General features: G+C 32.1%; 1 protein-coding gene across 1 annotated transcript; it reads left to right on the top strand.

Moving 5' to 3' along the window:
• The first annotated feature begins 20742 nt into the window (after positions 1–20742).
• LOC107165728 (protein big brother-like) lies at positions 20743–50825 on the top strand. The gene is made up of 5 exons (XM_015514090.2): positions 20743–21196; positions 25051–25137; positions 25488–25601; positions 48751–48867; positions 49317–50825. Exons 1-5 carry the CDS (start codon positions 21008–21010, stop codon positions 49458–49460), a joined length of 651 nt encoding a protein of 216 aa, XP_015369576.1. The 5' UTR covers positions 20743–21007; the 3' UTR covers positions 49461–50825.
• The last annotated feature ends 21264 nt before the right edge of the window (positions 50826–72089 follow it).

The following is a 72089-nucleotide window of genomic DNA, read 5'->3' on the forward strand; positions in this document are numbered from 1 at the left end:
CATGTTATTATTGTAAAAATCTGTTTTTGATTTATTTTTACCTTTTTTTTCAAACTATAGGTATAAATTAATTAATTTTGTAATTAGATCATTTTATCCGTTAATATAATATTGTAATAATAATAAAAGAAGTGTTTATCGCTATTCTCTTTATTTTGGACAAAAAAAAAATATATATATATATGGTAAGGTATCAATTCTATACATCTCACACATTCAATTTAATGTCTCTAGCCAAAATAAGTAGGTTTAACATGAGATTAAACAGAAGAAATCTAGACATACTACAAGTCTCTCAACACGATAACATCGAATAGGAGAATTACTTAGACTTCAAAAGACCATCCAGGTTCGTTATTCTGAAATAATTTAGAAGCGCGTATGGAGTGTCTCCTGAGGTTCCTGGTGCAACAATGCCCCCCCGACGGGATCCACCTTGACGTGGAGGGGGGGGGATAATGTCTCATGTCGACTCCATGACCTACACCGATAGTATTACGTAACAAACAACATCTCCGTTGGGGGAAAAAAATTAACAACGAAATTGCTCGAAAGTAAGGACGCACGGGTTAAACCTTGTTGAATTAAGTGAAAATCAACTTCTCATCAAAATACGAGAGCAAAAACAGACTTGTCAAACTTCACATTGAAGACAAAGAATTGCCATAGAGAAGTAAAAGTTTGAGTGGTAGACTTAAGACATTCAATTGCTATGCACCTAAGAGAATAACACAAATACAAAAATCAGTTGCTAAAAAGATGCGTACAGACAGTGGATACCCAACCTATGATAAAAAGACTAATTTGTAAATAATTGAAACACAAATAGAAGATTGCATAGAGTTCAATGGTGAAAACCTGATTTGAACTAAAAAAGGAGAGAATGTGGAGATTTGCACATCTTAGGCACAAGAAGCCTTACCAACAACATTAACTCCTGTGTGACGCCTGCAGACAAGCTTTTCATCTCCTCCATACCCAGTGTCTCATATGTTAGTCTTCTGTCATAGAAGTAGTCATCTAACAGTTTACACAAATACGCAGGGAGTTTTTTCCCTACGACCGCTTCTATGATTCCGGCCCAAGGTGTCGAGTTCAAGGCATTTCGTATGTCTAATACTAGGAGTCCAACCATATTGCACACATTTCCACCACAACCATCCACTGATTTTCGTAGCCTGTAGCCACGTGAATTGTAGATCAACCTTTGCAAAATCCATATGGTTATGGGCTAGGAGATCATCTTTTTCCAGGAATTCCCTTATCTTAAAGTCCAGATCTTCTCAAACAGATTTCCGCTGGTGTTCAACATATTACATAAAGGTCGGTATAATGATGGGTCGTGTAGAAGTTTATTCCCCTATCTCAAAAGTACCAATCTAGCCACCTTCCACTCTTTTGGAAAACTAATTTGCGTGATGCATCTATTGTAGATATCCAAAATGAGTCCAGATCTTTGACGATTTATTTTAATGTTTCATTAGGTAATACATCAATTATCGGTGCTTTGCTCACCTTTAATGACTTTACGGCTTGACTCAATTCCGTCTCCATTACGAGGGGTGGGTTTTCTTCTAAAGGCCAGATCTTAACGCCTTTGGCCTGATGCGTGTGGATTGTCACTTATAATAAATATTCTTTATTCTACCTGACATATCTGGTCCTGTTATAACAGACTTTCTGCCCAGCTTGCCCATTACAATTTTATATGGTTTGTTTCATGGGTCAGCCTCCACCATGCTGCAGAACTCACGCTATACGTCTTCTTCGACTTTTTGATGGATTTGTTCAATTCCAGTTTTGACAGCTTCCATGCTTCCTTTTCCAGTGCGCATGCGTCTCCCCTGTACGCTTTCATTTATGCGTTTAGGCACGGCGTAGCTGGTTGCTCGTTTCTCAGAGAAGTTTAATCTGTGGTGTCCATCAGTACAAAAACTTTCTCTTTGTAGTTGTTTCTTTCTTTGGCGTGATTTCATCCACTATTTCTGTAATCACGTGATTTAAGGCCTTTGAACTATAGTTTTCCGTGATGTCGATGTCTATGTTGTTGTCTTTTCCATTATTGCTTTTCCTAGTTTATTTTTGTCAAGGTTTTTCAGGTTTCGGCTTGCGAGTACTCTTCGTGGTCTTGGATCTATGTTTTATATGGTGTACTAGGTATAGTTATGAATTTATGATGATTGTGAGAATATTCTTCCAATACTTGCCAGTTAAAAATAAATGTGATATGTAATAATTGCCAAGTTTGCTGAGGCCATTGTCACATCAATATATGACAATAAATCCCTTCGTTGCCAAGTGGGACTGTCACCTTGATTTGCTGACTATTAATCCAAGTGAATATATTAATTCGGACAGTGATTCTCATTTGCCATCATTCAATCGAAAACCCCCTATGCGCGGTGTTTTGCATTAATGTTCTCAGCTACGATGACGTTGCAGATTAAGATTCTGGAGCTTATTTCAATTCTAGTTGGCCAGTATTCGTATTTTGTTAATGTAATATTTGGACTAATGTAGCAAGTATATATCCTGTGTAAATGGTGATCCAAGTAAACCTGTTGCATATTCAGCATTTATATTATATGATATTACACCTATACTGTTTATACTAACAATAATCATAAGTATCATATTACGATCGGTGGGGACTGTCCATCGGTTATTAGCGAGTAGAAATATATTGTACGTCATTACGATTTATACTGTTAACAATAAATGTCTATATAATACGTTTATGTTATTATTTATATTTATAAATTTATAATACATAACAAATTGGCGACGAAGAAAATAATAATTTAATCGTAATCACTAGTGCATTAGAAGTTTCAAGTATTGTATTCATACTAATACAAAATGGCAACTCCTAAGACAGAATCCATAACAAACTTCAATCAAGTTATTGGGTCACCTGGAAACTTTGAAACAGGTATGGATATCACAATTTTTGAGTCAAAATTGACAAATTTTTTTTTGGCAAATGCCATCGAAAATAATATTCAAAAAACAGCCATTCTATTATCATCAGTCAGTGAGGAAATTCACAAAGTACTTTTTAGTTTATGTGTTCCTAGCACGCCAAACGATGTTGAGTATGAAACTCTAATGAAAAGTTTGAACAAATATTTCAAACCAATAAAATCGTACTTCGCGGCTAGGTATACATTTTATCAAGCTAAACAAATACAAGATGAATCGGTGTGCCAATGGGGTGCACGTGTCAAAAATCTTGCTTCAAAATGTGGGTTTTCGTTGGAACTAACAACAGTCATTAGAGACATATTTGTTGTCGGAATGGGTTCAGGACCAATCCAAGATCGTCTGTTAGAAGAGGATGCCTCAAAAATTGGAGTTACATATTCAAATCTAATGGAAATCGCGACAGCCAAAGAAGCTGCAATAAATGACAAGAGTGGCTGGAAAAAAGAAGAATACGCAGACTTGAAGTACCAACAAAAAAATAATGGACATACTGCCAAGCAGGGGTTCAACACATACAAGGAGTCAAAAATCAAATGCGGGATTTGTGGCCGTTCCAATCATTTTCAAAAAGACTGCAGATACAAGGACTTCGAGTGCAACAATTGTGGTGAAAAAGGTCATTTGTCCACCGTATGTAAAAAGGGTAAGAAAGAAAAGAAAAATATAAAAACACAAAATACATTTTTGTATGATAATAATGATGATGACGAAACAGTTAATTATGATCTTTCGAATACTTTTTTTTCCATAATTGATCAAAATTTTCAAAATAAAGCGGTGAGACCGTTTACAGTTAATTTAATTGTACAAAACAATAATGTAAGCTTCGAAATTGATACCGGTTCACAACATAGCGTAATTTCAAAAAGATTATATCATCAACTGTTTAGTCATATCAAATTAAAAAAAAATGACATTTCGCTATCTGATTACGTCGGCAACGACATTAAACCGATAGGAAAAATATTTGTCGATTCGATATACCAAAATAAAAAATTTACAATGTGCCTTTATGTTATCGACAATGGTGGTCCTCCATTAATAGGTCGAAATGATATAAAAAACATAAAATGTTTTACCTTGTTTAGTATTGAAAATGACGTAAGTGTCGATAGTATTATAAAAAAATATAACAATGTTTTTAAAGATGAAATAGGCACTTTTAACAAATACGAAATTTCATTAAATATCAAAGCGAGGGCAGTACCTAAATTTTACAAACATAGGTCTATTCCATTAGCATTAAAGGGAAAAGTTGAAACCGAAATTGAGCGTTTAATCAAAAGCAACATTTTAGTTCCCGTCGACCACAGCGAATGGGAAACTCCAATAGTACCAATATTAAAACCAGGCGGCACGGTTAGAATTTGCGGTGATTTTAAAATAACAATAAATCCGGTATTAGAAGGGACTGAATACCCTCTTCCAAAAATAGAACATTTATATGCAAATATTAGTGGTTCAAAATATTTTTCGAAAATAGATTTAAAAGACGCATACCAACAAATGGTTATTAAAGAATCTGATCGCAAATATACCACTATTAACACACATAAAGGTTTATTTAGCTATACACGTAACCCTTTTGGAATAAAGTCGTCAGCAGGGGAGTTTCAAAAAGCTATGGAAACTTCAACAGCAGGTCTTGAGGGCATAGGTATATTCCAAGACGACATTATTGTTGCAGGTTCCACTATCACAGAGCACAATGCTCGTTTAGACAAATTACTAAATGTATTGTCAAATGCAGGTTTAAGAGTAAAGTTGAATAAATGCAAATTTATGCAAAAGTCAATTGAATATTTGGGTCACAGGTTAGATGAAAATGGTTTACACACACTAACAAAACACACAGATGTTATAAACGATGCCATTGTCCCAGAAAATAAAACATTGCTAAAATCATTTTTAGGTTTAGTTACGTATTACATAAAATTTATTTCAAACGCTGCAAATATTTTAAAACCATTGTACACTATTTTACGTAACGGCAGTGAATGGAATTGGACACCAAAATGTGACCAAGCATTCAATAAAGTTAAACAAATTTTAATTTCGAAACCCGTATTGGCACATTATGATCATAATATTCCGATTAAACTCGTTGTAGACTCATCATCTTATGCACTAGGCGCAGTTCTTTCCCATGTGTAACTATATCGTACTGAAAAACCTATAGTATATGCATCAAGAGTTCTATCTGAGTCAGAATGTAAACTTCCACAAATTGAAAAAGAAGCTTTAGCAATTATTTACGGGGTTACGAAATTTTATGACTATTTATATACTAGGCATTTTCTATTAGAAACCGACCATAAACCGTTAATATTTTCGGTGATAAGAAAGGTATCCCAATTTACGCGACTAATAGGTTACAACGATGGGCCTATGTTTTATCATCATTGGATTTCGACATAAAATATGTAAAATCCGAAGATAATACAGCCGATTTTTTATCACGAATAAAAAGTTAAAAATTAAAAATTGAAAATCATAATGAAGAATGTATTAGTCTTAATTTTATTCACGAACAATCACCTTTCACATTAGACTGGTCTAAAATAAAAATTGAAACAAGTAGAGACACAATTCTCGCCAAAGTATTAAACGCAGTCAAAACAGGAGAATGGAATAGTGATTTTTCTAAAAATTTAGAACTTAATTCATATAATTTACGAAAAACTCAAATTGCAGTGGAACAGGGATGTCTATTATGGGGTTACCGTGTTATTATACCAGCTAAATTTCGAAATAATATACTCAAGGAACTTCATTCGTGTCATATGGGTTCTTCCAGTATGAAAAGTTTAGCGAGATCATACTTTTAGTGGCCAGGAATGGACAAAGAAATCGAAAATATCACACAAAGTTGCGACAATTGTATTAATGTCAGGCAAAATCCGCCAAAATCTGTAACATCATCTTGGAAATGGCCAGAAAAACCGTGGACTAGAGTACATTGCGATTTTCTTGGACCATTTCAAAATAAATATTTTTTTGTTATTGTTGATGCAACCACAAAATGGTTAGAAGTATTTCAAATAAATTCTATGACAGCAGAAATTGTTATTCAAAAATTTTCAGAAACGATAGCACGATTTGGAATTCCAAAAACAATTACATCAGATGGTGCAAAATGTTTCACTGGTTTTGAATTTCAAGCATATTGCAAAAATCTAGGTATAAGGCATATGACAGGCGCTCCATTTCACCCAGAATCAAACGGCTGTGCGGAATCAGCAGTCAAAACAATAAAAAATTTTTTTTAAAAATGCTCGACTGCACAATCCCAATTATATAAATTTCTTTTGATGTATCGTAATACACCTCATTCAACAACACGAGAAACGCCAGCTAAACTAATGTTAGGTCGATCAACACTTTTACAATTTGACGCGTTAATGCCGAATACAAGTGAAGTGGTTATTGAACGACAAATATCACAAATAAACAATGGTGGTAATAGGATAGTATCATTTAATACAGGTGATAATGTTTTAGCTAGAGATTATAGGAATAATAACAATAAATGGCAAAAGGGTAAAATTATCAAATCCATTAGTTGTAATACACACGATGTAGAGCTCGATGACAGAACTATTTGGAAGAGACACAATGATCAATTACTCATTGATAAATCGCTGACACCAGCGAATAATTCAATTTCACTTACACCCACTAGACAAATAAATGAAAATACTGAAAATATCGAAACCGTAGGTGCAAAACCAAATTCTGATACTATAATAATAAATAAAACACCCAGACCAATTAGATCTAGAAAACCACCTCAGCGATATTCTCCAAGTGATTATAATTAATGTAATTAAACTTACTAACACACTAACATAGCGAGTAAGCAATACACAAAATACTACTTATATATATATATATTTTTTTTTTAAGGAAAAAGATGTTGCATATTCAGCATTTATATTATATGATATTACACCTATACTGTTTATACTAACAATAATCATAAGTATCATATTACGATCGGTGGGGACTGTCCATCGGTTATTAGCGAGTAGAAATATATTGTATATATTTCGTTTTTCTGAGCTTTACTGCAGTTGATTATCACAGCTCAAGAATTCTCATCTTAATACCAGCCGTTCGCTTCGTTGGTGTTTTTACATTTGATATTCGCTGGCCATAAAAGGTCAATAGACTTTTGCGTGTTCTTCGGAATGCCAGGTCTTGAGCAGAACTCTTTCCTCCCAAGTTTTTCAGCTGGAATTTAATCATCGTATATTAGCTGTCGTGTTCATAGCCAGCCTGACTGCTACAGCAGCTAATTCCGCTATGAACTCATCTATCTCTTCTTTATTTGCCTTGCATTCAAGAGCGAGGTGTTCTTTTTTGGGCGGAACTCCTTTTGCCCAAAAATGACCTTCCTCTTTTTGTCCACGTCCTCTTTTCGACCAAAAATGAAAAAATAGTTTCCTCTTTTCGCTTACAAATAATTGTATTCTTTTCGCTTTTCACAAACAACGAAGATACACAGGAATTACAGTTGGTCAAGACTTAACCCCAGAAAATATTGTAGAGGTATTGACGAATTCGAAAGTGAACTGGGAAAATATCACCAATTTCATAATGGCAATCCTGAAATAAAAGAATAGGAAGAATGTAAAATGCAACGACACATCAACACTAACATTTAGAAGAGTGATGAAGTAGGAAAATTAAAAATGTATTATTAAAGCATATAAAATGTATGACGAAGGCAAAACAAAAAGAGAAGTAGGGACATCCAGCATTGTATCCCCCAGCAGACTGAAATTATAATTTCCCTAATAATAGTTTTCTTTTTCCGAAAATAAATTATGATGGCCGGGGGGTGAAATGGCAAAACACAGCATCACCCCCTGTCACCGATTCAAATATTAAAAAAAAAAGTTGTAACATTGCCAGAAGATATTTTTTATATTCATACTAAAATTTGACACCAAAATGGCAAAATCCTTATCAATAATGGTAATATTTTACCTAATGGTGATATTTTAGCATTTTTTTTTAGTTTTACCATATCGTTAAAAATTGAATGTGAATAGAATAGATAACGAAATACCGTATGATTTATTTATATTATATTTATCCTAATGGAACAACGTGGTTCAGAGAAAATTATTTTGCACGATATTGTGTTAATGTGTTATGTAAAATCTTTTATTCCCTATCACGCACGAATCACGTAGTTATCAGCAGTAAAGTCAAATTTCAATTTCAATAAGTCATATGAATTGCTTAAAAATTGTCCAATACTACATACTGAAAAATCAGACTTAGAAAAACGTGTGATTGATTTTTTAGCTAAAATCAAAGAGAGTTGTAGGTTCAATGCAATTCACACAGCTAATAAGTGAAAGTAAGTTTACTGGAGGTCTCACCTGATCTAAATGCACTCACACTTTATTTTCCCCGCCTTCTATAGAGTGTTTCAAAAAAAATTATTAAAGCTACCTTAGATAGTTTCGAGACAAAACGAGAAGAGTTCAAGTGGTCAAAACTTAAGCTGGTAAAGGCGTAAAAAAGCACCATTGTGGAAAATGTATATGACACATTAGATCAGGGGTGTCCAACCTTTTGTGAAGATTGGGCCACATCATATCGGTAGAAGTTGTAATGGGCTACATACTTTTAAATAATAATACATTCAAATTTAATGATTAAATTATTTTCTATAATACAACAATACATTTTTTTATAATTTCACTATAGCGAATAATAAGCAGAAATATTATTACAAGTATTAATATTTAATTATAAGTACCTACACAGAAAAATATCTTTATTTATAATCAAAAAAGTTTTAGTTAAAAAAAATTAAAAGTCATTAGTTTTATAATATAATGTGAACCGTCCGTATGTAATATATTAAGATAAGTTGTCGTAACGTTAAAAACACGGATGTGTGCATCGGCCTTTACAGTTTATTTGATGTTTTACACTTTTATATTCTTAAAATAAATTTGTTCTCGTAATATTAATATATTACATACAATTAATTCATGGTTTTTAAATTGAAGTGAGGGCCGCATTAAAATCTACAATGGGCCGCATACGACCGGTTATCATATTTTTATCGCCCTAGTTCATTCGCATTTGCATAAGAGCTCTAAAAGTACCATCAGTAAATTAGCTTATCTAGTGTGAGTGGCACAGCGTCAGATACACCACGAAGTGTTAATTTTTCACGGCCACACAATATATTAGTTTGAATAATGGGTATTCATTTTTTTTTATTTCTGCAATTTGGTTAGCACATGCAGAATCGATTTTTTGACGAATATCTAACTCTTTGTGGCAATACACGAAAATAAAATGTTTTGCAATAACAGCGTTATTTTTATGACACTCTATGTTGTTATGTGTGTTAAAACTTTCTATTGCATTTTTCCATTTATTGAAAGGTTTTGTCACCAATAATCCTGGTTTTTGATGTGCTCCTTTACCGATAAAGTTATGATAAAATACAGCAAAATATTTATACACCGCTCCAGAATCTTGCATTTTAGTTTAACATAACCACGGAAATCGTTTAATCCAATTTGATTGGAATTTAAAATTTATATTTTCCGACATGGGGGACGTAAACTTTTTATCAGGTACCCAAACATTAGTAAGTATTTTAACTCGTCACTAACCTTTTGATTTAAACAGCATAACCTATTAATATACGTTTATGAGTTAGGAGTGTTAGGGCTTATGGGAAATGTCGAATATAGGTAGTTGATAGTGGCGTTAACCCGTTAGCTGTGAACTACTTGAGGAAGAGGATAAAATAATAAATGTCTCACATTAAAAAAGTTATTGATAACGTCCTAATAACGGCTAGGTAGCAGTCTACTGCCAATACCATCGATACCTATACTCTGTTTAATTTCTTAAAATTACCAAGACTATAATGTATAGTCATATAGGTGTAGGTATATGCATATACAATAATTGATAATTTATTTTAAGTTTATTTAATTAGTTTTTGTTTTATTTGGCATAGTATTCTAGTTATTTATTGTGTACCTAAATACTAAATATCTACTTTGTTTAATCACGTAAAATTCTAATATTTATAACATCATTATTTCACTTTAAAATAATATTTCTATTGGTGTTCAAAAAAATAAAAATCTTATGAATGGCCATAATATTGCCTATTGGCGATAAAAAGCTTATCAATTTTTAGGACGGCAGTGGATGGATGTGTTGAAGTGTAGTCCACCGTCGAATGACGTTCAAAGTTTGGGTATTGGTGTACAATGTAGAAACACGAGGATTGAATAGATGTATACTTATCGATTTATTGAATTAAACACGGTATAGAATATAAATGAATAAAATATTAACACTGATAAATTAATACTATGAGAGGCTCTGATTAAAATATACGTGACGCTCTGTAATAAAACTTAAAAGATGCTTTGCAGAGTAACGCTGGTGTCGTTCACTCTTTTGACCAGACTCGACTGACTACCAACAGACGGGGCGCGTTGCAACGGTCCGTCCGAGGCCTTCAGTATGTGCTGACCCAGCCTTTTTGGTCACGTAGACCATCGTGAGAACCGAATCGGTCACACAGTCATTTTATCTTGAGTCAACACATTTGAGCGTTATATATATATAAATATATACGTAGTACATACATACATACCTATATACATACACACAGGCATGCATATACAACATACCCCCAGCGTTAAACTGGAGCAGTCCCTGCGACCTAATTTACTACTTTTACAAATTTCTTAAACTACGGGTACACCTAGTTACAATACCGCCACATGGTGTCTTTTATACTTAAACTAACTTAATTTTACTTGTAACTTAAAGGCGATACAAAAAGGGTTTTTTTTTTTTTTTTTTTTTAAATCACAAACTTAAAGGTTATCTTGATCGTTATTTGAAAGGTTGTCCGCAATTTCCGGATTATACATTTTTATGATTTTATTCTTAAACCTTATAGCTACTGCACTTACAAATAATATAGAAAAGGTTATGGATATATAAAGCATGATAATATGGAATTCTATTTTAAAAATAAACAATGGTTCTGTGGGTTTAGGCTTAAGTTCACTCGATTCCATTGCTCTATGAGCTAATGAATTAAGATCCTTAAATATTTTTACATTAGTGAGGTTCTGTGGCAAAACTGAGCAAAAAGTTTCTGTTAACATTGATTTTATATTGTATTTAAGATCTTCCGGTATTATATCAAGCTTAATGTTTCTATTGGATTTAGAGAATGGTACGAGTACAGAACTTTTTGTATGAATTTCACAAGATGAGGAGGTGGTCAACCTACCCACACCTGAGATCTCAACTCTGAATGTATGCGGAGGATCTGTGCACTTAATCGTACATAAATCTGGTTGAGTATAGTACAACCAAGAGTTTGTTTTCGATAATCGGTGCCAAATAGGTGTCTCTAATGTGACTAGTTTGACTCTACAGTCTTTCGAATGGGTGTTAAATTTAGTTAATTGAGATAGCTCGCATAAGTTGGATCCCGTTCGGTAATGGATCGGTTGCTCACCCTTACAAAGTGTATATGACTCTAACTTACTACATGATTCCCATTGACTTACCCCTAATGAGATAAAGTTTTCGTTATCGTTACTTAATGCCAGGTAGTCGACCTCAGGGGCAATTAGGGCTATGGTATTTTTATCATATTGGATGGGTAGTGAAATAGGGTGGTACATTGTATACTCCTCAACAGATATTAAAGGTATTCCTATATAGAAAACTAAGTATTGCTCTTGATGAAAGATTGTTAGGTCCGAAATTTGGAGGAATTCTGTTAGAGATTCTGTTTTAATGTCTAATGGTAATGCTGTTCCAGCTGGTAGATTCATCTTAATTTCTCTCAATTCTGTAAGGAACCTCTCCGATGAAAACACGCTAGTATGTATTTTTCCATTCATCGCTGAATTGATTATGGACATTAAATTTTGGGTTTGGTATGAGCATTGGTTAAGTAGAATTTCGAAAAGAAGTGCCTGTTCTAGTAACCTTGTCTTGAATTCTATACGGTCGAGTTTTTGTACTATTACTTTCGTTTGCTCCTGTAAATATTGAAGATTTTCTTCGAGTTTTTCCTGATGCTGTGAAATCTTTGCTATCTGATTATCTGTTTCCACCTGCATGATCCTCATTCTTTCTGAATTTAGGGTGATGTTCTGACTTTTGCTTTGGCTTAGGGCTAGTATTTTGTTAAATATGAATTCCATATCGATATTGGAGCACATGCCATACAAAACGTTTACCATCCGTTGAACTGTGTGGACCAAACTTCGTCGTAACCTAACTTCCCTCGTGTCCTTATTCCCAATGGAAAGCAGCATATTACGGTGACTGGTTTCGATTTCATATAGGTAAGGTAATGTTGCCCTTGCAAATAACTGCACGAATTGTTCACATGCATTCGATATTTCTGTACTTCCGAATCGCTGTGTCATTAGTTCGCAAATTCTTGCCGTAGCTTCATATTGTGACATTATAGCTTGGTATTTATAGCCTGTATCTGCAAGGTTCACGTACGCCACTAAATCCCAATTGAAGTGTGACATCTTCACTAACCCATGGTTTTCAAAATACAACCCCTGGTGACCTTGGAACGTCGTGATGTTGTAAGCGTTATTGACTAATTGCAGTTTCGTTTCGAAGTTTACTTGTCCTGTGGTAGGTACACTGGATTGAATCAGAATCCTGGAACGAGATTCAGTTATGTTAAAAAAAAAAGGTTTCTCTTCCCTGTAGGGATTTATGTACAGCCCGTGGTTTCTTACGTCTACGTTAGTATTTACAATACTGTTAGCTTCTCGTTTAATTAATTTTTTTGAATATTTACAATACTCATTCCACAAAGGTACGGATGAGGTTTTTGTGGACCGTCACCCTCCTTCGGTCCTTTTGCAACGTTACGTTTTCATTTGACTTCACCTCGACCACCTCATATGGTCCCAACCATTTGGGACTTAGTTTCCCTTTTCGTGCGTTATCTTTTAGTAGCACTCGATCTCCCACATGAACGACAATCTGATTCTGTTTTTGATCGTAGGCTTCTTTGGTCTTTTGTTTCTGTTCCAACAGACGATCCCTAGCTACTTGGTGCGCTACTTGGAGTTTTTGCTTCAACTCCGTATGATAATCGTCATAATTATACCGAGGTTCTGGAGGTTTTGTGAACGAATTCGGCATTGTCATTGTGCGACCATACAACAATTCGTAGGGCTGTTTTCCTGTGGAGCGATGTTCCGAGGAATTGAACACGAACATAGCATATGGTATGAACGTATCCCAGTTCATTTGATCTTTATCCACAAAATGTCGTAGGTATTCCCCTAGCGTCCGATGACTCCTCTCCAGGGCTCCATTAGCCTGAGGGTGGTAGGGGGATGTATTGCATTTTTTTATTTTCAGCAGTTTGCATGTCTCAGCTAAGATTTTGCTTAAGAACTCTGTGCCCTGATCACTAACTAACATGCTGGGTATTCCATGTAGACATACACATGAGGTCACGAAGTGATATGCCACAGTATTGGCTTCATGATTCTCCATTGGGCTGGCCATGGAAAATTTCGTTAGATCACACTGCATCGTTAAGATATAGGAATTTTTGCTGTCTGTTCTCGGTAAGGGTCCGACCACGTCAATAAATACCTTCTCAAAAGGTTCCGTAGCCGTGGTACTTATGACCATCGGTTGCCTGATGTTCTTATTGCCTGTCTTGTGTATCTGGCATGATGGACATTTAGAAACATATTCCTTCACGTCATCTGCTAGTCCTTCCCAGTTAAATTGTGTTTGAATGCGCTTTAAGGTTTGGTTCATACCACGGTGTCCTCCTAGCAAGCTGGAATGATGTTCTGCAATGATCTCTTGTTTTTCCGCATGTTTCAGCTCTGTTAGAGAATAAACATGAATGTTAATAACTGTTTCCTTAAATATAAACCTGATCATGGTCCGAACGGCTGACCAATCCAGTTGGTCCAGCCCGCTGCCAATACGGGGCATTGCTAGTCTGTCAATATTGAGCTCAATGCACACAAATTTGAGGTTCTGTAATGTCAGGAACATATCCTCTAGAGATGGTTTTTGCCAGTATTTTGGTTTCGTCACCATATACAGAATGTATCGATTCTCTTGACGTATGTATAATACTTCGTGCATTTTGGGATGCTGACTTTTTAACATCTCCACATTGCCAAACTTCCTGCGAAACATGAGGGCCGGGCCCTGACTCATTTTTACGTCTTGCGATATGCAATGCGCGAGGCTGTAATCCGATGGTGCGTCGAATAAGTCTCCCGGTTCCTCTTTTACCATACTGTTGATTATAGACTTGCCCTTTATCAGTTCCAAGTAGGTATCAAAACTAACGCGGGTGACTGGGATAGATGTTTTGTTTAACATAACTCGCCCCATGCGACTGAGTGCATCCGCATTCGTGTTTGCGACACCTGGTTTATAGATAACTTCGTATTGATATTCTGATAATTTGATTCTCCATCGCATGAGCCTTGATCCAGGGTCCTTAACATTGAATAGCCACGTAAGTGGCTGATGATCCGTATAAATCTTAAACTGCCTGCCCAGTAGATAAGGCCTAAAGTGCTTGACTGACCACACAATGCTCAGCAGTTCCTTTTCCGTGGTACTGTAATTTTGCTCCGCCTTGTTTAGCGTACGCGATGCGTAAGCAATGGGAAGATCTTGCCCTATTTCCCGGCCTTGTGAAATCACGCTCCCAATTGCGTACTGACTCGCATCGGTTGTTAGGATAAATGGTTCCTCGAAGTTGGGATACTGAAGTATAGGAGCTTGAATGAGCTTCTGAATGAGTGCCTCAAATGCTGCTTGACACTCCACAGTCCACTCGAAAGGTTGTCCCTTCTTTAGTAGATTTGTCATTGGCTTGGCTATTTGGCTATAGTTTTCAATGAATCTTCGATAATAACCCGATAGTCCGAGAAATTGCTTAATTTCCGTCGGATTTTTGGGTACTGGATGATCTCGAACGCAACTAATTTTTGCCGGGTCTGGTTTCACACCAGCATCTGTAATAAGATGTCCAAGGTAGATAACCTCGCGTCTGAGGAATTGACATTTGCTTGGCTGAAGTTGTAAGTTGAATTTTCGTAAACGTTGGAATACTTCTTCCAATCTTTCCTCGTGTTCAGTCAGATCGACTGCGTATATGATTATGTCATCCAAGTATACAAACGCCTTGGTGCCATTTAATCCTGTCAACACGTTGTTCATTAGACGCTGAAAAGTGCTAGGGGCCCCACATAGTCCGAAGGGCATTCGAACAAACTCAAAGTGACCTTTGTCCGTTGAAAATCCCGTTTTCTCAGAATCTTGCGGACGAATTGCGACTTTATGATATCCACTGGCGAGGTCTAGTGTGGTGTAATATCTGGAACGTCCTAGTTGGTCCAGAATCTCATCGATTCTTGGGATTGGGAAAGCGTCCCCGATAGTTAACTGATTAAGACGACGGAAGTCTACGCAGACTCTGAATTGCGGTTTTCCATTCGCATCTGGCTTCTTAGGTACTACTACAAGAGGTGCATTCCACGGTGATTCTGATGGTTGAATAATGTTATCCTCTTCCAACTTTTCCATTTGTTCGACTATCACCTGCCGATGAGCGTAAGGAAGCCTATATGGCCTGATGTTTACTGGAGCTGTTCCCTCCGGAATTTTAATCTCATGTTGAATAGCTGTGGTGAACGATAGTGGCTCCCCCTCGAGATGGAACAGATCCTGATACTTTTTACAAATTCGCCACAGGCTGGCCTGTTCTTCAGGATTTAGATGCTCCGTCTGGATATATTTTGCTAATTCTGTCATTCGGTTAGCCTTGCTTTCCTGCTCTTCTATTTGATTACAGAGATAGACGCTTGATTCCTTGAAGACTTCATGTTGTACACCTCGTAGCTGGGGTGGGGAGAATTTTATGGAGTCCTCTGATGGGTTTATTATTGAAACCACAACTTGTCCATCCCTTACACAATTGATAATGTTTCCCAATAAAATTCCCTCTTCTCCGATGCTCTGTGCATGTATTATTAGGGTTGTTCCCTCTTTTTCGTCTGTCAAAACAGGTACGAGAGTTTCTGAACGTGGTTGGATGATTAATGTTGGTGAAAACTTCTGAGGTTCTGAAGGTTCTGGAGGTTCCGGCTGATTTATAGGTTCTATCGACAGCGTAGAGGTTCTGAAGTTAATATTTATTTCCTTGTCCCGAAGGAATGGGGTGCCCAAGATTCCTGCTTCTGATATCGGAAAGTTGTCATGTATAACCTGGAACGTGGCAGTCGTAACATTCGTTCCAAGTTGGACACTTAGGGAGACTGAACCTAAGGTGAACACTGGTTGTGAATTGATTCCTGTTAGCTTGTAGATGGTGGTTTCATCGACCAGAATATTTTTTTTTAACTCTGAAAGCTTTATCATGTTGACTTCACTACCGGTATCCACCAGCAACTTTACTTTTTCCTTTATACATTGAGCAATCCTGAGCGAGATCGAATTATTTATTAATGTGGCTGAGAAGTGGAGGGCCGTTGCAGGCTTAAGACAGCGCTTTGAATCTGCTGAACCGAACGCGCGCTGATTGTGCTCGGCTCGTGCCCGTTTTCCGCTTCCTGATTCTCTGTTGCCTTCTCTTGTTGATTCTCCTTTTTGCTGTTAACATATTTCCTTTTCCGGCACTCTTCCAATTCATGTCCTACTTTCTTACAATACCGGCATATTAATACTGTTTTAACGGCATTTTTTGAATTTTGGTTTCCGCTCTGCTGGCTGGCTTTATACTTTTCTTGGTCCCATTGTGAGGCTCTGCAATCCTTAGCGAAATGGTTAGTTCTGCCACACTTGAAACAACCTTTATTGGCGCTGACGTTCTTTCTGTTCTCATTTTGTTTAGACGTTCCGGGGTTGGGTTTGGGCGAATGTTGCTGCTGATTTTTGGCATTAAGTTGCAGGCTAAATAATTGTGTTTCCTTTGCCAGGTTCTGTTCCGTTTCCTCCTCTAAAGCGAATATCAGTGCGTCGCTCAGTTTTTTAGGGCTTCGCGCTTTTAATAATATTCGATAAGACTCGGGTAGACCACTTATAAAAGCGTTGAGCACTTGATTGTGTAACAGCCTGTCAATGTCCGTTTCGTTCGTATAACCTCCCCCTTCCATTGTTGCGCCGATTAAATCGTGTAACAGTTGCTCCATTTTGTTGTAATACTCCTGTACCCCTTCGTCAGGACTCATTCTACATGTTAGTAATTTCATGTGTAACTGTGGAAGCAGCTTCTTCGTTTCCGACATTTCCACAATATTTTTCCGGAACTCCTTATAGGTCGTTATGTCCTTGTACCTCAATGATCGCAATGCTCTTCCTGATAGCTTTATTATCAATCCCTGTACTAGCATCTCTATCTGTTCTGGATTGACCATCCTGACTGCAAAATCGCATGCCCTTAAGAAGTGGTATGCCTGGTCGGGGCTCGCCCCATCAAAGTTCGGTACTACGCGCATTGCTGCTTCGACACTTACTCCAACCTTGGGTGCTTCCGTCATAGAATCTGAAGCTACAGATTTGTGCTGGTCATCCATCTTTCTTATTTGTTGCTCTGGGTTGTTCTGATGTTCTGTCTTATGTGAATATTGTTGCTTTTCACGATTTGGTCGAGGTTCTGGATGCTCTGTTATTTGTTGATGCTCTGGAGTTTCTGTGTGTGGCTTGGTCTTTCGACTCCTTAATAAATACCTAGTTGACCCTAGCAGTTCGTCCGTTCGGTCTATTGTATCCCTTGCCCTTTGTAAGACCCCACTACTTGGTTCATAAAATTCACCACTAGACGGCTCACTACTAGAGCTATCCAAATCTATTAAATTTAAATCAATGCCATCATTTGACCCTGAGTTCGACATGCACTAGCAAAAAGGCCTGATTATTAGATAAATTAAATATACTGAAGCCAATTATTATTATATTTTTTTTTAAAAAGAAAATCCCACTGAATTAGATTAGATTTGATTTTTTTTTTTTTTTAATTAAATTAGCAAAACAATACGAGCAATACTAGATAAGGAAAAAAAAATAATAATAATAACAATAATTATTATACTAAAGAAATAAGTACTAGATAATTTAACTGCCCCAAGTAATTACAAATAAAACTTACGAAACGACGTATAGTAAATACTGTTGCATCATGATTGTGTTGACACTTGATTGTTGTTGTCTACCGCGTGATAAGATTGTGCGCTGTATAATTGAATTGTTCCACTGACCTACTGCTTGGTGTCGTTGACCCACTGCTGGCGACGTTGACCTTGCCCCTTCTCGTGCTGCGACGGTGCGTACCGAAACGAAGACTCCTCCCTGACGGTGACACTGTGTAACACGGCGGCGGCAACGACGACGACGGCGGCGACGACGACGACGACGACGACGACGACGACGACGACGACCGAACTCTCCCGTAGATGTGCTCGGAGCGCTGTCTAGTATCGTAACGTAGTAACGGGTTGTCCCGGCGGCGGCGGCGACTGCGGCTGCGGCGGCGACGACGACGACAACGACGAAGCCGACCAAACTCTTTTCGCCCGTGCGTACGGTGCGCTGTTTCGCAGCTACTATGTATTAGCGACGCCGCGTATTAAAATTTAAATATTATATACGGCACGCGACAACGAATGTAATGACGGCGCGTATGGTACGAGTTACCACTATTTTTTTCTTAAAAAAAAAGAAAAATCTTACGAACTCTGCGAACGGGTAGCCTTGACGACGGCGCGGGACGATAATGTCGGCGCGATCGTCCGGTGATATAATGACACTGAATATACGTATAATGTATATACCCGAGTGTATATATATATATATCTTTAATATCGTATACTCCGCTGGTCAGATGTAACGACAAGTAGCTACGACCCTACCGGCAGTAGCGCGTATGTTATCGATAAACACTAATACACTATATTACTTATATTATATGTATATTGTATACCTTATGTCACTCGTGTCTCTGATTACTGAACGATTTTCTGTAGGTTTTCTGACGATTTTCTGTAGATTTTCTGTAGATTTTCTGACGATTTTCTGTAGATTTTCTGTCGATTTTCTGTAGATTTTCTGTCGATTTTCTGAAGATTTTCTGTCGATTTTCTGTAGATTTTCTGACGATTTTCTGAAGATTTTCTGACGATTTTCTGTAGATTTTCTGACGATTTTCTGAAGATTTTCTGTCGATTTTCTGTAGATTTTCTGACGATTTTCTGAAGATTTTCTGACGATTTTCTGTAGATTTTCTGACACCAAAACCGATTGAATTCAGACGGCGGTAGCTTACGTAGGTTCTTTAGAGATCTCCAAAATTGTACTATCGCAAAATAAATTACGACAATTTTTCCCTTTTAGAGATCCCACCGCTGCCACCAATGAAGTGTAGTCCACCGTCGAATGACGTTCAAAGTTTGGGTATTGGTGTACAATGTAGAAACACGAGGATTGAATAGATGTATACTTATCGATTTATTGAATTAAACACGGTATAGAATATAAATGAATAAAATATTAACACTGATAAATTAATACTATGAGAGGCTCTGATTAAAATATACGTGACGCTCTGTAATAAAACTTAAAAGATGCTTTGCAGAGTAACGCTGGTGTCGTTCACTCTTTTGACCAGACTCGACTGACTACCAACAGACGGGGCGCGTTGCAACGGTCCGTCCGAGGCCTTCAGTATGTGCTGACCCAGCCTTTTTGGTCACGTAGACCATCGTGAGAACCGAATCGGTCACACAGTCATTTTATCTTGAGTCAACACATTTGAGCGTTATATATATATAAATATATACGTAGTACATACATACATACCTATATACATACACACAGGCATGCATATACAACAGTGTAATGGGGCTCTAGAAAAATAACATATAAATGATAGGTACACGGCGGACCCGTTACAGCTTATCACTATTTATCGCCAACATATACATATAGCACACAACCGCAAACAATCGATGAAAAATGCAGTATAAAATATTTAACATTTATCTCAACTTTAAATTTGTAAATATATATTATATAAGTTCGAAAGAAAAATATTTTGAGTCGCTACTCACTGCAGGTATATTAAATAAATGGTTATGTGTATAATGTATGAAAATGTAATAACACTAGTAACCGACTTGACATAATTTTCCGATCGATTTAAAATTAAAATTATAGTATTTACCTATACCTAATAAGTTGAGTGTTATACATTTTCCATCAATGAGTTTCGGTTGTTGGTCCTTGGCTATACTGCAATAATATATTGTTACTATTATTATTGCTGAGTATATTATATATTCTACACTGATATTACACATATTATGTCAGAGTGATGTAGTGCTTAATGTTTATATTATAAATTATAATAATGTGAACACCGACGATCCATAAAAACATTGTCTTAATTTATTATTCTCGTCGTGTACAATATTGCAATTTGCAGTGAGGTTTACTAATATTATGGTTGTAAGACGTTGAGCAGTCGCTGTCACGGCGAAGGGTGAAAATCCAAGAACTCTCTCTGGCGCTCTCTCTCTCTCTCTCTTTCGTCTCCGCCACCACCGCCGCTAACGATGGGCGGAGATCAAACTGCTCGTGAAATTTCGCTATTGGTCCGTTCGGTCGGGACGGACGTGCGCGCCCCTCAGAAACTCGTCGCTGCTGCCGTCGCCTCGTCCGCGCGCGTTCAAACGGTCCCGCGTCGTCGTTCCGACCGCTTCTGCGAGCGCATGCTTAAATTTTTTTTATTAGTAATTTATTATTTTCACTAGCACACCACATCACCACACGATCATTGCACGTACACTTCGTATTTTATTTTGGTACCCACCCGAGACGATTCGTGTGCGTTGAGTTCTGATCTCACAGGATCCACTGCAAGCACTTACCTGTATAGGTATACGCGCGATAAGCGTAAATTCGATAATCATACTCTGAAACCATGTTGATGATGAACGATTTGGGGTCGATGGCCACCGGTATGATGCCGTTTGACCCGATGTGCGGCGGGCTCTACGAACAGCAGCCACCTAAGCCTCGGTTCATATTCAAAATGCCGCGGGTCGTGCCAGACCAGAAGAACAAATTCGAAACCGACGAACTCTTCAGGCGTCTGAGTCGTGAGAGTGACGTGAGTATTTTGCCTCATATTTTAAGTACCTAGATACCCGTCTAACTTCAAGTCAGTAACTCTGAGTCTATTCACATTAACTTATATTATCTATTAATAGATAATATATAATCAATACGTAATTATTATAATTTATATTTATATACCTACTCGAAGCCCATAGTCATGACTTTTGCTTTACAGCTCATGTTTCTGTACCTATATCATGTATAATATATGTAATACCTACTATGAACAGTGCCCAATGCTGGATTTTCAACATATTGCTAAAGAGGCCTTAAAAAATAATTTATATATTTCAAAGGTATTATTTTTATTTACATATAAGTTCAACATCGGTGTCTGGGGAGGGGGGAGGGGTCGTGTCTTGTAAATCTACCACTTCAGTAAAGTAATAAATATGATAATATCAATAAGCAGAAATGTTATGTTTCACCGGACAACCTTTTTTTTAGTTCTACTTTTATATAATCTATAACTTTGTATATGATATATTTACTGTGAGTTTTAAATATAAATAACGAAAAAAAATGTTATCGAATTCAGGATTTGAGCTGCATATTTATAGATTAGCCTTACTTTTTTATTAATCTATAAATAACACAATTTTATGTCTGAATTATACAATATATACAATATTTTATTGTGGTATTATCAAAACACCTCATTTTTAAAATGGACAATTTATTGATATTTTCAATTTATATTAACTAGTTATATAAATATTATCTCATACAATACACAATGTAATGAATAATAACATAATATATACCTAGATATAAAATTTTAGTATATTGTGTAAAAATTTAATGAAATTGAAGTAAAATGTATAAGTATGTGAATTACTTATGGCCGTAGTAGTAGGTACTTCATTCGTTATAGAAGATTACATTTTATTTTTATTGAGCGTTTCTGTAATTTTTTTTATTGATAAAAATAGATTACTTGTTTTCTTGTAGACACCTACACTAGAACGAAGTTTGTATCACGTTAAAATAAATAAAACATTAGTACCTATAAGTAGGTATAGAGATACCTATAGTTAAATATTAAAATTCATTTCTTTTGAATGTTGATTAGTGATTACATATTTAGTTAATTATAATTTTTATAGGAATACTTATTTAAAATACAAATCAACACCTATTGGCTACATTAGTATAGTAGGTACACACACACACACATATATATATATATATATATATTATTTATTATATTATTTTGTTAAATATAATCATTTTCTATATTCTTTTTCAAATATAAATAAATATTTACAATCTTTAGCTATATTTGTTTGTACAATAATCTGAAAAATGACATAAATTGTACGAGGAGAAAAAAACCCTACAGTGTGGGAACCTCCTGCAGGGATTATTCTAATTATTTTTAAGAGGACGTTTAACGAGTTGTTCGTTAAGAAGAATCCGTTTAACTCTACGATTTTTAATATTAAACATATAATCAAATTTAAAGATAAGAATATTATCTATTATAGGGTCCGACATAGCCTCATTATTTTGGACTTATTACGCATCGTAAAAAAATAATCAAACACGACATAACACATAAAGCCTAATACTATTATAGTCTGATTCACATATTATATGTATTACTGAACATTAGACATTGTTCAGAAATATTTCATTTTATAATTCTTATACATATAATACGGTAGTTAAACTGTGAAATTTGGTTGTATTGATTGTCAAATGTGTAATAAACACTGTAAGGTGCAACTGGTAGGTCAGTTAGGTATATGTGTTAAAAACGATTTTCTAGTATATCGAATGGCTTCCCGCTGGTTCAAAATGGTGGGTGTAAAGTTTTATTTATCACGTCATGGTATATGAATAGCATTTTAAGTATTGGATTTTCAAATGAGTAAAAATCGGCTGGCAATATAAATGGCCCAAGTCTTCGGGTATTGTGTCGTTGGAATTCGGTGACATTATAGTATTTTTTTTTATTATTATTATTACATGCAAGGTTATATTACAATCATCATCATTATTACAGTAGGGTTGTAATAATAATATATTAAACTTAACCCTGACATAGTGGGGTTAACTATAGATATTATACAGGAACAAAAATATATATTTATTTTATGCGGTCATCCTTGAACTGATAAAATAGTCAAGTTTAGTAGGTACCTATAGGTACTTACCCTGATTTTTTTGGACTTAAGTACTTCATCATTCTTGAAGAATATTGAAATACTTAATTATTATCTATATCCAAAGAAAAGTGACTCAGCGTATTTTCCAATAAATTTTTTAACGAAATTTACTTTTCATTTTATATAATATACTATATTATAAATATGCAAAAATATTATTCAAAAGTGTACATAATTCGTATTATTTTATTTTAGTTAACGGGTTTTAACTTTATTATATAATATCAATAATTATAAACAAATTTTTAGATTATTTTTATTTTTACTGTAAACTCTCTCTATATAGAGATATGTGTTACATAAAGATTTTATGTTTTCCTTTTTTTTTCCATTATTTTATAATTACCATTGAAACCAATAAATAAATAATAAATAATAAAAATTAAAAAAATGGTTATGAGTATTAAAATGTGTTCATTAATATGAGTATCTAAGAAAATATTATCTTATAGATAAAACATCTAAAGGAGCTTGAAAAATTGCGAAATACTTTACTTTCACTTGATATAGGTAGTTGATATAGGTTGATAATATGTTGAATGTTCAAAACGCTAATGATTAATTTGGTTTACTCAATGCCCCAATCGGTTTTTGTATTTTGATAATCATATTGACATACATTCATAAAAGAACTAAAAAGGTGAAAGATTGTTATACAAAAAATTAGTGATGAATCATATATTTTCCCGGCCTTACATAATGACTGGGTTTTACAAAAGTGACTAATAATCGTTATAATCGTATGAAACAAGTTTCATATTTCTTGTGGCTAATTTCAATAAACACGTTTACGAGGATGACGAGAGATAACGTGGTGATTATTAAATTAAAAAATACTATTGTATGTATTTTTTTACTGGAAAAATGGTTAAATTGACATTTATTTTCTCCTATAGCTGAGCAGTCCACATCGTCCAATTATACATTACAATCTATGCAATGTGTAATATACTGACGTTAATACAAATAAAACTAAAAAAAAATAATCGAACTGACTTATCCCGTCTATGGGGCAATAGAACACAATATAATTGTTAAAATAAAAATAAAGTTTATATATATATACATTTAGCCTTTATAGGAACTTAGCAAGTGCTTTCATGTTGAGTCATGTATTTCATTGTTAATTTTGTTATGGATACTCGCATTGTGTAAAAGCTCTATTAAAACCTTTTAAATACAATTTGTTACCATGCCCATTTAATATTATACAAGTACTGAGTGTAACAAATGCATGACAAACGTAATTTACTAACTATGCAATAATTTTGTATAAATATTACATTCTTTTTAAAATTATATAACTAAAACTAATTATTGTATGTTAAATAATTTTAAAAATAATGCACAAGTATGAAAGTTATTTCATAGTTCATCAATTAGGGGTATATTTTTAGTCAGTAATTCAATACTATTTTGTTACAAGAATATGTTAATAGTAGTATTATTTTTGTGTTTTTATACTACCAACTTAGAAACTGGAAGTTCTTATAATAATCGCATGTTATATGTATAGTTATATGTATATGTATAGTATGATACAATTTTGAAATATTATAGATTAAGCATAATATATTGTTTTATAATAAATACATATCCCGAGTTCTTATATTTGCATTATTGAAAAGCAGAATATAAATAACTAGTTTTATATCATAAATTATAATGATTTTAGGTTCGATACACCGGTTACAGAGACAGACCACACGAAGAACGTCAAAGTCGATTTCAAATCGGATGCCGCGAAGGTCATGTAGACATTGTAAGTTCTTTATAATTTTAAACACATTAATAAATAAAATTTTTAACTCGTATTAACAAATTTTTTTTTTAATTATTGTACACAAAAACTTCATTAATTAACGTAGTAATATTTAAGGCAACTGTATACAGTGGTGGATTCAGGGGGAGGTGCAACCCCCCCCTGGAAATTAATGGACGATTAATTATTTTATAATAAACAGTTATATATAATGTTACAATAAATAATTATTTCCAAATAACCGTAATTATTCTTATTTTTTCAAAAACCTCCCGAAATTTTTTTCTGCGTCTACCCCTGTCTGTATAAAATAATAATTATAATAATTTGTACGTTCTTTTATGTTATAGGCATTTACTGCAACTGGAACCAATTTGCAATTAATGTTTACTCCGAACATGCCGATTCCTTCATACCATCAATCTGCCAATGGTACTTGTAATTTCGAAAAAGAACGAGGAATGGTGAGTAAAACACTTAAAAAAATTTGCTAAAACCTTCTAAATATATTCTATATTTTTGTTTTTTTATTCATAAAATTATTATTTTTTTTAATATTTCATGTGCCGATATGGTATTATAGTTTAGAAAACAACCTAACAACATATTATAATATATATATAAAAAAAAAAAATAGACGCTGAAAACTCGATATAATACTGTTTTGCGGTCGAAATACTTTATAGGCCATTGATTACATATGATTTTATCTTATTTGATACGTTACATGATTTAACGTGAGAATAATGTCTACATAATTTAGAATTTTGTTTAATTATGATAGCACTACAAAAGCGCATCAATGAAATAATTTTTTTCTGTGATTATAATTTTTAGTAGAACATAATGTACACATTATACACGGTTGATAATTAATTATGTATTTAAATTGTAATCGTGCTTGCATAAATATTATTGTGTCTGTTTTTGGAAGATTATCTTTTAAATTTTGTATCTATGCGTTAGGAAATTAATTAATGTAAGTACTTTATTTAAACATTGTCGCATTGACGACGAAAATATTTCGTTTATTTAGGCAAATGGTTAGACAAAATCACTCCAAGCCCAAAACACGTAATGCAAAAGAGTGAGTCCGCAGTAAACTTGTACTTCTTGTATACATCTTTCCAGTATTGGCACGAATATTTATCTTCGTAACATGATTGTTTTATTTTCTTCCCTTGACAGGTCATTCTTGAAATTATTATTTTATTTCAAATACAAATTGAAGACAATTATTTTATTTTAATAATTGAAACAAAAATAATAGAGCTATTGATGGTAGGATTCATAATATTTATTTATATTAATATTACAATAGCAATACAAAATCTATTTAATAGTATTATTAGCCAGCTATACTAATAGTTGAATATATTAATGATAATGATATAATTATAATATTACAATGTACATAATAATATGAAACACTTAATTTGATAAATACTATTTAAATATTCAGTACATTTAATTTGAATTTATCTTGTAAGTCGGAAGTTGTGTATTTAGGTTTGTATTTTGGTATCTGGTGTAGTTTAGATATTTCATGTCATTATTAAAGACTTATCTCATACAACTATCAATATTCAATTAGTATAGGTAAAGCTACTATAATAGTACTAATGGAATTATGAGCCTTTTAATATCGTAAAAGATGAAGTACGAAAATTTCTTCATTCTTATATGCATTTAAAAGATACATAATAAAGTACTTATATTTACATTACTCTTACTAATTAAAAATATGTATTAAGTATTTACATAATTATTCTAAACAAACGATTGGATAGATCAATATTCAACGAGATTTTATCATATTATACTTACCTAAAGGAAATCACAAACACCGAATAAAATAATTATAATAGTAGCCTAAATGAGAATATATTTAATTAAGTACAGCCAGTATAGGTTCAGTTCAAGTTATGATAAATGCATATTAATTAATATTTATAAACGTACAGTAATTTTTATATTGAGGACACCATATTATAGCTTATATGAAAGTACTTACTAGACCACCCACCTATATATTGAGACATTTAGTATAGGAGCGTAAACCATTTCAAGTTTCGACCGGCCAGTTTAAAAAACTACGATATCATATTATTATTATACCATATAAATTATGTGCGGGTATAGGTGATGACGGCTGTTGCGCACGTTTCTTTTCACAAATTATATCGATTAATCAGTGTTCCACTCGTATGGACCGTTTTAGGTTGTCAAAACGTTCTGTTGGGAGATAATATACAAACATGGCAATTTTACTCGTTACGCACGCGCACAATCACACGCTCATACAATATATGCTTATACGCAGTGTTATCAATGTAATTTATTATATTATTATTATTATTATTATTACATTTCATCAACAACTGAATAGTATATAACAATAACAATATGGACGCGTTGACAATCAATGGGGGGCAGTGTTTACGCGACGAAAATGCACCAGGAAGAGGAGTGTCCGTATGGATTTTCGCGTAGATTACGATTTTTTTTTCACATACAATACAGACGTGCGCTTATATTGTAGGTTAGGTATATTATATTCAAAAAGGGCAAGTAGGGGAGACAAAAAAGAAATCCTTTTAAAATAATAATATAATACTCGTAATATTCTGCAACTATATATATATATATATTATGTATGTATAATGTGAGAGAGGGATGCATACTCCCTTTTATTTTTTTCCTCTGGGATTTATATTATTATTGTCACACGCACTCACAGGCACATCGTACATGTAACATCTCACTCGGCAGAATAGCTCGCACGCACGTATATACCTACATATAATTATATATATGTGCGTATATACCTATGTATAATACGTATATATATATATATATACATAGAGAGAGAGAGAGACGGCAGCGACAAATACATGTTTATAGTATATATATTATATAAGGGGAAACGGAAATCAATAGTGAAAGAGAAAAAAGGGCGCAAAGGGTGCCGCGTCTCCGCCATTTTGTTCCGGGCGCACACCAGATGCGACGGCCATTGTAACTGATTTGCCGCCAGTTTAAGTTTAAAAAAATGTAGGAAGTCTTGTATATATGTGTATGGGGTATCATCCTAGTGTATGTGTCACCGAAATAAAAAAGAAGACCGACAAAGACGTTACATTATACTTTCTTTATCCTTCAGCCGAACAAAACGTTTAATCGGATGTTCTACTACTTAATATTTTTTTTACGACTTTTTTCTTTTTGAACCCAATCGTTGTTGAAAATGACTGTTAAAAAAAAAATGGGAAAACAGACGTGAACACACTTTATCATACACGCATACTTCACTGCACACATGGCGTTAAATAGCTGAAAATAATATGTAAACATATATTATTTTGTATATGCATAGTATTATAGTTTGGAAATGCGTATTAGACGTCATTGCAGCAGAATGCAGACACCAACATAAATCATAATAAACATAATATATGAATATGATGGTGTATACTGCTGTATTAAATACTTTATAAATTTTTCTATGTAGCACCTATTATTGCGTATGAGACACATAAAACCGTATGGGACTCCGACATATTATTGCAGAATATATGGCCAATATTTAATCGTTAGGTATTTAATTACATAGAGTTTTAGGTGTTTATAATTTATATGCTTATAATAGTAGGTACCTATAACTAATATTAAATGATGAGAGACCGATGGAGAGGCTTAGTAGAAGCAGCGAAGGGCCTTAATGGCCTGTAGAAGGTAAAAAAAAAATAACTAATATTATTGTAAATATTAAATTGTAAAAATGGAAAATAATTTAATATATTTTTACGTAAAAAAATATTATTAATCAAAAAAATTAATTGTGTTAATTAGGCATACTTACCTACTGAAATGTACACGTATAATTTAATTTGATTTTAAAATATATAACTAAATTATTTAGTTATGTATAAACTGTAATAATTTAAGCTATAATTATACTTGATAGTTGATGTACTATGTACCGATAGTTAGGTTAAAAGAAAAATATTTTGGTTTTGGTTTCAATATAGGTAGAACCGTAAAACATTACATTAGGCACTCATTAGGTATCTTTAGATATAGATATAACTTTAGATATATCCGCCAAAATGTCTGAAATGTGTCCATTATTATTTTATATAAGATCCCCTACATCAAATTTCGAGCCTTTGTATTAAATGTTTTTGCAGATCCTATATACAATACAACAAAACTTCCAAAAAAATACAAGTGTGGAACACATTGTAAGCGACTTGAGTGTTCCACACTTTTTCACACCACCGACAGTCGCATTGCAATCAACGTGTTAACGTAATCTTATAGATTTAATATACATTTACACCATAATTTGATATTTATTTTTTTTTTTTACTTTTACTCATATACGGGTTTCCTCTTTAACATTAAACTAACTAGTAAAATAATTATACCGAACAAAATTTCAAGATTGCAAATTCTATTCAATGGGCTTCTAAAAAGCCGAGCCCTTATATCCAGAGACCAACAGCCCCGCCTTTGTGGGGGTTCTATTTAGGGTTTGGTATCAACACTCAATAATACCTACTATTGTTGATTTCATATTTTCATAAGAGTTTTTTTTTAATAAGGCTATTCCAGATAAATATTTTTCTATGTTTTATCTATGTTATATTTATATTGACTATAGACAGCGAGGAGAAGGCTACGGTTTTTGAATATAGCAATTTTTTATTTAACGCTTTCTTTTTCGTCAGTTAAGATTGAACAAAATTTATTAATTTTCCCCCAATTCCCCCCCAAAAAATTAAGTCTAATAATAAGCCACTGTTCAATAATAGGTAATATTATTGGGTACCTATATGTCTATATATTATATACGTAATATTACTTAGGTATAACTATTGCTTGCTGTATTTGTAAAAAAAAATTAACATTTAATTTTAATTGTATAAAAACTAAAAAGTGAATAAATTTTTAAATTTTTATATACATTGCGGCATTATAATTTAATCTTCAAATTATTTGATTAATAATCTACTTAACTTTATCATACTAACATATACGTAATAGATACGCTAAATAAATAATTCATCTACATAAACAATGTATATATCATTATGTTCAAAATTTATATATCATATAGGCAAAAGCACATTTAATTAATTCCGTGATTTTCGATATAATTGGTACATGATTTGGTTAAGCGTATTTATTATACGGTATGGCTCATTATTTCATCGTTTAACCCACCTACACAATAAAAAAAAAGCAATCTACGAGGGTGGTGTCAAAACGGTTATTATTATATTAGACGACTCGTACCCGTCACTACGTTAGCTGTCTGTCAAATCACCACGGGTGACTGGAACTGTTAGTTTTCACGCCGATCCGCCACCCTGAGAGCCTATTATATCATTAACAATAATCCATTGTTTAATATTCAGAATATTTTTTTATTCTCTTGTATGACTTTTGTCGGGGAAACAAAAAAATAGTAGTTTCTTTTTTTTTTTCTGTTTGTTTCCTGAACAAATCCCGACATGCTGCGAACACACGCACGCTGAGTAAAAAATATTAAAAAAAATTACCCTGGTGCATTTACAATAGTTTAATTTGCAATAAAAGCTTTAAACATATATATTTTGTAAAATTATACACCCTCAAGTCATATACGATTGTGTTCAAATCGTACGCATAATATATAATAAAGACCATATTCTATCGTCGTCATACGGGGTGGTCTTAGAAATTTGAACTGCATTTAAATGTCATGTATAAAAGTCAATTTCATTATAAACGCATTAAAATAATAAACTATATAGTCTCGCTTCATATATACATTTTTGTTCGACTTTTCCTCATTTATAGAAACCAGTTTTATCCAGTTTTATAATCGCCATAATAATAATAATAGTATATTACGCCTAATACCCGAGAGATTCGCATAAATATTTTCGAGTATCTACCTGTATCAAAATCGGCTCGGGCTACAATATCATAATATTATATAATGTAACGAAGAATTTTTATGTCGGCCGTTCTATGCACTGCTGCAACAGTTTATATATGACTACCGTGCATAATAATGATATCTCCATGTCGATCGGTTACGTTGTACGTCAAATTCGAAATTGGTCGCGAACAAAAAAATAATAAAAGGGCATGTGGACGTGTTTCTTTGATAGCATACATGCGTTCTAGACAGGCTTGACAAATTTCTGAAGGGCCGTTAACATTTTACAGCGGGGTCTCAATTTCAGATGTTTGTATTAATAAAAAAAAAAATACATATCCCCGTAGACGATCCCCTAACTTAAGTGTATAAATAGGCATAGGATGCTCTTTTATCGCGACCCGGTAGCGCGACAAAGCCGTTTATAATAATATAAGCGTACCAATGTAGTATATATCATTATATTGGTACTGGACACTCACAAAACACCCTGTTCTTACATAATATTATGTACCTATTCCATATTGATGTCGCGTGGGGATAAAAATTATTCAATACGGTGTGGATTGGTTTTCAAAAATATGCACCTATACAATTAAACGAAATGCATAAAATGGAAATAATAAAAACGAAAAAAATGTAAAATGTATGATGGTACAAATAGCGTTAATTTCTTTTTTTATGAATTACAAAATCAGTCTATAACTAACACGGACTAATAAGTAATAATAGTAATAATAATTAATAAGTTTTAAAAAGTTTTAAAAAGTTAAACAATGTTATATTTATGTTATAAACTTATATTATTTATAATATTTTAAAAATTGTTTAGCAGTACAGTATATAATATATTGTATATTTTATTCTGGTGATGTAAATAAGTACATTATATTGACTTAATGTAAACATTTACGAAAAGCATAATTAGTATCAATTCCTGGGATATTTAATGAAATTATTCATGATTATCTTAAGTCTAAAACTTTTGGAATCTTAAATAAATATTGAATTGATTTTTAATTTTTCTTGTACCTATATCCTAGTGGCAAGGATATAGGATATATATGGGAGTTTCGAGCATCAAATCTTTAACATTATATTCTCCATCGCAAAAAAGCTTTCCGTGTTTTACAATAACATTTGATACAGCAATAATATTTGTGGCAACAATATTTGAATTACTACCTACTGCAATCTTCAGTAAAGTATTTGTCTGAAAATTGTTGTTTTTAATTGCTTGTATAATATACTTTTTTTGTGCTTCTTTTTTTTTTTCAAAAGAAAATTATGATTTGTTTCATTATGTCGTTTAACAGATGATGTTCTACATACTATTGTGACTGAACATAAAATGCATACTGCTTTATTGCTTTATTTAACCATACCATATAATCTTCAGTCCATGAATTTTGAAATTCTCTGCTACTATTACAATTACTAACTAATTCTCTAATTTTTATTTTTTTTGGTACAGACATATTAAATAATATTAAATAAAATATAATAATCGCACACGAAGGTTAGATTAGGTAATTGAATAATTATTATTGACCGATAAAAGCCGTATGGTCAAAATATTTTTACCTATTATATTATTATATTATATACTATATATTATAGTAAAAATATTTTAATTATTCACGTGCCCTTAAAATCTTTTCGCGTGCCACCTCGGGCACGCTTGCCATGGACTTGCCATCCCTGTCCTGGTCCCTAGGTTTTTGCTATATACATTCTAAACTCATAGTCTATTTAAAAAACGTGGAAAATAACATGCGTTACTTATACTCCATAAAAATTACTTTTAATAAGTAATTTCATTATAATTACGTTAATTTAAATAAAATATAATATATTTACTACAGTATTAGTACAAGTGTAATTTCTTACAGTAATTTGTAATTTGCATTAGGTACCTACTTTATTACTACCCTATACGTCTATTTAATTGAGTACAGTAGTTTGTTGTAGGTTAGGTATAGCCGTATAGGTACACCTATGTATAGTGTTATTAAGAAATGAATGAAAGTACCGTTATATCAAAAACGAATATAATGTATTATTTTATAAGCTACTTGGTGGTGGTATTAATCCATGCCCATGTATAAAACGATTTGTAATAATATAAAAGAGAAAACAGATTACGGTCATTTAGCTAAAAAAAAAATTCAAAAAAATACAATGCATACAGGTATCTAAATCCCTTTGGTCCGGTCCACGTGCAAGTTTTTTTTAAGGTCTGAAAAAAACGTCTATACATATTTTTTGTAGAACACACTGTGTGGTGCGATCCAAAAATCATATTATTAGAGAAGAAAAAGGATCTTTTGGGCATTCCTCTGCATATGTTAGCAACGATTTGTTATAGTACCGGATTATGTGAAATTGGGTGAATACATTTCTGTTCAGATGATAGTATTTAATGAGGATTATTTTTTTTTTTTTGAGAAATTATTTAAACTAGCTGAAACGAAACGCGTTTCAAATTTACCAATACAATATGGTATGGTACTTCGGGTAGTCGACTATATTATAGTACGTCGGTATGCAGACGTGCGTTTTGAAAAAAAAAAAATGTTTTTATTAATTGGTATGGCGCAGCCGCGCAGGTGATATTTAACATATTATGATTTCAAGCGCAAGGACTAAAATCAAATGCGGCACTAATTTCGTAAAATTCGACGTTCAGAAAAGAATAATAATAGTATCGTGAATTTATCATCAGTTATAGTTTTTCTGTCTGAAAAAACTTGGAATTTGTAGGTATATTATAATTATGTTAAGGTACTTAAAATGTATAGGTAATAATATACCTACTTATTAATGGTCATATTCGTATACCTTATATCCATGTATCATAACGCTAATAATAGGTGTATTACACTTATGTACAATATTTGCATACGTATACTATAGTTAAAGACGTAAATAGAAAATTTTCCCAGTTGATTTAAGGAATGATTTGTTAGGGTGTTTAGAACAATTTTATCACCTTTTAATATTATAATGGTTTATTGTTTTCTACTGTTTAATCGATTATCTTAAAAAATATTGATACTGATCGCATATTATAATTATAATAAACGATGCAGGGTTAAACGGTGAACAGGTGTGACAGATTAATGAGTTTAGATATATAACACTACATGATACGTACTGTTGGTATTCTAATAGTATAATTGTGTAATATACTAACTTTAGTTGACGATTCGAGCTATTATATTATGACTGAATGGTTGAAACTGCACTCAGCGATGTATAATGTCATATCGTCAGATCTGCGTCGTATTAAAATTAATGTACATAGGTATATTATAATATGGGCAATTTATGTATTTACATTATGATATAGTATTATATTATGTGCACTGCAGATCGGTATGCTTACTCGGGTCCCCACCGTTGTTGAATGACAATAATAATAATAATACTGTAATGACTTGACGAAAATCTACGTGTTCTGAGGGTGTCGTCGTCGCATGTCGTCGTCGTCGATCGGTGGTGCTGTGTTAAAATATATATATATACATATACATTGCTGTTGCTCCAGCAGATGACCTCGTCCCGAAACGTTTTATACTGTTTGAGTTATTTTCCAAGAATAATAGCCCCCCTGCTCGCTATTATAATATATAATGGAACGTCGTGCGCGCCCCTTTTTTAAACCCTCTAAACGACTTCACATTTGTCAAAGCCCAAGGGTAACTATCGCTGATCCGATAGTCCTCTAGCATTATAATACATGTAAAATAATCATAACACGTTAAAACAATAAGAAGAGCATTTTAACATCTATTAACGTGTCGTAGGTACACCTACCTATATTTAACCTCCATATAATTGTTATTCCTGCGTATATAAACCTAGCTATATAAACGGCCAAACCGCTATTTTAAGGGATCTTTTTTACGTTTTTTTTATCTGTTGTTATTATACATTTTTTTTCATATGACTATTTTATAATAATTTCTTTATAAAACGTTATTTGTTTTGTCCCGAGTGACATGGAAATTAATTGCAGGTCGTTTGTAACGACCGCGTGCGTTACCGGCCTGCCAAGGCGGATTGGTGATAAACTGTATGCCCGATATAAAAAAAATAATAATAATGTTGGTACATATTAATATATTATCATATTATATAGTGCATTGTTCGGAGTAAACAAAACTATAGCTACGTGGGAATGGACAAGTTTACACATGTGCTTAAAATAATAAGCCAAGTGGTTTTTCATATAAGTTATAACGAATCTTTTGAACGTAATTTGAATATTTTTTGTCTTATCTGTTTTTATTTAGCTCCTTATTGCGATACAATTTGTATTAAAATTATAGGTGCAAATAAGCTCCTCATTTTTTCCGTTTAGGCAATTCTTATGAAATCCAAAAAAAACTATTTCTACGTGGTACCTTATACGTATGTTATGTGCTTGTATATGTTTACCTTATATAATTTATCAAACAACACTCATTTTTCAAAAAGTATTGACTTTTTTCAAATTTTTTTTTTTCAAAATTGTAGATTTACACTTTTCTTGAATTGTTTATTTTTTATATTTTCATCCTTATATTTATTAGATAAACCACTATCAACTTTTGATTTTCAAATGGTAACCTATACTTAAAATTTCATAAATTAATAAAGCTATTTTTTTTATTAATTATTACGTTAAAATTTCGGATTTAGCGCTAGTAGTTTATGAGTTATAGGTATTTAAAGTTTAGATTGGCAGAGTGGAGTTGCACGGGGTGACCTCGCAAAATGTTTGTCTACTACTCCGCTTGTCTAAACTTAAAATACTTATAACTCATAAACTACTCGTCCTAAATTCGATTTTTATGTATCAAAATTTTTAGAAAAATATTCTGCTTTGGAATATGAAATTAAAAAACTATGTTGTCATTCAAAAAATTAAAAATCTTAAAAAATTATAAGGATAAAAAATATTTAAAAATATAATTTTTTTAATAAAAGCGTTGGTTTTTTAACAACTTGAAACTATGTAAAAAAATATTTTGAAAAAAGTAAATACTTTTTTAAATAATGAGTGTTGTTTGATAAAAGAATCACCCTGTACATAATATACATATAAGTATTGGTATCAGCTTTTTGGGAGCTCACCAGTTTTGGGGACTTATCCCTCCTTTTCCTTATTGGTGCCTATAATGTGCGATGCATAATGGTATATTATTGATGTGTAATTTGAAAAACAAATATGTTACGACTACCGGTAAACAATAAAAAAATGTTTGTTCGTTATTTCCGCAAAAATGTCGCCGCGCAAAACCGTTTTAATTGATTTCCACTCGAACGCGCCTATGAGATATTATAGGAATGAAATAGTTGTACACGCGTGTAGTTGTACTGTAGGTAGTACCTACATCATGTTATATTATTGTATATAATAATTGTGTTGTCTACCTACAGCAGCCAATCGATTGAAAACGCGCGTCGATTCGGAAAAATTTCTCAGCTGGAAACATCACATCACACACGTCGTCGATATTATTTGATTATTTTTACCCTTTTTTATTATTATTATTTACCCTCGTGTCGTAATGATGACTTGTACCTTATTCGAACTCTCTGCACCCTCGTGCGAGCATACAACTGTCAGCGTGAACGTTTTGTCGTCACATTAGGGCCTCTTTGACTCTCCCAGCGTGATCCGAAAACACCGCGAAGGTACATATCGCATCGTCGTCCTCGCTGCATATATAAGTCCGTCGCCGAAATTCGCGAACGTATTGTAATAATAATATATATGTCACGACGCTACTTCGGACGAGCATTATATACGCGAATAATTTGCGAACACTTGTACGAGAAAATATAAAAAAAAATACCCACTCGACCGACGCATAACAATAATAAATAATAATTGTGTCCATCATCATCATCAGTGTATTAAATTTAAAAGTTTATATGCAATGTGTGTTTGTGTATTTGTTTATAGCGGACAGACATCTGTCAACAGTCATCACTGCCGCCGAGTCCGTTTACGCAACCCTTTTATCCGTCCCCATCATCATCATATACATATAATAATATTATGTGTATACACATTTGCGACTATATATATATACATATATACATTGTATATTATAATATTATGTCGCCACGGGTCCTCTTCGTTAACCCCCTCCCCCCCACCCAGTAGGGATCGTTCTAAATAAATGACGACAAGCGTGCTAACGACCCGCTAAATACAATAGGTAATTTACAACATTGCTACCTACCTATTAATAATTATTGTTACTATTATGATATATATTATAAATGTGCGATTTTTATGCATTTGTCCGCGACCTATTTTTAATTTTAATTTATCGATGTCCATAAATTTCGATTCGTCGATATGAACCGTGGCCCCACTGTGCAGGCCAACTACCGTTTGAACTTATACCTATATATTATTAACTATATACTCGTGCAGCCCTACAAAATATATTCGTTTAACTATATATAATATATAACTACATATATCCATTATCCATTTATAGCCATATATATACATATAGGTAATAATAGATCTGCAGGATTTGAGTTTTTTTGGGAAACGTTCATATCTATTAAGTTTTTGTCGCAAAATTAATTCGCATACCTACCTATAATATTATAGTCGTATCACATGATAATATAATATAATATTATTCAATTATTGTTGTGATCATGCGTAGATATAAAAACGAGTCACCGCAACGTGTAGCGGTCTTGACTTTCTCGTCGACCTCTCTCGCAGTTTATGCAGTTTGTGTGTATTTCCCATGAGTATACCTATGTACATTATTAAATAGCTTATACGGACCATTTATTTTGTAAACATAATGTGATTTTTAAATTACACAACTAATAACGCAAATCGTGTGTAGTCATAGAAATAATAAGCATTCTCGGAATTACAAATGTATATTATATTAATTATTTCGCAAATCGATTATTCTACCTATATAATATTATATACCTACAGCTCTACAGGAACATAATTGCCGAGTTTTATGGTAGACACTCCATATATTCTTCAACTGTGCTTCACCCGGACTAGCCTATAGAATAGCTATACAGTTCATTGTCGAACGTTAGCCGTTAGGTCTTCGGAATGATAAGTTCCGTGACGAATAATAATTATGGCAATGTAAACATTTCTGAAATTATTGTTTGAGGTTGGCCGGTGCTGACGAAATGTCCTACCAGCCCATCACTTTTTGTAATTACAGTGGTATTGCGATTTCGCGAAAATGTTGAAGTTGATCTTGCAAATCCATGCAATTGCGTGTTAATTAGTTACTGATTAAAAAAAAATTATTATAAACAAAACTTTTGCGTCAAAACAGCGTCCTCGGCAGCTATATACACCAATTGTTTCCAATCGTAAACAAGATGATAAGTGTCGAATATAATAATAATATAATACCTTCATGTGGGTATTATATTATATTTTGCAGTCGTCGGACCGTGTAATAATATTTTGACTGGATATATGATGATAATATAATACCCGACACGTCGACATATCGTGTGGTTTTTTTTTTTTGTCTTTCCTTTGGTCGTTACTTTCCTTAAGGATTGTTTTTGATTATATACGAGAAAAAATATAGTAGGTACAGCGCAGGACACACGATACGTGCGCACAACGGCCGAAACCGCCTACTCGCACAGACCGCAAAATATGATTATTATTACACACATGTACGACCGCAGTGGTTTTTGAAGATCGAATTTACATATCCAATTTCTCCCCAACGGACCGCCGCCGCCCGCGTATAATATCATAACCGCGGTTTGGGAGTCACATGCTGCACACACTCGTATACACCTAACCTCCGGTCTGACCGTGATACTCTATGGGCTACCGATCCCTGAATACAGTACAGGTATAATTCGTAATTATGTATATAATATTACATGGGTTTTTTTTTTAAATTTTTTATGGCGTCTCATGTATTACAGGGTGATTCATCAAGCATGTTCACCCTTTTTTTTAAAATCATTAATGAGTTCGTTCGTATGATGATTTTTTGGAATTTTTATATATTGCAAGACCTGTTTAAATACCATGATTCTTAAGAAATTTTTGCTACTACTTAAGAAGTGTCTAGTGGTTATGATACGAACTTGAGTTTTTCAAATCATATCTACCTCCCCAATTTTTTTTCTGTAAATTATTTAGATGATATATATTTTTATTTAATTCAAAATTAGAACGTGTATAGTTTCTCGTATATTAAAATGTTTATTCTAAATACTATTATAGTACTTAATACAAAGATATAAAATAGATATTATATTGGATATATTTTTTTTTACAGATAATAAATATTGTTGATATATTATAATATTAATGATTAAAAATTTAAAACTTTTAAATGACTATATACCCTCTACATATCTTTCAAACCTTATAACATCGACTTATAGAGTACTTAATATTGACTACCTATTATTCATATTGTTTGCATATATAAACAACTCTAAAATACTCTTTCAAATTGAAAAATAATTTATTAAATTGGAAAAACAGAAGTTTGTATCTCTACTGGACTTTCCCGAGTATAGTAGATTGGGAGGACAAAAAATTTTCGGAATATGTAAATATGATGACCTTTGAGTACTTATAAATTAAAAAATTTCAATGATCAAATTTTGAACAAATGCGTTATTATTGAAAAAAAAAATAGGAGTTGAGCATAATATTATACTTGATGAATCGTCCTGTACAACATAAGCACGTGTACATAAATATAGGCATACCATTATAATATATTACATGAATACGCACATATATAGTTATACATGATATAATAATAATAATAATAGTAATAATAATTATATTATATTATATTGTGCGTGTGTGCGCGCGCATGGAGAAGACGGGTAAAATATATATAAAACCACCGTCGCGAGTAACATCATCATCGTAATGTATCGCATAATATAATATAACATTATAATAATATATGTATAGGCTCTATCCGACCGCCACAGTCGCTATAGCCTGGGTGGCCCTGTCTGCGGACGTTACTTCCGAATCGGCAAACTCGGTATGCGCATGCATCGTATGTTGTATATTATGCAGTATATATACGTGTAATGACGGCATAACATACCTCCACATTGGTTCATTACCTCACACACCGCGGTCTGTCGTACCCACACACGTCCTATATGACGATTATTATATTATATCTTCATGTTTAAGTCCAGCGATACAAAATCAGAAGCCCCGGGTACTCGTGTGATTATTGTGTTGTAGATATTGTACCGAGATTTAACCGAAAAATATCAAGTATAATCCAACCAATCTGGAAATCAATGCAACCACAATTAGTTTTATTTTTTTAAACGTATATGCTTATTTATTTATTTATTTGATAATAGTAACAGGCAAACCAAAAAATAACAAGAAATATATATTTATATATATAAACATTTTACAAAAGGTAGAAATAAAGTTTAAAGATATATAGACTTATATTTTTAGATTAATTAATAATAGGATCTTTTGTAATAATTACGAGGGCATTTGACATTTTGTGTGCAACACATACAGCCCCAAAAATATGAGTTTACGCGTAATTTTATTTAACCATATCGGTCGTATTTAAGCGACGATCACCGAGTAAAATATCACAATTATAATATATTATACACTATATATTTTATTTACCAACGCGGTAGCTGCAGTGCTCTTTTTGTGATGCGTACGATGACGCCGCCGTCGGTTTTATTTATTATTTTATAGATTGAGAGATACCGTTTCGTCCGTTTCACGGATTAGTCCACGGACAGAACATGATACAATACAATATTATTATATTATATTATAGAAACGACCGTGCGATTGCGTGTTCAACACGGATTTATGACTCGGACGCGTTCACGTGATGATAAAAACTCGTGACAAATCTAATTACGGCTGCAGTTCGCGGCGAAAGGGTTTTATTTTTTTGTTGTTATTTAAACGGGTGTGTAGTACCGATGCGGAGTGTACATTGAGTGAGTGAGAGAGAGAGAGCACAATGTCCAAACCCTTTTTTTATTATTATTATTTTTTTTTTTTATCGCTCTTCGTCAACGGGCTTGTATAGTTTATATAATATAATACGCGAACACATATATTACTACACTACGGGCCGCGTATCGTCGTTATCCACCGATTATTCGCGCGTCGGACACTTAACAAAAGAGAGTATACAGAGAAATAATGTTGTATCATTATTATTATTATTAATAGCGACCCGTTGCCTGCAGTCGTTTGGTAATTGAGACAAACCCGTGTCACAGCGGGGACGTTGAATTTTGTTTTCAATTTCTTCCCTGTCCGGATCGGCAGCTACAATAAACAATGCGCAAAAGTGTATATTATTATACATAATAATAATAATATGATATTATTACGATGTCAAACCATCAGCACTTTGAATCGATCAATTCAATCCCGTCGTTAAATAACATAACAATATTATAATATATTGAAGCATAATGCAATATTATGTATGAATACGAGTTGATGTTAAAATTACAATAATAATAACATAATTTAATATGTCAACTTAAGTGCGGCAATTCGGTAATTTTTTTATCAGCTACGGGCAAAAAATATTTTCGCAGATGATCCTATTGGCCAGGGATGGAAAATCCATCAAAAGATTTTGAGGACATACAAAAAATTAAAATATTTTTTAACATATAAATATAAAATAAATATAATATTTTCATGGCACGCTCAAAAAAAAAAAGGTAATTTTTAGTATTACGTAGCGTTCAAGTAATTTACCAGTTTACCACCCACATAATATATATAATATATTACCTACTACTACTGCTACTGGGCTTTATGTGTACTATGATCGCGAACGATCGACGATATAATAATCGGTATATCAACCTGCAACATTAGAACCAATCGAAAAATAGATCCCTCTTCTGGAGTTAACAATTATTATTAAAAATTATGAAATTGTAATTATTGACATTTTTTTTTAATAAATAAAATAACATATAATTTATTACAAAATTAGAAAGACGTTCAACACCGCAGATGATGTAACTCCTGATTATACCTAATTTATAATAATATTTAAATATAATATTGTAGAGTCTTCACCATCGCGGGCGGCTCAAGAGCTTTGGTTTGGGAGGGACCAAGTCATAATTTCACAAAACCTTATAATAAAAATTATTATTAGTATAATATAGAATATATTCTTAGTACCTACTCTGGCAGTCCGTACAGAAATGCGTGCTACGCAATTCCTGTTTTGAAAATAATAATATCATAATATAGTATCATAGTAATTACCATCATAGCCCCATAGTATATTTTATATTAATATAATTTGTTTATAGCTTCATAGAGTTATAGGTTCTTCTGTTCTTCATAATATAGATAGCAGGTATATCGTATATACTGTCATACCTCTATGACTCTATCTACATCATAGTTGTGCGTGTCATATAATGGTCGATATTATATAGCTATAGCTAATATGCTTTTTTTGTTTGTAATTTTTATTTTAACAAAATACATTATTTTATAAATACGGGCTTGGGGCGCAGCCATTAGGTCTCCCTCCTTGGAGCCTCCCCTATCCACTATCGACACACGAAAAACATAATATGCGTGGTGACGAAAAGAGGTTTATCTAACTATAATTTGTAATTAGCCATTAGATACACCTAAACTGTATTTGGTTGAAAGCTCGATAATATATTGTAGTTACTTTTTTTCAGCAGTTTTCGTGATTTTAGTTATAACAACTAAAAACTGTTTTGTTTTTGTTTAGTTCCTAATATTCAATTAAAATTGGTCACTTCCTGTAATGTGGTCGATGTGTTATCGAGGTTGTGAAACGCTGCTGAAAAAAAATGCGAATAGAGTAGCAGAACTTGGTTATATCTATAAGCGTAGTTTTCACTTTTCGTTTTACGCTCTATTTATTAACTATACATGAAATATTAAAAATTCAAATACATCATCTTTTTGTGAAATATAATAATATTATTGCCGAGGTCATAGACGTGTACGGCAGGGAAAACTGCAGGAGAGGAATCTAATATCGCCCCTACAAGATATTTTGCTGTCAGAGTAATTTTTTTTACAGTATTTAATTTTAGGGAACCTATAGGAATATAAAATAACGAAGACTTACGAAGATTTTTTAAGTTTCAATAGACAATCTATATTTTTTTTATATTTGTAAAATATTAAATTTATTTTACCTATAATACCCATAAGTAGCGGTAATAACAGATATGGATAATATGGTTTCGAAGACGAAATTGCGGAGCATCGTTGTGTCAGGAAAGAATGGACCTGGACGGATTCTTAATCATGTTAGTCAATATATCTATACACCAATATACGAAATATAAATTATGAGGTATTAGAAAGATGATAAATTTTATGCAATGATTTATGATTTCATGATGTTTACAAATTGAAACCTGTGGTTATTATTTTAAAAGGCCGCGTCGCTAGTCTTTCTGAAGTAATTTATTATTTCAACCTCATAATATGAATAATGGTTTTGTAAGATATCATATATATTATATTAAACCTGAACTTCATGATAAAATTTAGATTAATTATATTGAATACAATAATATATTTATTATTATTGTCTTAATTTTGTATTAACGATATTGAATTTACGGAGCTTTAAAGATTTTTAGTATTTATTCCCCGCGAGACCATTTTAATTTCCTGTCCTATATATCACTGTGCATCCCTTGCCACGATGATGACCATCACAATATGCGCACTGCACCTATAATCTATAAATATTTTATTCACGATATAATATTGTATATTAATAACGATCCGTGTAGGTACCTGCATGATAATATAATTATATTGTCCGTTGCTTTTTGGAATAATAATATGTACAAGTGCCTGCGTATATGATAATAATATTATACTCGTAAACACATTGCTATACATCAAATCATAATATGAATTACTATACAAAACATGCAGCGGGGATTGGATTTTTAAAAACGTTGTTAAAATTTTTTTTTTCTTCAGCGATAAATCGACCTATAGAATTGTAAAGAAATTCCATATTCAATATAATAATATGTTCCGTATATATATATATATATATATAATACGTACAGTAAATTTACAACGAGGCAGCTGAGAGTTGATTAAGAATGCGACGGGCTACATGCAGAGGGGGCTTCAAACGTGGTATACGACTCGTGAAATAATATATATATGTATTGCATTATACATATAATATTATATAAATTCCTGCGAAATTATATTTTCAAAGTGTATGTATGGTATGATACAAATAGGACAGATATGTGGCGTGTTCATTGTTCGTGCGTATTTGACGTTGATCCGGTTTCTCGTGACTTTATATTATTATCGTTATTGAAACTCGTGTGTGGATCAAAAAAGAAAAAAAAAAGGGTTGTGTCCGCGACATGTTTATACTTCGTCATATATAAGGGATCGATTTCTCCGCATTCACGCCGCTGTTGTGATGGCGTGTGTTTACTCGGATTCGTTTCATCGCCTCTGAAAAAAAAAAGAAGAAAGAAGGAATTAACGAGAAAAATACATATAATAGTAAACAAGTATGAAGTATTATAATACCTACCCATATATTTTGCTATATTTGTGTGCGGGATCAAGACGCCTGCGTTCAGGTGTATAATATCACGATCTACCGCCCAGAAATAATGGTTTTTTGTTACGAAAATATCGTAAATATATGAATAGTGCATGTGCAGAGGCCAGAGGGTTGCGAGATTATATGCTGTATATACAAGCGTATAACGGGGTGTGCTATATTTACACTTTATATATTTTAAGAAAATATTCCGTGATGGATAAATGCACGTAATAATCGAATCATCTTAAAACGCATTAATGTAATAGATTGTGATAAATGGGAATAATAAACTAAAATAGTAAAATACTTTAAATAATAATAATAATACGTTCACAGTTTCACACCTATAGGTATGTGATGATCTGGTTAATCTGATGATCATTAACTGTTTTCATAATATTTCAATACAGTGAAAACGCTTATAAAATAAACATCACCTAATATTTCTGCGCAGTTCACAGCTAGTTATATAGTATACGACACAAAACATTGTGCAAAAAACACTGGTTTTAACTTTTAAGCGTTGTATGTGAGTTTAATATATAGACCAAATTGTTGTAAATTCAATATTGAACTTGTCATAATTTTAAAATTATAAATTACAAACTAAAAAGAGCGAAAAAATATTTTACGTAGGTAACCTATATGCATTATAATATATGACATAATACTATTAATCTCGAATCACAACAATATAGTACACGTCATGCGATGTATTCGTAATAATATTTTTGTGTGCGTACACGCTAACGAGCTCTCTGGTATAACATCCGCGTGCGGACAAAGGACATAATGCGAGTGGCGCAGTGTTCTTATTTTAATATTATATGATTATGTTCCATTAAATCCTACCTATATAATATATTATATTATTATTATATGCGCGTGTATTTTATATAGGTGAATAATAAACTACCGCCACGACGTCCGCAAGAACGTTTCGCGATCATAATAATAATTATTATTTTAATATTATTGTCAATGCGTTTGTTTTGTTTATGATTTCGTCGTGTGACGCTAATGAGAAGCACACGTCTTGAGGAGAGCACGTGGCGCACGCGTTTCCACAATAGGTCCGAGTAAAAACAATGCGTTTCTATGCGACGCGATTGTTCTCGGTTTTCACGTCTAATTGGATGTCGGTAAACAAAAGGACTCGCTCCTGATCCCTTTTTTTTTTAGTAGCGACCGTATACGCGTATATCACTTGTATGTCGTCGTAAGTGAGTATGTCGAAGAGGGGTGGCACTTGATGTTCTCCTAGCACGTACCTACCCATTGCAAATTCGTTTAAACAAAAAAATGTATAATATTATGATAAATTGTTATTTTAGGTACTTATCCATCGTCTCTGTCCCATTAAAGTTGATCGTTGCATCGGTACCTACGCGGTGCTGCGAGTGTATACACGCCGATAAAACGCCTTGTTAGATACAACATATCAGGTATACCATTGTAACGCCGATTATAATATATAAAGCATAATATCCTGTAATCTCCCTCATATTTTTTTTCTCAATATTTTGATATTAGAATCGAAGAGTTATAAAATATATAAATAGTAATAAAATCTAACCTAACCTATTATCATACTATTTTATTTTTATAGCTAATAATATTATGCACATTAAGATCTTTCTTATTATATTTGAAATTTCTATGACTAACGATATATACTTAAATTATTCTTTATGAGTAGGTACAATTAAAAATTGAAGCTAAACCTATCTAATAGGATTTTTAACTTAAATCAACTACGTATTCTATCCTATATATATCTACATCAATCGCTAAAAATAATATAAAATGTGTACTTAAAAAATCGACAAGATATGAATTCGCCGTATGTCTATAATATTATACTCGTATATTTATACGTTTTCTCTCGATTTCGATTAATTTTATATATAAACATAATGCTGCGGGTCGGCGACCGGCGTGAATGTCGTAAAAATAGGTCGTAGATTTTTACGGTCCTTCGAGCAGTGGTCCAGGTATTGTTAGATGATTACTTTCCAAACGAACGTTTATATTGTAATTGTGACGTATTATTATTATTAATATTATTTTCGTCGTTTAACGAAGTAGCGGCGTCGCGCACACGCCTTTGAAAACAACCCGCGGCGGAACGTGTGTACACCTACTTCGGGGTTTGTTGCGTTCCTCTTTCGGAAATTATTGTAATAATAATGACACTGAAGAGATGATATAATGTGACGGTATCGAGGGAGAGTGAAAAAAAAAATAATAGTAATAATAATAAAAAAAAAACAATTTTGTTTCGGCTACAATATGGTCGCAAGCAGTACAATCGCGCGGGCGAGGTTTGTAAATAAGCTGAGGCAGTTTGTGTCTTCGGAGGATGAAATTTATCGACGATTTCAGTACTGGTTACGAACGGCACCGTACCCATCGGTTCGTCACTACTCCTCCCCTGTGTATATATATTATTATAATGATGGGTGGGTGGGTGGTTGAGGGGGTCACATAAATCGACATTTACGGTCTTGTCGGCGGCCGTGTTTGAGTACGCGAGTATAATATCGTCGTCTCTTCTAATATACTTTGTTTTTTTTTCTTAATTTGCTAAGACCCCATACTAATTTTTTTTTATCGTGTTTTCTGCCTTTCGGTTTTGACCGACAAGCCGCCGATTTTGTCTCCTCGTCCTTACCCTTTGTAGCTCTCTCTCTAATTTCTTCCTCTCACTCATACACATACACTGCACTCTTTGTATACGTATACGGACCGACCAAATTTATAATGACTAAACCCATACATGTGATACACATGTGATGTCTCTAAACCTCGATTATAGAAATTGTATAATTCAAATACAACACATAAACGGTTATATTTACGGCCATATCGTGTTGTGCGCGGATACATGATGATATTTTATTATTGTTTATTAAAGTTTTTTTGGTGTGTATACATGAAACTTTTATAGTATAAGATATTATATTATATTTTCATTATTTATGTTATGTAGAATATTCGGCAGTAAATAATACACACTTGTTGAATCTTTACATACATACATTTTACATACATACCTACCTATATAATTGCATAATATTTATTATGTAGGTACATAATATTATATACATGAGTGGTATACGCAGTGGGTTTGAGTTTTCCGGGCTAGAGAAAGGTGATGAAAATTATATTAGGTAAATACAATACAACTATCTTGTTTACCTAATATTTAATGTATTGTATTCAAATCGAATATTATTCATTATTTAAATACGATAATAAAATATATAATATTATAATACATACATTTTATATATGTATTGTCGTGTCTATCCCCGTCTAGTACTTTTTTTAAATTAAAATGTTTGAAATATAAATAGAGTTAAATAATTTATAGTAATTTTCAATTCAACTATATAAATGTAATAAATAATAATATGATTTTATCTGCAGTACAAAAAACATTATAATAAATTAATTCTATATTTCTGTACATATATACACTTTTTGTAAGCTCAGCTGGAAGAAAAAAATTAAATGAATTAATAAAAACCTTAATAATATAATCAGATAGACTGTTCACCAATTTATAGAACTATAATTTTTGTGAATGACAATTATGATTTCGAAATCTGAAGCAGCTATAACTATGTAACTGAACTAATTTCCATTTCGTTCTCGAAAAATAGTTATACACACTCAAATATTGTGATGATGGACACTTTTAAAGCTGTTGTATAAGTAAACGCAGAACAATCTGACTGAACGGTTTTTAATTTTCTTCGCCACAAAAAAAATATACTAAATAATATAATTTATATATATTTAAGCTCGCCGAATGACGACTGGAGCGTATATTGTTTCTTCCCGAAAAAATGTTTTCATCTCACCGTTGTGCTTCGTTTAAATCGTTTAATACTATGATAGAGTTATGTATAGATACACGTATAGTTATATACACACCTGTATAATATAATTGTTTTCCTCTTCGTTGTTTGTTCCTGATTACCAACATACTGCAGCACTCATACTATGTACTTGTGACTAATTTCTATCGATTTGTCTTTGCCCACACAGGTTCACATACTGTCACATTTCATAATGAACGGAGTGTGCGTCCGGTGGAAAGGGCGCATCGACTTGGACAAATTGGATGGCATCGGTTGTCTGGAGTTCGACGAGGAACGAGCAATGGTAAGTGCATATATTATATAATTGCTGTTGTACACCGAGAATATCATAGTACCCCCCGGAAACAATATAAATACGACACGTGTACAATTTTCCATCATAATAATATTTAAATTCAAAGACTTATATAGTTTTGATTTATTCACATAATAAGCGTCACATTTTTCTTCATCCATATGCGTCTAAACGCATAACGGCCATCGGCGGTGGTGGTTTTGGCCCACTGCTCAATCAGTCGCCGAAATTAGGTCATATTTTTTAAAGCGATTTCTCAAGTTAAACAATAATTATAGTTGTCAAAATTGTTATTAACGAACTGTTAAAAATTATAATATACAATATAATATTATATAGGTACAAAATATTCTGCAATGGTTTCCCAAAAACCGTCAGTGGGTGAATATCTTATCTCAACGATTTATTTTTTATTTTGCTTGTTTTCGTTACGATAGATCGAAAACAGGATGTTGCAGGAGCAAATCGAGAGATACAACGACCGTATCAGAGAATATCAGGACAAACCTCGTGCCTACAGAAACCAAGAGCGTGGTGTTACCGATTCAGATTTAGACGTGAAAAGGAGATTGAACTATTAGATCATTGTATATACATACATACACGATACGGCGCGTTTCTACACAATATATAACTATATTACCTACCTATAATATTGTAGTGTGTTTGTGTTATGTATTTATGCGTTTGTGAAGTACTCATATGTTATTATTATTATTATTTCTTTTTAATTAGTTAGTTTTTATTTTTGTTACTTCTTTATAGAATTATTATTATTATTATTTTTTTATATATACTGACTGGCGTATAATGCATTTATTATATTATATTATTATGAATTGCGTTTGCAAGTCAAACAATCAATATAGTTTAAAACATTGTCATACTATTTTATTATATATTTTATAATATCTATATTTGAATAAGTTTTCTGATGAACGCTCTGAAACCGATATTTTAATCTTCTGAACAAAAACTCTATTTGAATGCAAAATCATTTATCTTCTTTGTATAGCATCTGAAACTTTATTGTCAGATTGCAGTATAAATTAAACACCATAATATTATAGCATTTAATGAATTAATAATGATCTCTTAAACATGATTTGGTGATCGAAGAGCGGTATTTTAGTGTACTATTAAGTTAATACATTTGTTTATGCAATTCAGCATAATAATATATATTATATACTTTTGATAATATTTAGTAACTGTGTTTTTTTTTTAACATAGAACGTTTAGTGGCACATTTATGATGAATGTATAACAATTCTTTTTGAAATTAAACTGTTTTTTGTTTTTACGTTTACTATAAAGAGAGTGCAATTTAGATTTAAAATTTTAAACTAGTAGACGATTGAAAATTTTTAGTAGAAAAAACTTGTTCTTTAAAATAATTATAACTTACTGTGGTTTACGACACAGAGAGAAGAAAACAATACTACATCAAAAATACTGTTAAATTTACAACGCATCCAATTTGTTTAAACAAAATTTGCGCATTTAAGTTGTTTTTCGTCACTTTTTGAAAGTTATATATCCAGAAACTTTTCACTAATCTTACAAATGTTCAATCTTAGCTTTTAACAGTAAAGAAATAAAGATGCTGGCATTAATTAGTTAAAAAGTTAAAGCTAAGTTATTTTTTTTAACCTGCAACTTAGGTAGTTAGTTAGCTTGGTAACTAAACTTGTAAAATTAAATGCGTTTTTTGTGAATTACTAACTTATAGCTGTATAAATATTGTTAACATATAACTAACTCAAGTAATTTTTTCTGCTAATTACCAATTTGCTTTGTATAAACGACCGTTAATACGCCACTAGATTATAGTCTAAACTGTAAATTGTAATGTCTGTAAAACATAATAATTAATATGATGATATTATTATATAATTGTACGTTTATAAAAAATACTAGCAATATACACATTTAAATATTATAAATTATTGTATTCTGATTATATTATAGTATTATAAACAGAAAGACCTGAAAAAAAAAATTATGCTAAATAAAGTATTACAAAAATTATTAATATTGTATGATAAATAAATAATTTAAGAAATATACTCATATTAGAAAATTCTGAAAAATCATATTTAAAAAAAAGTTTTTATGTTCCAAATGAATTTAACCAAAAACATTTTGAAATTTAAAAAAATCCTAAAAAATAAATTACTTGACTTAGATGAACCATCAAAGTTGTTCTTATAATCAGATTTACAAATAGGCTATTTTGAATTTATCCAATTTATTAAATTAAATTATTTTTATTCTTAGTACTAAAAAATAATCATAAAAATTGTATTATACATGTAGCGCTAGGGTTACTTTATGAACAATAAATAAATAAATAAATAAAAAATATTAATTTTAACAAAGTCAGTTCTATCTGTTACACCTTGTATATGTACTCATATAGTTGTAATAATATTATATATTATTGATTTGTTCTTTTTTCGTTTTCCGTGTAGCGGTTGATCCTCATCTTTCCGACAGTTGTCTGTATTATGATTGTTTGGTCTCGATTTTTCATCCTGGTCGTTGCTAAATAAATAATAAATTATCGCAAATCGCATTACAGAATAATACATGATAATAGACTTATAAGTTTAAGCAGATATGGCGAACCTATTACAGGTATGTCACTCGGTGTCACGAGCCGGTGTGTACTAGTTGCGGTCATAATCAAAAATTACGTACTAGTTGCGGTCATCCCTCAAAAAGATTACATACTAGTTGCGGTCACTCAAATAATAACTAAGTATACTAAATAATATAATATAGTTTATATAATAATTAAATATGAAATTAATATTTCGTTTATTTATTTAATTTAGCAAAATGTATCAATCAACATTTTCCTTCCCATTTATATCGAAAATATAACATTCTTAGGACTGTCTATACACACTATTATTTATTGTGTAGGTTAAATATGTTTATCGTATAATATAAATTTCGTCTGGAATTAGAGTATAATAAAGCTATGACCGCAATTAAGATAGTACCTAACTTGGCGTGACCGCAACTGTTATAATATCTGTTTATCTCAAAAATCGTCACGAGCACGCTCTTTTGGCGAAACACTCAACTTGTTTTTTTATCATTCAAGATGTAAGTATTTTTAAGTTTATACCTACTTAATGTATCTTATACTTAAATAAAATGTCTTCTAAAAGGTAAGTAAAACTTAAATTTTTATTTTTATTAGTTTTTCCCAATAGCGGACATTTTTTATTATTCCGCGTGTGTCCGCTATTTAAAGGTTTTACTGTAATGTAATGTCATACCCATAGGCGCCCGCAGAAATGTTTCTAGGGGGGGGGGGGGAGCAATGTTAGGATTTGAGGATAAATATTATAATTTTACTAGGTGTTTTAAAATAATGACCTTTTTTATTATACTCGTATACAATATTATATTATATTTTATTATATTACAACTTATTTTATAATTAATATAGGTATTAGATACATAGGTATTAGGTATAAGTAAAAGGTAAAGGTAACTAATTCTCGAAAAGAAATTCTAATCGTCTCACATCTCTTCCGAAACGATCAACAACTTCTTCATAATATTTGTTATTAATTAGATCAATTAAATCTAATCTAATGTTTTTAATGTTTCTAATGGTATCCTACTATTTTTATCACCACTTTCAATTTGTTGTATAGTAATTTATCTTAAAATATTCAATTAAAAAAAATATTTTGTAAAAAGCCAGAGGGGGTAAATGAATACTTATACTGCTTCGAGTACATGAATAACCCCATCATAAGTTACTTTGTGTCGTTAAAATATTATAATAAACCTAACTTAGTTCATATGTATACCAAGTAAGTATACATATACCAATCAATGTGTATAATGGCACTATGGCCATTAGGCATTGCCATTGAAACGCGACCGTTTTTTTTTTTTTTAATGTTTTGTCAGTCATTCGAGTATCCCCTCCCCCCTCTCCATCTATGTATACGCGTCTCTCTTTATATATAATATATTATAGGTGAACACAGTTTTCACGGTTGATCTCCCCCGACCGAACGACGACGACGCCGCCACCGATAGATCGACAGCTCAGCGGCGCCGTTCGGACACCTTTTGACGGCGGAAAAAAAACAAAACAACAATGACAACAATGTGATAAGATGAAAAAAGCGGTCGGCGCGAGGACACATTATGATGGAAAATAAAAATATACAAAAATACAAAAAAAAAAAAATCTCCGAGTGTGACTATGCGCGGACAATGAGACGACGGTGTACACGCGTCGCCAATTCGTCACTTTTTGACACGCGCACTTCCCCGTCCGTCGATATCGCGTGTATTGTGCGCAAATTATAATAATAACAGTCACACATACCCACTATACATGTGACATACATACCCACATTCAGTCGTCGTAACGCGGATACGGCGATGGGTCGTATATTGCGTGACAGACGGGTCAATCATCTCGAAACGTCATCGATCTGTTAACTTATATAATAATGGTGCGATGTATTGGCGCGCAAAAAGTAAAAATATGACGAGCGTTATAATAAAAGTCTGGGTGGTGTGCACGAGTGGTGTGTGTGTGTGTGTGTGTGTGTGTGTGTGTGTGTGTGTGTTCGATCTCCCCGTGCGTCCTACATATCGGTTATCCACTGTTGTCGCAGTAAATACGGTGTTTTGTAGACGGCTTGGCTTCGATTTGACGGATGATTGATCGGACATATAAATAATATTATTACGATATTGCGTAACGGCATTTCTGGTTTCCACGTTCAAGCGGTGCATAATAATATTATGTTTTTTTTTCAATTCTGCGTGCACAGTAGGTACTCTGGAACTCCTCGTGTCCATACAATACAACATCTATATGTGTGACATAATAAGCGCCAAAGATAAGAAAATACATATCATTTGGGCAGTAAACTTCAGTAAGCACAGTTACTACAGTACGCTCCTATACACAATCATACCTGATATGAATAATGTGACGTAACTATAATAAGTGCATTCGCAATCGAATATTTTTGTAAAATTCCTTATTTTCACTGTAGTAAAGATATAACGACGCAAATGCTTATTATACGAAAGTATAGTATAAGTACTTACTATAGGTTGGCACTTGCAATAACTTATAAGATTATAAAACTAAAACTCTGACGCTCAGGTCTATATCCTAATACATTTGTCGATAATGATTTATAAATGTGCTGATTTTGAACAATTAGGTTCTAAACTTATTATTATCTGAAATGAAACACATCAAACAGTTAGATATCTGGGATCTTGGCACTCTGTAAGATACGATTCATTTTGTTCTTATTTCGTTTTGGCACTTACGTCCTCCAATTTCCATCGATAATGACGATAATATCTACGTAGATATACTATTTAAATGAAATCGGCGTATTGTTATTGAGATGCATAGTTCCAGAACAACCGCAAACCCATTGTTTTTGTGAAATTTTTTTTTTGTTACCTACTTATCTGGTAAATGTACTGAAGTTCTACAATTACTCAAATATCAATTAGCGAAATTAATTACGTATGCTATTAGCTATTTACATAGATTATGATTGTGTTAAGTGTAAAGCTATGGATCCTTTTTCCCACTATTACCTATTTGTAATTATATTTGTATATTCGTACTCAATAATATAATTGTTTAAAAACTAAAAAGCAATATCTAAATAAAATAAAAAATAAAATAAGAGCCGTCAAGTAGGTCAAGAGTTCACTATACTATAAGATTGATGTATGTATATTGTATAATATATACAATATAAATAATATATTATTTTTTATTAATTATATTTATTTGATGCTTTAAATCGTAAACTATTTCATCGATTCTGTGTTTTATTGTATCATTTGACAGAGGAATGTTTGCAACTTTCTTTATCTATAATACAGTTTTACAAGCAAAAGGTAAACATGGTTTTACAAGGGATTCACCAATAGTATTTTTTTTCTTCTCTTATAGGCCGACAAATTAATCTCGTAAGAATAAGCTTTCATAAGTTTTTTATTTTGCATTTGGAAATGACCAGTTGAATCATGTTTCGTGTGTTTTACTGAGTTTATCTTAAAATGAAAAAAATGAAGTAGGTAATCCCGCACTGTTGTACAGTAAAGGCGTCGAGTGTATAAAATATTGAGAAATTAAGTCACTGTAACGGATGTCGGCATTTAATTTGAATTCAATAATAAATCATTGAATATAGGATGAAAAACGATTCAAATCGAAGACGGCCAGTAATAGGTACATGTAATACTAACTGTATTTTTGATGATATATTATTTTTTTTTAATACCTATATCAAACAATTTACTTCTTGTTTTAATAATATTATTATAATTTATTAAATGTTCGTATTTTTTGTGATTCCCGATTATTTTTAAAAGTACCTACTGGATATTTTTTATTTTCTACATATTATACAGTAAGTACATATAGGTATTATAGATTCGATTTTCCACCAGAAACCACTAACATAGTCTAAGACCAAAGTATAATTTCTACTAAACAAGGTGTCTTCAACACTAAAATAACACAAATTATCAATAATGTAGAATAAATTTATTCATTAATCTGATATCAGAATCAAAAGATGAATATTCCTAGTTGATTAGAGTCACGGATGTAAAAGAGTTACAAAAAGTCAAAAAATTAATGAGAGCTTTCGTATCGTGAAAAATATAATCTGAACTCTGAACTATTTCTTGAGCTTCAGATATACATAACAAATATTATTTTAGACAACTTATTGGCCTTAAAATATTGTATTATTATTTAATGTTTTCTTCAATAAAACAACATTTACTGTGGTTAATTCAGTAATTGCTGTATATTTATATGTATATATACTCAAATTGTAATCGTTGCCACGATTGTTACAAATTACAGGCCTATTAAATTGTTGAAAAATGCATTCGAAACAAAAAGCTAAGAATACATTTTTTGACGAATTATTGTTTATGCAGAGCTCTCTCAAATAATAAACTGTCCTTTGTGAAAAAAAAACTTAAAATGTTAAATGAAAGAGATGATATATAGTTTATTATTTATCTACGGAATGATGAAATATCATTTTTACCTGTATATGCGTATACAAAAATGGAAAATTCAATAAAACCCGTTCCATAATAATGTCTGAGGTCGTAAGGCTATGGATCATATGTCCGCTAAGTGCCAAGGTGACGTGTACTCTATCACATGTTCCAGTGGGGCGGCATGACGGCGAGTGATAAAATATTTAATAACGTCCCTCCCGGTATGTAATATATTATATATTTATATATAATGGTCGTGTTTGCGTGTATCCCGAAGGAATTCTAAAGTGTCTCGTGGCAGTCGAAAAGAGTGAAAACGAAAAATCATATTTTTCATCGGACTTGTACAAAAGAGCCGCGCGAGGTGTACAGCATACGACATAATATTATATACATGTAATACCATTTCAACGTCGTCGAATGTTTTATTCCGTGTAATGTCATTTTTTCCTTTATTTTCATTTTTCGCACTCAACGAAGGTACACATTACAATAATAATAATAACAACAATAATGAAACCGTGGGGGGATATCATAAATCATCAATGTTTCGGTGTCGAGTGAAGCGTTTTTACTTTCCAACGTGCACAACGACGGCCGACGTAAATGATTTACGATTTCTTTTGAAGTCTACCCCATTGTGTGTAAACATTTCTTTATTTTTACCAAACAAAGTTTTGAAAAAAATTACTCTGACCATACGCCTGTATGGCTGTGTATAAGACGTCTACAGATGCCTCTGTCCATACACACACACATACACATATACGATAAGTTGATAAACATACACATACATATTTATTTATAGTAATTTATGCGGTGCCTTGTAAACAGTGCTTATATTTTATGCTTATATTATGCGCGGAGAAACATTTTTCGGATGAAGGAGCTCCGCCAATTTCGATTTATACACAGGTATTGATGTAAAAACGAACAACAAACGCCCACTATAACGACTAACGGTTACATATTTTTCGCCTGCATAAGAGGTTAAATATTTATTTGTATTGAATTCAAATCACAATACCTATTATACGTCATTATATAATACATTTTTATGTCTTAATGGAGGTTTCCGTTTTCTGCCAAAATGACTCTCGTCCGTTATCACCACGACCGTTTTCCACCAAAGGTTATATTCCAATTTCCGACAAAAAAAAAAAAAAAATTATTTTTGAGGATCCCTAAACTGAATCAATCAAATAATAATGAATTTTATACCACGATATCCATCTGATAATCGCGTTTTAGTGTATTCACAACATTTATTGAACAATTACGCCCCTCCCCTAATTTATGGGCAGAAGCAACTTCTTCATTAACAAGGACCACAAATGCATGTGAATCTTTGAATTCCGACTTCAATCAATGGTTCTATAAAAACTCACCTTCAATATTTACGTTAGTTCAGATTTTGATTAATGAAATACAAACGACTAACGAATGTGTAATGATGTATATTGTAAAATGTCAAGTACTCAAGTGTAAATAAACCAATAATCCTACGGAATATAATTCATTTATAAGACCAATAAAAAATGAAGAATACATTTATAATAATAATCACGGAAACATCTTTGGCGGAAACGGGCCATGCCCTTCATGGATACCCTTGAGCAGGTTGTACAACTATAATTGCATAATGTTCATCTTTTGCAGGTACACAAAGTTGAGTAAAAAAAAACATAGCTCACTATTCGTTATTTTTCCTCTACAAGGAAAATCTAAGAATTATAAATATGTTTTTGTACTTTAAGTAATAACCGTGACAACAAATACCTTATAAAAAATCGGTAAGACACGAAAATCATTGTCTCTGGCCCAAAAATAATATTCCTGTTAAAAAAATTTAAATGGTATTTTATTAATAATTCAATATTAGACAGTATGTACATATAAATATTTATGTAAATATAAGTAAATATATATACTTAATTTAAGTATATGTTTTACACACTATTTTAACCATTATATTTTTCTCTCTTATATTGCATGTTTTTTTTTCTTTTTTATGACATTTGTGGTTTTTGAACAGCGTTGACTGGTCGTTATTGATTTATAATTTACAATAAATCTTTCGTTGGTCTTTACATTCATGGTTTGCAACATTACATCGGTTAATTTGCATTTAATAGAACTCGTATATTAAACGTATACCCGTTGGATTTCCAACTATTATGTGCTGATGAAAACCACAAATTTTTTTTTTTTTTCAAAACCACTTCAATATTAGTGTAACTGTTTAACATAATATAAAGTAATATAAGAAAGTAGGTATATTAATATTCTGTTAGTATTTTGTACAGCTATAATAATAGTGTTACATTAATAAATCTCAAATGTCAGAAAGTTGATGAATGCTGACATATTGGTTAAAATTGCACTGTATGTTAAATATGTTGTTATGTATAAGTATTAGCTATGTAGGTATTGGATGACAAAAAATGTTGACGTTTACAAATTTGCAAATTGTAAAAAGCATGTTGCAAATAGTTGCAAATAAATTGTAAAATATTGGTATAGGTTTGGAGTGGATCGAATATAGTCGGGGGGCTAGGTGAAGTTGGCCCTAAAAGTAAATCGTTGATTTTGACGAAAGTATGGAGTTGCAAATTTCAAAAAGCAAGTTGCAAATAAGTTGTAAAATATCAGTATAGGTTTAGAGTGAATTAGGCAAGGTCAGGGGTCAACTTCACAAACGTAAATTACATAGTGGTATTGGTGAATTTTATTAGGTATAAGTATATACAGTTTCAATTTGTTTCATCTTCAAGTTCAAGTGCTATCTTGGATTACGATATACTATATGGTGTTATAGCAATAACAATAATAATATTGCTATAAAATATTTGTTAATCATACTAATTAATAATGTTGATACATTTTATTATCTTAGTTAACAAATAACAACAAACATTATAATTCATAATTTATAATACTATTATATTATTTGATAAAGACCACATCAAACTACCATTTAGTAGGCATAATATATTATGGACTATTGTTATTCTTTATGCAGGTTAACAGTTATACGATTGATTTACACAATAACTGAGGTTGTGTTTCATTATTTTTATATGGCTAATATTCGATAAGCGTTTTATGATATATTAAACAATGTAGTGTGTAATAAAAGAAATGATAATCCTTTCTTTTTAATGACTTGAAAATATAGTACTGATAATATGTTTATATGTCCGTAAGAAAAATGTAATAAATAACGAAATTACTATTGATGAAGTATGATTTTTTGTATAACTTCATGAGGGATAGTAACAGAAAACTGATAATTCCTTTAAAACCAGTAGGTAGAAGCAAAATAAATATATTGATTATAGTTCCTTATATTATGTAACACATAAAGACATGTTCAATAATATTCAAACATTTCAACACTCGTTTTTAAATCAAGGAATTATGATATGTGATTAAAATAAAAAAATATTTATAAAATTTTTGTGTTGTATTTTAGTTATTTAAAACAAGCATTCAATTGCGAACAACACAAAAAGCGTCATCGAAGCTTTATAATTTAATAAGTTCAGAATTCAATTCCCGGTGTCTAATTGATTTTATTGATATGCAAACATGTCCAGACTGAAAATTAAAATTAATCTTAAATTCAATATGCGTTAGTACGAAAATAGGACACTATAGCTGTAAATTCATGAGAGAACAGAACACAAGGTTCGATGTACGAGTACAAAGAAAATCAAGACATTCAAAATACACTAAAAAGTGCCTTTTATATACGATAAAAAAAAAAATGCATAAATGGTTGGACGGGATATATTTTGTTTAGTACACAACGATTATGGTATTAAACAAAACGCGTATATGTATATATAAATATATCTGGCACAAAATCCAAAATGATGCAAATTATTTTAAACATCATCTACATGATATATTTTTAAAAAGAACGCTTTGAACTCTAAATCCTTTTAAAATGTATTTCTGTGGATCATTATATATTTTACATATTATAATGTTGAATATATAGGTAGTTAACATTATTATATAATCACAATTAAATTTATAGTTCATAAAAATATTTTTTATTCTGTATTTATAATTTAAGTCTATAACGTCCAGTATAGTGATGAAAATGTGTATTAAATGTTAAAATTGTACTGTGGGTGTTTTAGGACTTGTACTTAAAAAAAATCCTAGATCCACCACTATATTTCAATATTCTTGAGTGGTAATATTTCAACTATATACGGCTATGTAAATAATATTCAGATCAAAATCGTGGAGAAAACTCGTGAGTTAACCCCAATATAGAATAAATATTGTGTATCAATACTCACGATAACGATACTATAGACTGTAATATTATTTATAGATACCTACCGATCGCGGTTTTATGCAGCATTCGAACGATATTTTCCAGCCATCTCGTCACTCTCCTTCTCCGTGCAAACTTACCGTGTTTACTCTCGCGAGTTATTCTACGTAAACTCTCACGTTGTGTGCGGAGATTTAAGAGATCACTGTCGGGTGGCAACAGGTGCAGCGGCCTACAGGAGAGGCGAGCATAATCGCGACATAAGATCATCGAGCGGTGTGTGATGCAATATATATATTCATATTATAATATAATATGGGTACACATTACATGAATAGAAGGGGACGCGAAATTGAAACGTATTAGCCAAACGCATTGTTATAATATCTACGGCGTGTGTGTATTATGCTGTATATAATATGGAGATTGCGTTGACGTGGAAATTATATTATACATGTACATTATAATATCATATACGTATAGATATACGTGTAATGGCATATTCGACGATATTCTTTCACCGTATCGCCACACTGCCGTCTCCAAAAATCCTACTATAATACGCACACTCTGCAGTGGACAACAATAATATATCTTAATCTTATACATATTTTAATATATATCTACGCTGAATACATCAGACGTGTTTCGCCGGACAGAGTCACGAGACGACGAAAAACAATGGGAAAACAACAGATTGATACTACACGACTATATAATAGCGTACCCATATTATTAGAATAAAAGACGTTCGAAAATAGCATAATATTCGATCTACACGCAGTCGTCCGCTACGATTCGATGTTTCAGTGTCTGTTAAATCACACTGCACATCATCCGTCTGTCTGCGCCTTTCCTGCATCGGACATATGATATATCGTCCGTCTGTATTATAGTTGTAGTGTCTACCGTCTCGTCAGTTTACTGCCGCGATATATATTATACAATATACATATATATATATATATATAAGTATCTGCACGCCAGGCCGAACGTCGTTTGATATAATATTGTACACTACAACGACGTATCATATATAATATTATACTAATGGAAGGCTATTAGTACCTGTGCGGCGAAGATAAGAGATCACTGACAGTGGCTGTTGGGGAAGTTGGTGTAGGGGGGGGGGGAGAAAGGACCAAAAATATACATCGATCCACGCAGATATTATAACCCTCGAAATCTGTGCGCGTTGTTTTTGGATTTTATCGGTGAACGCGTATACACAGGAACATTGCAGGATGAAAGTATATAGAGGTATACACGCAGCGATAATCTCGAGGTCTTTAATCGTGTCCCTTCACTGACTCCAATAAGTCGCAGCATAATATTTCACTGTAGTATAATATATTATTGTACACTGTGTACCTATGTGGCCATGTGGGGGTCGGATTCGATTAATATCCGTCTGCAGTATCCATATTATTATACGTGTTATGAATAGTGGAGATATTCGACGGTAATATTTCAACGTTTTTCTTTAAATTTACGTAGGTATATAGTACATTGATTGAGTAATACATTTGTTTTCTTTTAAGATTTGTATTCATTATAACAATATATTATGTATATATACACTTGATGTATCTATACCTAATATGTATCTCTAGACATTATATATTATTATTATTTTGTATAGAGACCACGTCAGGGCGTGGGCATTGTATACCTAAATAATATTCGACGATCTTCTTTCACCCCGTCTCGTATACTATATACGCCTTCGTCCCCTATATCGTGAGCATCACTCGCGCAGACATACACCGCATACATATGTGTAATATAATTTATATTTTACAATAATATGCATTATAATATAGCTACCTATATATAAAGCATACAGATCGTTCGGACTGCAGACTGGGGAAGCTGTATAGGTACCTATATATGTATATTATGTGGCCGTACAATATTCGGAGGTTTCGAGGAACCGGCACAATGCGCGCCAAAGATCTATACGAACGATCCAAAGAAATGCGAACCTGTATATTACGTCGTCTTAAGAGGTCAACGGACATAATTTCTTCTCTCTCTTTTTTATTTCGTTTATTTTTCCCACGAACTGTCGCCCACCGATATTTCTATATTGCGTACTAACATGAATTAGGTATAATAAATAATAAAAATAATATATATAACAATTGTTCTTCCCGGTGCACTGCAGGTCAAGTCATAGTGTTTTTCACGCGATAACAAATACACATATGTTGCCTAGTTGGCGAAATAACAGGTGACGGAAGGAATGTCATAGTTAGTATTCCAACAATCGTTTTCGCTAACAAAATTTCACCATAATTTTTAGAAATCGGGACAATAATCAATACCTTTCAATACGTTTAAAAATGGTTCAAAGGGAATTGTTATTTTCAAGGCAAACAGTAGAGACCTATTTTCTTGAAGGTGTTCGTATAGTTTGTGAACTACCAAGTAATAATTGAGTTTAGGTCACTTACCTACCTACCCTAACAATATGAAACAAGTAGGTACATAATATGTACTATGTATAGTGACAATAGTTATATCTATTGTATATGGATTAGGTGTGCTGGCCTACTTATTATAGAACTGTAAAATAAGTATATACCTTCTATACTTATATATCTATATCATATTATGATTATCTACTAATTTTTACCTATACATACCATCGTATTATTTTAAAACGTTTATTGCCAATACCATCACAGATTATAATATTATTTAGAATACATAAAGCAAATCTTGAAAATATATTGTAAAATTTAAAAATATAATAATATACTCTAAAATTTTCATGTACTCACGAATATTTTTTATAAATTACAACAAATTATCTGTTTAAGTAATTAAAAGCATTATTCTTAGTTCTTATATATGATTACATTCAAATAAACTGTTTGTAAAAAATAACAGTGTTAATAATTGTTGAGATTTTTTGGTTACATTATTTATGACAAACCTTGTTTTAAATTTAAAATTTTTAGCTATAACAATTGCAACATTTTATAATATTACAACTACAAATAATTTGAAATGTTTCAAGATTTTGATGAATTATATCAAAATTTGAACTTTAAATACTTATAAAATAAAGCCATGCCTATGATTTTTAATATTTCTACCCAATGACAAAAAATGTATTGACTTAAATCGAAAAAAACTGAAAATGTTCAAATTTAAAATACCTTTAAATGACTCATACGACTCAAAATTTAAAAAAATATTTAAAAACCTACTTACTATTAATGGTTTTTGAATCACAAAAAATAATGAAATTAATATGACTTTAATTAAAAGGCATTTAAAGTTTAAATGAGCGAAGTAATGTACTTATATAGTTATATGTATAACTCTATTGTCATTTTGTAATAACTTCAAATTATGTACTTGAAATTGGTCCCATGACTTCATCCGTGTGTTTAAATTCACCAATATTTTGGAGGACCATCTCTCAATAATAATCTAAAAAAATGAATTTCCAAAAACATTTATAAACTTATTGAGTTAATGAATGTTTTAGTGTTTGCTGTTAAAAGAATCTATTTGTATAAATCAATTATTTATACACAGTATATATAAATGGTACTAGTGAACTTTTGACCAACCATTGATCCAACATCAATACAAGTTAATGCATGAATGTTGTTGTTAATAATAGTAATAAAGTTAGGGTTTTATTTATTCGTTTTATTGTTTTAAGTATTTGTAATATTTGTTTTTAAACATCACTCGCTAATAACATGGCACGAGAGCCATAAATTAATTAATTCATATAAATTAGATTCAAAATATTTTCTGTAGAAAAAATAAATATTGTTTTTAAAATGACAACTCTATATGCCAGTGATAAACAATAAAATCTCTAAATTATACTGTTTTATCGTTAACTTTTATTTTTTCCGTAAATGCAAAATAATAATTATTGCTCTTCGGCGTTCTCAGCAGTTAATTTTATTATTTGAACTATGAATATAAATAGGTATAAAACATCGTTAAATAAAAAGTTACATTAAAACCAAGGACTGTACAATTATTATAGTGCAGATGATGGCGATGACGGTAATGTGTAGAATATTATTTCGCGGTAAAAAAATGATTACTAAAATAAAATACTAAACTTATATAATTAAGCTTATATTACTTATCAATTTCAGCTGGTAAACGCCAATGAAACAAATTTTTGACCTTTTAATACCATATGACTTTACTTAAAATGCCTATGTTAATATTATTTTCAACCAACCTCAAATGTTACACTGATTAGTTTTTTGAATATATTGGAATACATTCTCAGCTAGTACATATAATTGATAGGTACTGATAGGTATTGGAGTTTTTTAGGACGTATTATACCGTACACCTATAATATACTGTATCAGTCGATCTGTGTTTAAGTAAAGTTTTTTTAAATATTCATGACAAATAAACTATTTTAAACATATATACTGATAACGCTAAAATTTATATTGTGATGTTTGAAAGTGCATTGCTTATCGGTTATCATAACTTGTAGAACCGTAGACATATAATATGTCAGGGATTAAATATATAAGACCGTATAATTTAGCTCGTATTTTACGAAGTTCGGTAGGTAGTACAAGTTTTTTTACAAGCAAAAACATTTTCATTAAAAATAAATTCGCCAAAACCTCGTTACTGCAGCCGATACGGTTTTGTATCAGCTAGGTGTGTGATGATGCTAATAATAAGCGTACCTACGTGAAATTTATATTCATAAATTAATGAATAATATAATATATTATGTCTACGTTGACGACTACTTTATACTATACCAATATTGATCGCTCAGTTGATTATATTAAAATATTTCTCAGTTCACATAAGTGCATTTTTACTATATACTTATACATATATATATATATATAAAAGCGTATTTATTAGTTTTTTTTTTTTTAATGTACGTGCGAGTATAAGTTTATACACGCATGTATGCGCGTAATATACCGATGATGTTATTGAAATTCCAATCGATGGGGCCTATTATTGTGTGTAATATTTTGTTCGTTTTTAATAAACCATTGCAGCCGGGCAAGCGCGTGGACGGCCGGAAAGTAGGAAACGCATTGTTGAAAAATAGGGGTCCGGGGTCAGCCGAGTCGGCTCGTTTCTAAAATCCAAACAACTCGCAAATCTTGCTCGAGTCGTATATTATTATTATTATTATTTTAATACATTCGATCTGTGAACCGTATGTGTGCGCCTGTATGCTCCGTTCAAGTCGACAACGCGCCAGACGCAAAAATTCAAATTATTACTCGTATATAATATGTGCTCACGGCACATACGTTGCGTGCAAAGGGTTATTGTCATGACCCCTTTCAATAATACGCTCTCAGTCGTGTTGTTATTAGATTTTTTTTGATTTTTTTTTATAAAATCATATATCGTCCGATGAAATATCGACGATCGTTTAGTGCACCTGCAGCAGCACTGCACACTGTGTTATCGCGCGCGACATGTGTAATATCGTAATTAACAAACAATTTGTCAAAACGAAAACAATATATAAATGAAATAATAAAAAATCGAAAAGGGTTGTTTTTACGACTGTGACAATTATAAAAAAAACACACGGACGGAGAAAGTGGGGGGACGTCGGTTCGGGGGTTATGCGCGATCCACAACGATATTCAAATCGTTTCATATCCACCCTCGTCGTTCGGCGACGCGATGTCTATAAGCTCGATAAACGACCCCGCATTTGCATGGCGGATTTAGATAATCGTAAATTATGGCCAACGTGTTAATTTAATGAAATGTAACATCGGCTTTATTTCATATATAACTGTATGCGTATTATATGTGTACGATACGGGCACCATTAACGGAGTCGCATTAGAGCGATTATAATATTTATAAGTATATAACGAAAATCCTTTTCTGTATGGGCCACAGCGGAGTCAAATTAACGGGATATGTTGACCGGATGAAAATCGCAGTCAGCGATGCTGATGGAGGTCACGACGAAGAAAATGGAAATAAATACTCGATGCAGCGGCGGGTAGCGGTGGATTTAAGGGGCAAAAAGGGGCATTGGTCTTTTAGCTCTGCCGTGTATATATGCTAATTATAGTTGTAACATACAACTTTTAATTATCATAACTAATACTAATACGCTAAGGCTTTTAAACTTTTATACGAAGATACACTATACACTTACTGTTCATAATAATTGATGTAATTATTGATATAAAATTCCATTATATACTAAAAACCAGTTTTTTCAAATCAGTGTTTTTAAATTTTTTATAAAATATATTTGCATTAATTATTATATATCGTTGTTTGAAAAATTCCAAAAGTGAACGAAATCCTAGACTCTCCACTGAGATGTTGCACTGCACTGATCTACGATTTGATATTATTAAATCGTATATACATATATTATATAGATATTGTATAATAATTACTTACAATTTTATTATTTACAGATTCATGAAATAATATATCAACTAAAATCAAATTGCATCTCTTATTAGCGACCGAGATAGAAGTGGGACCATATTATAATGTAATATAAATGTTTACTCTATATAAATATATTATATTATTACTTCTATATATTATCGTGATGTTTATCACATGCAGTCGGTGAAGTACAAAAATACTGATTAACTTATGCTATAGAGTACCGGACACTGTACTGGCGCACATTGGCGTATTAGAATCTTACAGTTTAGTATCTTTTTATTTTGTTTTCGATTTGCCATTAAAATCTACGAACCTGCTGCTATTTGATATTTTTTTCGTTTTAACGGCGTCTGTACAATATCCTGTCTGTATACACGTACCTATTATAGGTACACTACAATACACATCTATATATATACCTACTTCATAATAATAGCAATAATAATCATCATATATACATTTTCAGTCGGGACACGCGGTGCGCACAAACAGGGGTAAACGGAAAACGGTAATAAGGGTGAGAATGTCAGATGAATACACACACTACAACATGTGTACGCATTATACCTATATGTATATTATATATATATATATTTGTAATCATTCTGAGTCACAAGCCGAGCGAGCGCCCTATACGCTAAAAAAACCTCCCCGTCACATTTGGTGGCGAAAAAAAGAAGGGTAAATAACGAAAATCGAAAAAAAAACACGTTTTCCCGTCGTCGGCGTGGTGTCTCTGAAACAGTAGTGTCCATAAAATGTGTACCCGGCGAAATAACAAGTATAACGCCCCGTGGAGATGAACCATGTAGATAAGCATGCCAGCGTGTGTGTGTGTGTGTGTGTGTGTGTGTGTGTGTGTGCGCGCATGGTTATCCTCTCGTATATACGATGTTATGTATCAATTTCGTTGCGAGGGGCAGATGATCCATGTAGATAATAAATAATAAGTAGCATGTTATTATGCTACCAGAACGGGAATAATATTGTATGTTTTTTATATTATATTGTGCCGTAGCCCGTAGGTATCTATACGCCGACGACTTCGCCCCCGAACGATGGTCTTCGGTCGACACGTACCTATATATAATCAGACCTTGCGCAGACAGCGCACGGTGTAAATCTGATATACTATTAGATCTAAATATAAAAGGTACATTATTTGATTATTATATTAAAATATTATAGTGAACATACTCAGTGACGTAATTACGGGGGGGGGGGGGGATTCGGGTGTCGTACCCACCGCATGACGTTTTTTAAAACTGTAAAATCATATTGAAGTACTTATTTAAAAATAATTAATTATTATTTACTTTAAAGTATTGGGTAGGTATAGTATTATACAGTGAACCCTCTAAATACCGGACACTCTCGGTCGCTTAAATGTCGTCCGCTATTTGGAGGTGTCCGCTATTAAGAGGTGAAATACAGTGAGTACACATTTCACCGTTCCCAAAATTCCGTCCGTTATTTGGAGGTGTCCACTATTGAGAGGTGTCCGTTAAAGGAGGTTTCACTGTATATGTTATAGAAATAATACATAACCCGGGGGGGGGGGAGGGCTTTGCTAACTGCACATAATTAATATACTCTTCCTAATAAATACTAATCAATATTATTTATTGCATGAATATATTTAAATACCTATACCTATACGATTAGCTGTAGCAGTTTATGCGGTTTTTGGATTTTTTTTTTGGAGACCTATATATTTTACCGAGTTAACCAACATTTATGGTATCGGAATTCCTCGGTCGGATTTACTTCCAAAATTATAATCTTTCGAAGATATATGATGCATTTATGATTTATATATGAATATATGTAGGTACCCTTGTACCCCCATATATGGATCGCGATAGTTGTAATTAGGTGTTAATGATGCAGTAAACCAACATTTTTTTAGCAAGGGTAAATGTAAATATATATTTAATATGTTTTATGACATATATCGCATAGTTTGACTTTTTAAATGCATATAATTTATGACACGTCTTTGGCCATTAACATCCGAGCTCTAATAACAACAGTAAAATAATATTTACTTTTTACATTGCCGTTTTATACACTGATATTATAAAACTAATATACAGTTTTTTTAATTTAATATTATTTATATTAATTTATTGATAAGTTATGACTTTATGAGTTAAGTTTAAAAGAAGGTCACTGGCTCACTGCAGATGACTCACAGCCATATTGTTTACATACAAATTTTGATAAAGGATACATTTAATTAAAACATTGAACGATTTCTTTTTGGATGTAACAATAAGAATTTTACAATATTAGTAAATTGCCCAACATTGTACAATAATAAGAAAAAATGACCTGTAATATGCAAAAATATAAAAAAGTGCCGATGAAAAAATGCATTGTAAATTCTGGTTCAAATGTTTTTCCTATACTCAAAATAAAATATTACCACCACTACCACAAAAAGGTTGTGATAAATTATTCCACTCAATATAATATCTTATCAACACTTATACTCATTGTAAAAATATATTTACAGATTGTATAATAAAACAAAATATACTATAAAAAAAAAAAAAAAAATATAATATAATTCAGTCAATAAAATATTTGATATTTTTACATAAAGGTTTTTTATTGAAGAGTATACTTTTGTTATAAATAAAAAAACCAATCTTATTCAGAAATAGTATTAATTTAATGATTTTTAGAACTATCCGCAACTATTTACTCAAGTGCCATGGACCTACTTAAATTATGTTATAGGTACTACCGTACTTGTAACAAAATTTTTTTTTTTTAAACACAAAAAGTTATCAAGAAGCGTAACTACAGCTGCTGATTGCCGTGACAACGCGCAAACATCTCGCATAAAAAGATATTTTCAAATTTTTCGAAGATAACGCTCGTGCCTGACGTAATAATGGAACATCACTACCGTCAATCGCGTTTACATCACTACACCGGCTGCGGAGATTACGCATCAACTGCAACGGCTGAGTTCCGGTTGACGTTGGATGCCAGCCAGATAAAAGAGCTCAAGAAAACTTTCAAGACTTTGCAAATTTATAGATTCGACACTGTCACGGCCAGACCTTACGGCGTCGTTTTATCTAAGAGCACCGAAACACCTAACATATAATATATGATACTATGATGACGCCGAAGTAGTTAAGAAACAACAATTGAATTCCAAAATATTTGTACGATACCAACAGTAGTAATAAAATTATAAACTATAATTTATAATGCATTGTGTACCAGTGTGCAATAAAAAAATATTTTATTTATTCACAGTGGCTATTTTTAGCCGCCTTGTGGTTAGGTTAGTTGAATCAGTTTAGTATATGCAAATAAAATGCATTTTATCGGAGACCTATAACAGTTTGAGCGCAGTCGAAAATAAAGTTAGATTTCCAAATTATTATTTAATTAATTTGATGACATCGCTTATTATATATAATACAACCATGGACAATCACATTGAATGTAGGTAGTATGATCATAACGCGTATAGCCTCGAATTTTAATATCGTATCTGGGGCGTGACACAATTACACAATATTAATTACGGGAAGCTAATAACAACCCTATAGGCAAAGGGACGACCCCCAAACAAATATGTGCACAAAAGGCCTTTGGTCACCCATTCATACGGGATATAGGCGTGACCAGTTCTGGACAATGTGCATTTACTTTGCGCCGAAAAAAAAAATGATCATTTTTCTTGTATTCAAATTTCCAACCGGACCCGTCTAAAAGGGCCGGTTTTGAAACAATGCTGTAAAGGGCTATTTTAAATGCCGATTAATGTAAAATGGGCGTGACGAACACATAGCACGGTATGTTTCACATTGTGAATGCGTAATTAGTTTTTTTTTTTTACAATTTTATAACATCAAACGTTTAGTATTATAGCGTTAAGCTATGTGTGTTTTTCAATGAGAAAATAAACCAGTCATGTCACTTTTCGGCCCCTATTTTATGAGTCGAAGAAAAATTCTGTGTGCGTTATATGACTTGTCATTATAACCGTTAAATAAAGTCATAAAATTACATAAATTATGATAGGTGGTCCGTATTATACAATATATTATAAATAACAAAATATGCTAAGTGAGATTTCTGAAATAAAAATAATAGGTATAAAACTTACCTAAAATTAATTTTAATTTTATCTAAAAATTCTGGTTTACAGTAAAAAATTCTTATGGTTACAATTAAAATATTTGTCATATTTTTTATTAAATCTGTTATGTATTGGTATCTATTGTCGTGTGTCTATAAACAATTAATATAAAATGTCCTATAAAGTAAAATGTATTATCTACGGTACCCACATATTATTGTCGTATACCTTGGATATAGAAAAGAATGCAACTATATTATTATAGTACTACATTACACACAGATAGTTGGTATTAAATGATGATCTAATAAACATTCAAAAGGTTAGGTTTAACACAGTAAATACGTATAAACGCGCAGTACTATTGAGTAAATGTAAATGGAATATTTAAATTTAATGGAATATAGCTAATCGATTGTATCGATTACTATTTACACAAATAATGCAATAATATTATATACATTGTATATTAAATTTGTACAGCAACCGAAACAAAAAAAAAAACATAACACTATAACAGACGGGTACTGATACCGATGACGTTAATCTGTTTATATTTCTCCACGATTTTCGTTAGTTTATAAAATCTATATAGTTTGGAATTTTTCACACTTAAAATCCTTTTATTCACCCAATTGATAATTTTTGCACCCTCCAATAAATTATCAAAATCTACAACATTAAATATTACTCAAATGCTTACCTAAAAGTATTTTCCATACGACTTACAAGAGTGCAGTTCACCAATTTATGATTTGATGTAAAAGTGAATCGGTTGAAAAGGGAAAGGTATATTTTTGGCGGAAACAGGTGTAACTCCTAATATTATACGCAATACAGGATTAGGCACCATAATAATATATAATTTTAATCCGAAAATTTTTATGAATCATTCCCAAATTCAAATAACGTAATTTGAGTCGCCAGGTCAAACCATTTTACTCGTATTGTCCTTGAACTAATTTTGATGTATTCTCGTCATTGTTACAGTAGTAATCGACGGAATTCTTATTGACGTTTAATGACTACACGAAAAAATTGTTTCCCCACAGGTTCTTTTATTTTAATTTAATTTTGTGTTAAATAGGTATTATATATTATATCAGGGATATAACATATCATATCAAATCGTTTTACAATATCATAAAAAATTTGGGTCAGAAATAACTATTGAAATGAAAAAATAAACTGTTTAGTATTCCTAACCAATGATGCTATTATAACCATTTTAATTGTATACAAATTTAATAATTATTGGGTTCTTCAATCCCATAGACGCTATAGTTCGATGTTCAAAATCGAATAAATAATAATAAGTATAGTACCTATTGAAAATTGAATTATTCG

The sequence above is a fragment of the Diuraphis noxia genome, unplaced genomic scaffold, assembly GCF_037042655.1.
Source record: "Diuraphis noxia isolate RWA-SAM2 unplaced genomic scaffold, SU_Dnox_SAM2 contig0001, whole genome shotgun sequence".
In the NCBI taxonomy this organism is placed as follows: domain Eukaryota; kingdom Metazoa; phylum Arthropoda; class Insecta; order Hemiptera; family Aphididae; genus Diuraphis; species Diuraphis noxia.

Excerpts from the sequence above, each read along its gene's own strand:
- LOC107165728 (XM_015514090.2), top strand. The coding sequence starts at position 21,008 with ATGTTGATGATGAACGATTTGGGGTCGATGGCCACCGGTATGATGCCG. Across the intron at positions 25,138-25,487 it reads GCGAAGGTCATGTAGACATT|GCATTTACTGCAACTGGAAC; the intron begins GTAAGTTCTTTA and ends TTTATGTTATAG. Across the intron at positions 25,602-48,750 it reads TCGAAAAAGAACGAGGAATG|GTTCACATACTGTCACATTT; the intron begins GTGAGTAAAACA and ends TTGCCCACACAG.